Source organism: Amblyomma maculatum, chromosome 1 (genome assembly GCF_055883805.1).
Source record: "Amblyomma maculatum isolate TAMU_Amacu chromosome 1, ASM5588380v1, whole genome shotgun sequence".
In the NCBI taxonomy this organism is placed as follows: domain Eukaryota; kingdom Metazoa; phylum Arthropoda; class Arachnida; order Ixodida; family Ixodidae; genus Amblyomma; species Amblyomma maculatum.
This window is the reverse complement of record NC_139344.1, coordinates 241,684,609-241,756,697: the sequence shown is the minus strand read 5'-3', so window position 1 is coordinate 241,756,697 and position 72,089 is coordinate 241,684,609. Positions and strand designations below refer to the sequence as shown.

General features: G+C 45.4%; 1 protein-coding gene across 1 annotated transcript; it reads left to right on the top strand.

Annotated features, from left to right (window-relative positions):
* The first annotated feature begins 15,558 nt into the window (after positions 1-15,558).
* On the top strand, positions 15,559-48,193 carry LOC146206059 (leukocyte surface antigen CD53-like). The gene is made up of 7 exons (XM_084590714.1): positions 15,559-15,737; positions 26,834-27,022; positions 28,238-28,312; positions 31,627-31,737; positions 35,963-36,085; positions 42,072-42,155; positions 47,424-48,193. Exons 1-7 carry the CDS (start codon positions 15,672-15,674, stop codon positions 47,469-47,471), a joined length of 696 nt encoding a protein of 231 aa, XP_084446840.1. The 5' UTR covers positions 15,559-15,671; the 3' UTR covers positions 47,472-48,193.
* Positions 48,194-72,089: the final 23,896 nt, after the last annotated feature.

Below are 72,089 nucleotides of genomic sequence, written 5' to 3'. Positions count from 1 at the left end.
CAATATCCAGAGGAATCTCCTGACATGTGATTCGCAAATGGTAAAAGATAGTGAGGTAGTAGCAAATCTCTGGGACAAGCGTGACTTGTTATGCGGCATTGATGCGTCTCATGCCTCCGGTAGAACGTAGACAAGGGGGCTTATAATGATGGAGGAATTATCCTTCACCCAAGAGGAGCAATACGGCCGCAATTAAGGAAATCTATACAGCTTTCTCAGAAAGCCCCGCCGTGGTGGTGCAGTGGTAAGACGCCCGACTACTGTGCCGGAGTACCCGGGTTCGATCCCGACTGCGGCGGCTGCGTTTCGATGAAGGCGAACGTCCGTGTGCTGTGCGATGTCAGAGCACGTTAAAGATGCCCAGGTGGTCGAAAATTTTAGCCCTCCACTACGGATCCTCTTTCTCTCCACTTTCACTCTCACCTTCCTTCCTTCCCTCACGGCGCTGCTCAGGTGCCCACAGAAATAAGTTTGACTACTGCGCCTTTCCTTTCCTGTGAAGAATTATTATTATTATTATTATGCTCAGAAACGAGTTGAACAGTTCGCTTTGGTACGGGGTTCGAACCCAGGGCCACCACCTGTCCGGGGCAGTTGCTATACCAAGTGAGCAAACTAGGTATCAGATGGTACGGTGAAAGCGAATTTATCGACCACTCAGTTAGTAAAATGACTGCTACAAGCGGTGGTTCCAATGAGAACCCCGGAGCAGGACGAATTTTTCGTCAGCTATGAGTTTTCTGAGAAAGCGGCTGTATAGATTTTCTTTGTAGCTGCATGGCTGCTCTTTTGTTTTTCTGATGAGCAGCTGCTCACTATTAAATGTCTATTCCGCCTTGGGGTAATTCATTTAAAACACCCGCCGCGGTTGCTGCTGAACGCAAGGACGCGGTATCAAACCCAGCAGCTGCTGGATTTGATCCCGAGAGCTGCATGGCTGCTCTTTTGTTTTTTTCTGATGAGCAGCTGCTCCCTATTAAATGTCTATTCCGCCTTGGGGCAATTCCTTTAAAACACCAGCCGCGGTTGCTCAAGCCAGCAGCTACTGGATTTGATCCCGAGTCCTTAGGTTCAGCAGCGGCCGCTTTTCGATAGAGGCGACAAGCAAGTCACCTATGTAATGCCCCTGCACGATGTCAGTGCACTTAAAGAACCACAGATGCTCAAAATTTCCGGAGCCCTCCACTACGGCGTCTCATAGCCCGAGTCACTTTGGGACGGCAATCTCTATAAATCAAACCTAACAATTACCCTAAAAAGATATGAAACACGGAGGCTTCTTCCTTTCCACTGCTTCTTTCATTTTTGGGTTTCGTAATTTTTCAAGCTAATTATCAGAGAAAACATCGGGGTTTGGAAGGAAGAATAGTTTTAAAATCTGGGGAATTTTCCAGGATCATGTTCCGGATGCAAAAATTGGGTAGAGTAATAAGGTTTTAGCCGAAAACGAATGACCGTATAATATATCAGCGAAACCAATTGGGTTTCACCCAGTTTTCCAGGAGCATGCTCTGGATGCCAAAATTGGGTAGAATAAGGTTTTAGCCGATAGCGAAAGATCCTTATACGAGCGAAATGATTCTCGGGATCGGGCAAATTAGGCATATCCTGTCGCATGCGGACCGCGATGACAACTCGAGAAAAACTAAGTCGCCTCTAGGAGAAGTCATCCCTACGCACGCACTCTGACACACATAAAATAAAAAGAACAGCCCGTATAGAAAACAGATGGTGACCATATATTTGGGCTGCTTGTTTTCGAGCACCGGCGTCGTTGTCAGTATTGAAAACACCGTGAGCTGCAGGCAGAGGACTCGTAATGCCATTTGCACAAGCTGTCGGTTTCCACTTTAAAGATCGCTGTAGGGCGTGACAGTGAGGCTGCGATGTGTAACCTTTTTATCTGCCGAATACGCGTAAATCAGGGATACTTGTGGGGCTGAGCTAGCGTGGCACTTGAGTCAGTTCAGAACCTGTCGTGCCACCAGCAGTGACTGCATAATATATTTTGCCGACTGGAACGGGTGAAAGGTGCTCCCTACCGTTTTCGCAATTCGTGCGTTTGTAGAGCAAATAAAGCATTCAGGAAACATCTCTTCGAGCCTTCAGTGGGGCGTTATACGGCGCGAAGCAGGCATTTCTGTGTCACTGCGCGCTGCATGGGGCCCAACAGTGCTCGCACATTGCGCCGGGGGCTGCTTGGTTTTTTGTATATGCCACCACCCCATTCAGTTCTTCACGGGTCGGTACTCAAAAGCAAAAAGAAAAAGCAAACAACGAAGAAGAAAGCGTTATTACGCCTAACCTTGCCCTATAGCCGACGGCTGCCTTCACGCGCGGCTTTTTGTAGCTCCAAGCTGTACATTTATTATCATCCAGGTGGCTCCAGCGGCTCGTTCCAAAATTTCCACTGTTGCAGATATCAACTTGAGCAACATCGACGCGTGCGTTGATAAAAACGCGCATACCTTAGCCACCCATTATCGAAGCTTTCTGTTGTTTCTCTCTATACTCTTTTTTTGTTTGTTTGCGATCCCGTATATAAATATTCCTTCAGGAAATTTCCCGACCAAATAACCGTTCAAAGCCATGGTGTCCAAAACAAAACATGTGGGACGACAGGAAGCTGCTGCGGTCTCGCGAGGAGTTATATTCGCGGCGGACAGGCGGAAGGAAGAGGCTCTCGACTCTGTTTTCCCCCGCGACTGAACAGCCCGCAGTACTAGTACTGCCGCGCCCAGACGGCGCTCCCCATCCACGCGGAGAGCATAGCAGGGCGCCGCACATAGCATGCGGGCGCCCGGTTTTCGCGCAAGGCTGCGAAGCCCTCGGGAGTCACGTTGGCTGGCTAATGGCCCGGCGGCGCACCACATCCGCTTTCACCGCTCTCGTCCGGCGACGACGCCTCGCGTCGCCGTACATCGCTGCATGGCCGCCATCGGTCTTGGGGATCCCGTTCCGAAACCTCTTGCGGCGCCGAGGCCGCTTTGGCATTGAAAAGGGCGCGAGCGGAATGTTTCTCGGCAGCTTCAGTCTAAAACACATGAGGACGCCAGTAACCTCTTTAACCTTAATAGCGGTTCATGCTAGTTGTGAAGCGTAGTGAGGAGGACACATCGCGTGGGAAACGGGGCACGAGAGTAAAAATCCGCTCTGGGTTCCCTCGTTAAAACTTGGGCCTCTTTAACGCACCCAGATGGCGCTCATCGACTTCGATCATGGAAATAGCCACCTTTGTGAACCGACAGCACAGCGGGAACCTGTCCGTTTCTGCTCTCCGCCAGCGATGCTCCATGATTTGGGGCATTATCTTATATTCAGATACATTTAGTGTGAAACCGGGAGAAAATAGAATTTTCATGGGGTGTCAGGAAAGAAACGAAATTTACTTTTTTTTTTTTTTTTTTTTTTCAATTCACTGCTTTTCCAAATCGCTGCATTAAAGAATTAAAGAGAGGTGAGAAACAGGGGGTTTGGATAATAACCAAGTGAATTTTCGGCTACGGTATGAAACATCACTGTTCTCCGTATGTTATTGAGTGCGTGGTCTGTTGATTTGAATATCTAATTAATACTGCATGTGTTGATACCTTTAATATATCATATGTCAGTGTTGCATAATGCTGTTTTTATATTTTACATACACGAGAGGTGTGTGCTGTTGTCTGTTTTGGGAGCCAAGGCCCAGTCGGGCTTGTCGCCTTTTGCCTTGGCTTCCCCTTTCTTGTAGAAAGAAAGAAATAAACTCAAACTCCAACTCCAAGTCCGTTTATCATCACTTGTTCTAGCTTGTACCATACAAGCTATGTGTACGGTTGACCCCTCCCATAACCCCCCGTGCCGTCATGTTCAAGTCGTCTATGTTGTGGTCTCTCATCGAACCGGCGTTGTACTCAACCAGCACTTTTGAGCTATCATTTCCGCGCATTGTCTCCGCGTCCGCGAGCAGTGGCAGTACCTGGAGCAAGCATGCCCTGCTGAGCGAATCAATAGCCCTGAGCGCGTGGCTTGCACCCGGAACAGCGGAGTAAGCGGGGACACACAGTCCTGGTGAGGGGCATTGCCGGATGTCGGCGTAAACGGTTGGGCAACGGCTATTCCAACCTCTCCCATCCGTACACAAGCCACCGACTGCCGATCGGCTCCCGTGTGTTTCAATGTTATCTCATGGCCGTGTTTTGCGGGGCTGACTCAGGCGCAGAATCGCTGCGCGTGGGCGCGTGAGTAATGGGGAAATCTCCACCATTTACATACGCGTTTTCTCCGTTGCGAGCAAAACACGTGCACTTTTGTTTGTACTTTTTTCTGATGTCTAAGAATTTACTGTTGCTAGCGTTTCTTCTGTTTATTTTATTGTGGTTTTTCTTGCGCTTGCGACTACTTGTATATGAGGAAAATAAACCACATCGGTTTTATGCATCAAGGGCGTCAAAATATAAAACGAGAAACATGGCAAACTTGTAACGCGAAGTTCAGATATACATACCGCGCTTCGCACCTGGAGTGTGTGGGGAGGTTTCTTGCATGCGTGCACATAACTTCAGCGCTCCGCTGCGCAGCAGTTTCTCTTCGAGGCTCATCTGTCACGATGAGCATTCCTTGTCATCCGTTACAGTTCTTTATTTCCCGCTTTCCTTCGTCATCGTATTCGTGGGTATGCAAGGGGCTTGATCACGTGGAAGAATTTCCGTTCCAGATTTTCATGTCTCATTCAGCCTTGTATGTTCGTTCTTGAATGACTTGTCCCTAAGAGGCCGTCTAATCAGCGAGAAAACTCGATCTGGGCAACTACGCACGTTAGCAAACGTCACGGCCCTCCTAGCAAGCCAGTTAGGCGCTCGAAAGCAGTTAGACACTTATCAGGCGGCCATCTTGTTTTAGGACGCTTCAGGCACTTTCTGTAATTATTTTGGTATGTCGAAATAATGGCGACATTAAGTCCTTCGCAAATATGGAACTCCGGCTACTGAGAAATTATAAGAAGCAAAGACAAATTAACATAAGCGGACAGACGAAAAGTTAAACAATAAAGGAAAGCGAGATGTGATATATAGCTTTAGCGGCGTGATACGGTATGTGGGGTTTATCGTCCCGTAGCTGCCTTTGGACATTGAAGAACGGGGTCTCTATTCCAAACGTATTTCAACGCACTCTCACAAAGCATAGCACACGGGGAGCTTTTGTATCTTGCCCCATGAAAATGCGGCCGCTTCGGCAGGAGTTCGATCCTACGACCTGCTGAGCTACCGAACGCCCTAGTCACTTCGCAACCGCCACTGGTATAAATATACAGTTACTGGGCGAATAACAACGAAAACAAATGGCTGAAAACCGTGCCCCTGTCCTTTATGTTTCCTATGGGAATAAGAGATGTGCGAGTAACTGGAAATATTTAGCGTTTTTCTTTCTCTCCGTCCCCGCTCTTTTATTCTCCTTTATTTTGCGACCTCTGCTAGGGCCCTAAAGTGTTGTGGTAATAATAATAATAATAATAATAATAATAATAATAATAATAATAATAATAATAATAATAATAATAATAATAATAATAATAATAATAATAATAATAATAATAATAATAATAATAATAATAATAATAATTGGTTCACAGGAGACAAAAGGCGCAGTATCTGTCACACTTGTCTCTGTGGACCCCTGAACGACGCCGTAAGGGAAGGGAGGAAGGTGGGAGTGAAGGGCTTCGGAGTAATTTTAACCACTTAGGGATCTTTAACGTGCACTGACATCGCACAGCATACGGACGCCTCTCCGTTTCGCCTCCATCGAAACACAGCCGCCGTAGTCAGGATCGAACCCGGCTACTGCGGCACAGTAGTCGGGCGTCTTACCACTGCACCACCACGGCAGGGAAGTGCGCTTGTATAAAGCCACTATTACTCACCTCAACTTCCGGTATCAGGATTCCCTCTTTCAGGGACAGCTACCTTTGCCAATAAATTGCGCTTAACTTTTACAAGACACGTGCGTACCTGTTCTCGCGAACGCTTTCCGTGCGCCTGACCATGAAAAAAGAAGCAGATATAACAGCAGAGTCGAATGTGCTCGAGCCGTTCTGTTCCATTGCCAACCAGAGACTAAGCGCGGTTGTCTGGCCTGGAAGAAATATAGAGGAAAGTCAGCAAGAAGAGCAGGCAGCGGCCGCGAAGTGCATAACACGCAGTACGTATACTCTCGGTAGTCGCGCGCCTTGCCAACACTTTCCCACACGGCCTGGGTCGTGAACGGCGCCAAGGCCTGCCTCATTTTCAGGACTGACCATGGCGTTCTCGCGCTTTAGCGGCACTCAGGGCATCGTGATTGCTTCCCTCGTTATACTGCAGCGTCTCGGAGGCCCCGAGTAAAGCTGGATAAGGAAATATCGCTTAAGCCAACACTTTTTCTGCAGCTGTCGTGTGGGGGCTAAAGCGGAACGTGCTGCTGAAACCACTTTACGGAAACAGGAGAAGTGATAAATACAGAAACAAAACATAAAAACGAGCAACCTGTTGCTGCCTTAGTATAAAAAAATATTACGCACTAAACAGCGCACGACGACGAAGGCGCTTCAGCCTGGAGTTCAGCTCATTCACACAGTGGTACAAAATATCAACCACGGGTGCAGGGTTTATGCCGTTCAGATTCAGTTCACACACTTTGCATATAACCCAGGGTTTAGATCTCTGCTTCACGACGACCATTTTTCTCGCCCGATGAAGCAAATACTTTGAATGTATAATTGAACGACTCTCCATCCTTTCACACAGCTGCACGACGTATAATATATACGCAGAACATTATTCCAAACTAACCAGCAAAAAGGAGGGTGAGTAGTAGGAATAAAGGGCGTATGCTTTTAATTACTAGAAAATATTTAACGCAAGGACGGACAGATGAGTAGAAACCGTGCTCAAGATGCTTTTGCACGGAAAGCAAGTAGTCGTACATCTTTTTTGGCATCTCGTCGATTTGGCCAGAAGCCCGCGGTCACCGTTTACGGCACAGGTCGGTTGCCAAAGCGTGCCTGAGCGGTCCGAACCAACTGCCGCTCTTGCACGGAACAGGGACACTCACATGCAATATGGCTCATTGCTCCGGAGCGCGACATTCATCCCTGTATAGGTGCGTTGATCGCGCTCGGCTATATCAGCGACCCACCACTTGTTGCATTCAGTGAAACGGGGATGCATTCGACGACTGATAGTTTACGGGAGGCATTCGCATTGCATTCATCAAAACGCGCACCTCTAGCAGCGTTTACATGGACCCGACAGGAGCGGGTTGAGTTATGGTGGCTAGAGGGCCACCGTAGTTGAGTTATCGGATCGAAAACCGGTTACAGGGTTCATGTAAACGCTGTTGGGTTGGGTCGAGAAGTCGAGTGAGTCAACTCCGGCGCAGGGGGTGGGTTGACTAGACTGGACCCCGCTTCAGGAAGCATGTAAACGCTGTCGAGATAAGTCGGGGCACAATGGGAGAGGAGAGCAGTACGGAAAACGCCGGAGATGCGCTGGCAGAAAAACCGGAATCGGGTGCCTTACGCTCGTCTCGCTCGTCCAGAGTCGGTTCTGCGCTCATCAGGTAACTCGGTAGGGTCGAATCCACTCAACTCCTCAACTCGACCCCCGCTGTCGGGTCCATGTAAACAGGGCTCCTCTGAAGAGGCATGTCATAGATAGGGTAGTCTATGAAATGAGCGGTGAGCACATAATGTGCACAACGTCATCTGCACGGGAAAACAGCGCCGAGATAGAACAGAAATAGCTGGCAAACGTGAGTAGTTGAGGCACACATGAACTGAAGAAGTGTGAAGTGTTGGGCTAGTTGGTGGCACATTATTAGAAAAAGATTTAGCGTGGAGAGAGGAGGGCACACCACGAGGAGTATACACACCACTAGGAGCGTTAATCTTCCTCCAACTCAAGATTTCATGCATTTTCGTTGCGTCCTATTTTATTTTCCTGTCGTCGCTGCCACCCACTCCCACCTTTCCCTTCTCCGCCTATGCGTGTTACAGCAAGCCGTACCATCAGCATTTGGCGGACTTCTAAGCTTTGTTTAAATAGCTCTTTACGCAGAGAACGATCCTTTCAGTTTCGAAGGGCTTATATACTTCACTTACTTTATTATTTAACGTAGTAACAATGTGGGCTGAAAGACAAGCATTCATAAAAAGGTCGTGGGCGGCTGCCGCCCACAGTGCTATTGGACGATCTCCGTCTGATCTTCAGGTATGCTTTGCATGTCTGCGCCGAGAGGGCGGCTTTTAATGTGCTTGCATTTTCGTTGATTGAGATTCCACTCAAACAACAAATTTTACGGCGCACAACCAGCGAGTATGACAGCTGATATCTGAGAAGCACTGAAGAGAAGAAGGAAATGTTCGTTTCGAAACATATGCGACGAACGCTGAAGCGAGACTCTTGCTTTCGTAACCTGTGGTCTTTGGTTCCTTGAAGAAGACGATGTATGTGGGTGTTCTAAGAAATGAACCGCTATTGAAATATGTAGCCAAACAGCGCGACCATTCGTAAACAAGCAAAATCCATTGTTTGCACGGTCGATTCACACGCGATGTAATTGCTGGGACGCAAAAGAAACAGCTCATTGCGCGCTATCTCTTATATCCCGAGGGAAAGCACAAAATGGGCCGGTTCTTTCGTAAAGACGTTTTTTTTTTTTTTTTTTTAGCATCGAGAAAAAAGGAGGAAAAGAACCATTAATCGTTGCTTAATAAAATTGTACGTCAGTTATTTTTGATAGTCATCCCACACGCGCGCGCGTCACAGGTTACTACAATACCATTTGAAATCTGCCCACGGGTCCCATAATGGCGACGTCGCAGCCGGCTGCCTCCTGACCTTGCGTCATCGGGGCGGAATACCGGCGGGCTCTCGGCGAAAGCGGGCATCTCCAGATCGTGGCTGGCGGTGCGTGGCCTAAGCGGCAGCGCCGAACGCGTTTCCCTCCGTGGGCGCGGCCCCGCTTTACGGGCCATAAATACGCGCCGCCGTGCAGCTGACAAGTGGGCCAAGGAACCATATGAGACGCCCGGCGGTCCCTCACCTCAGACTGACGTCAAAGCCTTCGCCGCCTCCCGCGCGAAGCCGCGCGCCCAGACGTAGGCCGGCCGCCGCGCTCGTGCCTAGGGTGCGCTCGCGAGCACCGCTGGGCACGCACGTAGACCACAGGTCGAGATTGATGGATGGCCGCTCCGGTCGGAGGGCTTGGAAGTTTCGTTTGGCCTCGAAGGCCAGTGGTCACGTACTGAAAGGAAGTAAGCACGAGTACGCCTCAGAGGAAGAAAAAAAAAAGAAAAAAAAAAAGGAGGAAAGCAAAACGAACGAGAATGAGCAAGTTTCCGTCTGGATGGCCGGAAAACCAATGCACTACCTCGGATTCGGCGCGTCCTATTTCCAAGTCGTGCCACATGCGCACAGTGGTTTCGGCAGTGAATCACGATATATATGCGGAATGGATGGCACTGTTGGTAGCAAAAGTACTGAATGCGGGTGCGCAAAAGAAAAATATATTTCGGCGCAGACACTAACTAGTCTGAAATGTATCAAGCCATGAGAAGACGCGCGTATGATCCACCCACTATTATAACAACTTGCCAGACAACTGGATCGCGAAGCAGCGCTGTAGAATATTTTTTCCCCCGAGGGCAAACAATGTACATCTTTTTTTCTTTTTTTTTTTTTAATCTAAAACGGTGTGGACGCGCTAGCCAGCGGAGGTTACAACGACGGACGTCACTTGTTTCCCTTTCGTTGCACTTCGTATGACCCGTGACAACGCCCAGAGAGCGAGAGATATGTAGAGCCAAGAAGCATGGGGACCATATATGGACCAGGGGAAGAAGAGTGAATTTTGGATTTGCATGAGCCATCAGCGAGGTCCTTGAAGATGTTCTTCCGGCGCTAATAACGCTGCCATATTCACGGCTCTCCGGCCAGCGAGGCCGCGGCAGGGAATGCTGCCCCGTCGGGGTCACTGCCAGGATGCTCTGTAGCATTGACACGCAGGGGCGTTTCGACAGACGGGCGCTCAAGTACGCGCACTAGAAACGCTCGGCGGCTTGTTTACGATAGCGCTTGCAGACGCCCACTTCGCTCGTGGCGCGACGAGAGAAAATCGTGGGCGGCTGCCGTCATTTGCATGAGAAAGGTGCTTTTCAGGCGCCGCTGTACCAAAGACAAGTTGCCGCGTGAACCGCTTCAGCGAAACTCTGATCCATGCGCGCGCCGGGTCGCGGAACTGCCGAAGAAACAACGCATGGAAAAGAACCGAATAAAACCGAAGCATAAAGAGTGAGATGAAAAGGTGAAGACAGCGGCCCGTCATAGCTGCATGAGTCGCCATAGCATCCGTGAAGGCCGTGAGTCAGTGCAACCGGTGAACCGGGACACGCTGCGTGACGTGCATTGTGCGTGTGCTCACGCGTCCCGATTCAACGTCATCGTCTCGCCCAAAAGGAGATATCGCAAGAGCCAAGGCCACGGAGCGCCCCTAGCTGTCATTGCGAGATAGCCGCATGCTAGCAACGGAAGAGGGTGGGGTGTAGACACTATTTGCGTTATGAGAAACCGGGCGGCAAGCGCTTTGCACCCAATCTGTCAGCGCTTTCATCTAATCCTTCCCTGTTGAGGTAAGGCCATGCGTCGCCTTTAGCGTTGTGCGTGGTCTGATCGCATCGCTATAGCGCGCGTCGGGATGTCGCAGATGAAGGGTAAGGGCCACTTGAGTTAGCTGTTACGCTCCTCTGTACAAACTCGGGTCGGAGAAACCACGAGAATTTGTTTTTGACCTGAACCTCTTAATTACACCTGTATCCACATGTCCGTATCGCAGCGTATGCCACGCGCCAACATAGTACCGCTGGAATTCGATTTGTCGGCGATTGACGCTCAGTCAGAAATGGCTTCGGCCCTCATGCACTAGCTCACTCGCAAACGCTTCCTGATGTTTCGACGGATGCGTAAGTAGTATGTTTCACGCAAGGCGAGGCTGTTGAAAAAACCACGGAAATCCGCTATTTGCGCGCGGCTCTCCGGCCGTATATGCACTGCCGCAAATACCGCCGTTTGATAACCGCGGCTACGCCTCGCTATGAGAACTTTAGTTGACTTACTGGCCTGCCTTTCCGCGCCCTTTGCAGTCCACGCGAACGTTTTCGCTCGGCAAACGGCGCGCCAGCAGCAATCTACAGACGGCGAGTGTCCTTCTATGTCCCTCGGCAACGCCCACCTTAGGACGCGCGCACACGTACGACGCTCCGACGTCTTTTTCGCATCCGCAGCTGACGTTAGCGACGATAGCGGCTGTTGAGTCAGTGCTCGACGTCACTGGATTTCCGTCTGCGGCAGACATTGTGATAAATAAGCCGACGCCTTTTGTCTTCTGATGCTGCCGGACTGAACAAAGGGCATGCGAAAAGCTGAAAACAGCACAACAGGACTGTATAGTATTATATATATATATATAATACTATACAGTCCTGTTCTGCTGTTTTCAGCTGTTCGCATGCCCTTTGTTCAGGACGGTATATACTCCGGCATATATACTCCGTCAGCTATATATATATATAGCTGACGGCCGCTTATTTCAACAAAAGTATATCTAAGTAAATGGCATCAAACGAAAAGCGGATTTTTTTTCTAGGATTGTGTTTTGCACCGTAATCTTTCAGCGGAAGAAAGGGACTTTCAGCTGACCCAGTCAAAAAATTGCAGCTCTTGGCTTGTTAACTTCAGCGCTGCCCGAACAGCGCATTTTAATGATAGTCAGCTATTTTACTTGTCTACTAGCGCAGTTCAGAGTCCTGTAACAACGTTTCTTGTACTCGTAGGAGGAGAGGCTTAATTGTCTGCCGCTGAAACTTTTCTGAGAGAAAAATAAGCGATGCAGCGGTAGTTTTATCGCACGCCAGGTATTTCAAAGAGCCATAAGCACTTTATTCCAGCGACTCGTGTCCGAGACCAGCTAGTCCAACTAATCGCAGGATTAGCTTTCCTCTACGAACTCCTCCACATCTTGGCAAGCGGAGTGTGCATTTGTAACATTTACTTGATTTTTTCTTCTTCTCAATTCTCTATTCCACTTGGCTGCGAAGCATTCTGCTGTCCAGCACGATGCCTTAGGTTCGAAGCAGATTGCTGTGTCCGTGTTTCGATGGAGGTGAAACCGCGCCCGCACGGCTACATTCTGTTCGTCATTCTTTCCCCGGACTGCCAGCGAATGGACGGCCTTCCCCGAGAGCTCGCTGTCATCACCTGCTCATCTACCTTCCTTGTTGACCGCATCACACGTGTACTTGAATAACAATATATATATATATATATATATATATATATATATATATATATATATATATATATATATATATATATATATATATATATATATATATATATATATATGTTTTGTTACTGTAGAATCATGTACTTCCGCTGTATTAATCTCTATGGGCCCCACCCCTTATGTAATACCCTCTGACGAGGGTCTTTAAGGTATTAAAGTGAAGTGAAGTTTCAGTGTCATGTGGTCATGCAATGTGGTCGGAATTATATATGTGGCACTAGCAGATGTGGCAGCTTTGTGGAAAAAGCAAATGGCGTCAGGTGCCGCGCTTTTGAAGCCACTCATTCGTATCAATGGTTCCTGAATGGCTGGCGCATGCGATTTCGAGTATTGAACCCAGTGGGAAAAAAGAACTGCAGGAAATTTTCTGTTTTCGCAACAGAAATTCTGTGCGGTTTTTGACCGTGAACCTGTTGTGATAACAGAAACTGCCTCAGTAAAATTCGAATTTTGTGTGGTTACAGCAGGAAGGTACAACAGGCTACAGAAACGTAGTACAGAAAAAAAAAAAGAAATACGGAACAACAAAAAGTGCCAAATAACAGGAAATGCCTGGCATTACTACAGAACCACGGAATATTTTGTCGTATTTTTGACACTGTTCTGAATTTTTTTTATTTTCAGCTGGGGAGGGGTAGATCACAAACAAGTTCCATATATAGGTAATTCGATCGATTATAAAAAATGTCAAAAGCTAAGGTTATCTCGATGCATTACTGGCAGTGAGGCCATCCGGAGTATACCGGCAGCTAGCTCACCGCTAGTTGGACGTTACGAGGCCTATCCAGCTTTGCATCAAACCGCAGCGGACGGTGTTTTGGCTCTATAGCCACTACCTGTCATAATTAAGATGCCTAGTCCTGTTTCGAGTGCATATAAATAGAATAGTCTAATTAAAATTAGGGCGCAGTTCGTTTCCGTAGCGCCTCCATGTAGCGAAGCGCACCAGGAGAGGGTCGCCGATAGGCTTTAGTTAGGTTGATTTCACCGCAATACAGCGAGGTGGCGTGCAAGATGCGTGCAAAAAGCAGAAGGCCATCTTCAAACTAACCCCACATTCATCTAGTAAAACGGTTTCAGAGGCCAGCAGGTGCTCAAGGCCACGTAACCGACCCATCTCCACCCGCGGAAAATGATTAAAGAACACCGTTAGAATAATCAGAATTCAGCACTTGCAGGAGCGCGGTGCTTCGTTCGATATATTGAATGATCGGCGAAAGTGGAGTTCTATATACAGCGTCATTTTCCGGTACTTTTGCACAGGATTCACAAGAAGAAAATCTGTGTATTGGATATAGCTAATATTTCATAATATCCTGGTTGGACCTATAGTGTGATAAAGGTGAATGGGGATCGTCATTAGCCAAGGAAAACCAGCGTACATACTCAGAAAATTGGAACATACACTCATACTTATAGCCTATAAAATTATCGCCTGTACTAGTTGCTGGTCGAAGATTTTAGGGACCACCATTACTGTAATTCAGTACGAAAAATGATGACTGATGAGGTCCTGACATTGGCCTTTTTGATGCGAAAGTCTTATCATACCGTGAATAGCCTACATAACCCTGGAAAATTTTTCTCTCACTGAGACCTTCCCTTGAATATATGGTTGCGCCATATGGTATTTGCATACAGCTGATAACATAAAAAAAGGTTGGAAGGCTAAGCAAATATATTGGCACTCAGCTGCTGATCTCAAGGTCGCGGGATCTAAACCGGTCGGCACAACATTTCGATGGAGGCGAAAATAAGAAAAAAAAAAAACGCGCCCGTGTGTTAAAAAGCTCGAGATGATCTCAATCAACACGGGGCCCTCCAATACGGTGCATCGGGATGTTCAACACGCACCATACCATTTAAACGAATATCCCAGACAGCAACGACACGTTGCAATGATCTTTTTTTTTTTTTATATCAAATGTTTCTATGTTGTTCTTAATGTCCTTTTGAAATGTTACCAAGAAATGCTGCACTAACCGCGACCTCGCCTTAATTAAACATTTAAACAACATCAAACAGCTTTCTATAAAATGGTAAAGTAATCTTGAAAAAGGATTCGGACCAAGCAATAAACATACATATATCTTAAAAAGACCAACAATGAGTGCGGTACTCGAGTTTTACGACAACGCCACAACCAATGCATGCAACTCGCAAATACAGTGGAGAAAGCTTAATTGCCATTATTGAAGGGTATCCTGTGGCTAATAGTGGAGAATGGGTAATATGCAGTTTTTCTATACAAACAATGGTGATGCGTGTATCATCTAAGGCAGGCACAATATGGGAGATTTATTTCAAATTACTGATAGTTTAAAAACACCTTTGTTGTATGAACGACGGGAGAAGTACTGAGGTACAATGCTTGAAATGTATTTTAATGTAGCTTTATAGTTACAATGTAAACATTATAATAACATATATAACACACAATTAGAACAATGTTTATTTTGACGTTGAACTAGTGTTTACGGTATAGCAAATAAACTATTTGACCTTTTAACAGTCCTTTAAGGTGTTGAAAACAACACACACAAGGTTTACCTTCCATGCCAAAATAATGTAGATTACTCGAGATATAGCATCATTTGATACTTCATGACCTAAAATAACCTTTCAATCTAACATACAATATTGCTTCAGCTTACATAATTTTCGTAAGGATTAACCTTATTGCCCCAAGACTTGTTTGACCATGAAATGCCACACAAGAAGAACGCAGGTCTAAATCGAGTATACTTTTCTTGACCGGCATAGCCCCCCAAAAAGTAATTAAAAAATAACGTGCTGTATTTCTTCCCCTGGTTACCGTTGTCATCATGGTGTGTTACGGCGTTGGAAAACGAACCCGGAATGAGGGCACGAAGCGCGCGGAACTGAGGGGCGTGCTGCAGCGTTGACGCGCTGCGCGCATACCAGCGCGCGCACGCACAACGGCCGCGCCGAACTACACAACGCCGCGCCGAACTAGTCGGAGCGCGCAAAAAAATAATCCTTGTGGTGTTTTGCAAGAACTTGCTTACCGACCTAGATAAAACGTTTAAATTTTAGCCTAGAGGCTCAAGTAATTATTAAGCTATTGAAATGCTAGCGTGCGACTGATTTAGTCTTGAATACCAAGCGTCACGTCATGATAGACGACAGCGCTCCCTTGCTGACGCGCGCGTGAAACAGGCGCAGGCGCGGCGGAAGAAAACGCGTTTTGCCATTTTAGATCCGGAGGTGCAACAGAAGGTTGCTAGTTGGCGTTGTTGTGCGTTTCTCGCTGTACTGAAGTTTGTACTCGTCGCCACTAAAGCGCAAACATGGTGCAAGGATGTGGGATGTCGTGTATCAAAAACCTGCTATTCATATTTAACTTCTTTTTCGCGGTAAGTCTGACCTTTATTTTGGTGTTACCATCCACTTTGGCCTTTGCGCGTTTTTGTGCATAGCAGACGACGACTTGTGTGCTATAATCGTGTTCATGCCAAATATTGATGACAGCAGTTGTTAACCACGTGACAGCGTTGGTTCCATCTGTTGTTTTCTACACGTCAATGTTTTTATAGCGAGCGGCGCTTTCCTAGACGAAGTTGTAGGAGTGTTCTGGCGGGGGTCGCCCATGAGCGCCTGCCATCGTTGTCAGGCTCGGATCGGGGCAGCCAGCTTCGTGCTGCAGAATTGGTGGCCGCTAGCCAAGTAACTCACGTTTGCATATGTGGCTTCTGCACGGTCGCGTCATGCGCCTTCGTACTTTTTATGTTCGCATATTTCTACATAGTTTGGAGGAACTACCAGCATTGTCTTGAGTTTCTGTTGCTTGAAGCTGTCGATGAAGTGCTTGTTTGACCAGTGGCGTTACCTGTTGCTGTAAAGGCAGAATCATTGCGCAAATTGCTTATCTGGCAGCACATTGAGAATACGTATGGAGTGTGGTTCGTTTACTTTCGGAACGTACATACTACGTGACTTAATGCAAATGTTCTCGCCTAATATGTTAAACACGTGACGTTTAAAATTATCTGTTGCTGCGCTTGACGTGTGCTGCATGCATAGAACGCTGGGCCGCTGAAGTTTCGCGGTCATTTCAAATTGATTTGGAAAGCTCACTGTGCACCTGGTTTGCATGCACCAGTGTCTCTTAGTTTGTGCATTTGCGATGTAGCACAATTTGTTCGTTGCAGTGCCGGGTAGTCAGTTTGACGTGTATTTTTCATGTGTAACTGAGTTGCGGCGGGTGCCATTGCCGCCTGCGGCGTTCATCAAAAGACGGAGGCCCGTATTTTCGTTGCCTTTAGTCGGCATATTGTAGCAACATTTATACACGCATCATTTACATGATCAATCTTGTTACATTCTTGCTTCCACATCTTTAATAATCTAAAATAGTATAATTGTGTGCCGGATGTTTTGCAGTTTCGTATCTGCTAGCTGTCTCGCTAACAACGCATGCTAAATTTTAAGATATCGCTGCTAACGTAGCTTGTGGTACGCGTCATTGAGGGCTACAACACAACAACGTAGATTACGTTACGCCCTAGCCTGCTGCGCAGGAATATTCCAAGCAAGCGCCCAGACCACTAACAAATGTAATGACAGCGATGATGAACTGTGCATTCACTGGTATATGCTCCATATGTGCGAGACGGCGTGGAAAAACAGGACAGACGCAATTTATGAGGCAGTGCAGTGAAACCTACTCATGCAGCATTGAATGTTACTTCTCATAAACAATTCGACAAGGCTGCGATTCAGCGGCATGTGCAGTCGTGAGCTTTATGAAAGGGAACGCGCGAGCGCGTGGCACATAGCCTCGTCCAGAACTAGTGGCGAAGCGCGACGGCGGTATTGGAAATTAAGTGGAGAGAGTGGTGATGTTCCGGCTGCTGGCCGCACCCCGCGCACTACGCGCATCTTTTGCATCGGCAGCTAAAAAATCAGTGCACTGTCGTTCTGCCGTCAACTGAAATTGTCGGTCGCTTCGCGCGAAATCTGGGCAACGGTTGATGGCTAAGAAAAGAGTGTTTATTTGGCGTTTGCCAATGAAAAAAGCACCAAAGAAATTACTATGAAAAACAATGAATATGACGAAGGGTTGAGTGGTTTTTCTGTTTCATCTTCTGTCGCCTACTGCTTTGAAAGCGTCTGTCTAGTTGACGCGCTTGCAGTCGTTTCGGAACGGTGCGGCAGGCAGAACGCTAGCTTCTTGAGTATACTAAAGCAAATTTAGTGCACTTCTCTTTTGAGAATGCCCATTATGTCTGATAATCAATGAATCCGAATTGTAGAACTGTCTCTAAGCGGTCGCAACGAAAAGCGAATCGCTGCTTTGTTTCTTTATATTCGAGCATCAAATGAACACGCTTCTTTCGTTCCGATTCTGCACGAAGCAAGCGGTGATATTAATGGACGACAGCGTGACGCTGCGCCGTTCATTTTCTGCCGATGCAAACGTTGCTTTGTAGTGCATGGGATGCGGCCAGCAGATGAAACAACACCGCTCTCTCCACTTCATTTCCAACGCCCTCGTCGTGCTTCGCCACATGCCGATGAAAACATACTTTATTGAAATAAAACTTGGTGGTCGGCTGCCCTATTCCGGGAGTCTGTTGGATGGCAGCCGCTCTTGCCCTTAATGTCAGCTAGTGCCAAACTTTAGGGTCCGAGCTGGACGACATTTCCTCCTGCCGCTCAGTCGTCCGGCCACAGATGAGGCTGTCTGCCACGTGCTCATGTGTTCCCTTTCAAAAAGCTCACTACTGTCGTCATCAGCTGGACTATACCCACTGCAGGGCGAAGGCCTCTCCCATTGTCTTCCAATTAGCCCGGTCCTGTGCTAGCTGCATGCACTTGACCCCTGCAAACTTCTGAGGACTGCTGAGGTTTTGACTAAATGAAATCCTTTCTTGTAGTCAATGAATGCTATGTATAGGGGCTGGTTATATTCCTAGCTCTTTTCTATCACCTGGTTGATAGTATGGATATAATTGACGGTAGAGTACCAGTTCCAAAAGTCTGGCTGATCATTTAATTGATTAAAATCTGAGGTGTTCCTGATACTATTAGCAATTACCTTAGTAAATACCTTGTACGTAACGGGTAGTAAGCTGATTGGTCTGCAATTTTTCAAGTCCTCAGCGTCCCCTTTCTTATGAATTAAGATAATGTTAGTGTTCTATGATTGCGGTCACCAGGCATTGCGTATACAGGGTGGCCAGTTCTAGCATGATAGCCTCCCTGTCCTTCAACAAATTGAATAGTATATAAGCAGTTCTTGTGGCTGTAGGGTACGTGAAACAAGGTCGACAAATTGAGGCTGCTTGTTGTTGTGAATGTAAGTAGTAGCAGAAACTTAAAATGAGCCTTCCACACCAGGCTGAGCTGAACTTTTTTACGAGAAGCCAGGTAGTTATACCAGGAGAGGACTAGGGATGTGGAAGGGAGGTAGAAACGAGATTGAACAGCGACGGTACAGTGGAAGAGGCAGTGTGCAATATCAGCAGAGAGTTCAAGGCAGTTGGGGCATGACAGATGCAAGTGCGAATGGTATAAATACAGTCTTGCTGGTGTAATAAGTTCATTGGTCTGAATTTTATGAAAGGTATGAACCCTTGAAGTAAAGAGATGGGGGCGTGGGGCAAATAGAGGGGTGAGCTCCTGCTTGAACTGTATGAAGGTTAGACTGTGATATGGCTTGATTAGAAGGCCCTACTCACACAATGAGCTGCACCACTGGATTGCTGGAGTTCGTTTAAGTCTCACAAGCGACATGATTGCACAGTTAATTTCCAGCAATCCCCGAATATCCAGGAATCGACCTTTAATGTGACTGCAGGATTTCAGGCCCAAAAGTGCCATATTTGAAAAGCACGGGATGGTGTCTTGAGTCAGTGCAGCATTAAAAATAGAATTGGAAAATTCTTTCTGGCTCAGCAGGTTCGGCATCTGCAAAGGTAACTGTCTGTTGTCCCATGTTTCTATATGTTGATCATTTGACTTATTGAATACGGCCATACCTTTTCGTGCCTAAATAGTGCTAGAATGCAATAATCTTTTAATGAATCTAAGCTGTAGTAATGTAGTGGTATCGCAATAACAGACATATACTACCAATATCAGCGTCGACTTGCGTGCAAGGTCAGATTTTTCGGTATGGTGGGATGAGACTTCACAAGGGGAAGGAAGAGGAAGCACTGACAAAATAGCATTTGTTGTTGCGTGTAGTGGCATCAGCATGTCATTGGAAGAAAAAGAAATCAAAAGGAAAACCATTGAGAAATTGACTACAGTCCGATACAGGTAAAAAAAAAAAAGTGGCTTTTGCCTCTCAAAGGATCTCCTTGCATCCAATGGCATTGGCCAACTTGTGAAAAATCTCAAGCTGTGTTGGGCCATTTGGAAGGCTCTATCTTGAGGATCAGTGCAAAGCAGACAGAGGACCAATGAAAGAGAAGATGACACGGGTGCTCATGTAGTCTTATCTTTCATTGGTCCTCTGTCTGGCCCCCAAGATGAATAATTTCCGTGAACTTGTTAGTGGGATAGCGTGGGATGTAGCCGATGAAAGGGGGTCCACCATGCCTTGATCGAATTTACCGCAGCATCCTGAAGATTGGTTGACACCATTGGCTGAAGGACCTCTTTTGAGGGGACCTGCCGCTTTTTTTACTTGACTGGTATCTGACTTTAGCAGTCTTTTGTGAGCAGTAAATTTGAGAATGATACAAAGATTCGAGGCCTTAAGAATCTTTTGATTCATTATTTTAACTAATTCACTTGAGTGTGGCTCATGAGGCATTGCATCTTGACCTTTGAGGGTTCTACACAGAAAAACAAACTTTTAGTCTCTTTACTACTGCTGCTACTGTTCTTCCTTTTATGACCTGAAGTTCTGCTTTGATTATAACCTGTGTGCATTGCATACAGCTCTTGTTACGTTTTAAACTGTTATTGTTTAAAATTGTTTTCTTTCAGCTACGAGAGGGACTGTGCATTTTGCTGCCTGAAATTTTGGTGACAGGTAGTTTTGTCATTATGTGCAGTGTTTTCTGAAACATTGTGAAAAGATGTTAATACTTGTTGAATATTACTATATAGCGAGTGCTCTTTTTCATTGTTTTTGTTGGGTGCAGTTTTACTTCCTCTTCTGGGGTGACTGTCCTTTATGAAAATCTTTCCTTCAAAAGTGAGGGCACTTATTCTTTATAACACAGTATTCACACTTTGCCATTTTTGTTTGCATTGTGTTACTGTGATGTTACAGAAAAACGTTTCATGTAGAGTGCAACAGAATATATATATAGTCTACATATTATATTTTCTATGGGTCCACAAAATGTGAGTTAAAAATGAAGATGTGGTGAATCTCTGAGCTATGTGCACATCTTGGGTCATGTTCCATAACCTTTCATTTTCCATTTCTTATCCATTCATCCTCTGGCAATGGTCACTCTTTATGGATGCTGAAGCCAAACCTTTCAAGCATCCATAGAAAGTGACCAGACCATTGGCTAGACATTGCCTCAGCTTTGGTTGTATTGTGCACCCAATATTTAGCAGGTGTGTACAGCAAAGTGACTAGGCCTGCAGGTGACTGGCCACTCACTTCTTTTGTCTGATGCTGCCATGTTACTGAAGTCTGACCAAGTGAAATGGAAAATGGAAGCTTACATGGAATTCAGTTCTTTGTGAAAAGTTGAGTGGAAAGCTAAGACTGACACAGAATTATTGCAATTTAAAAAGGGATAGTTTACTGACTTTTTCAACTATTCTTTTCTTGCCTGACTCTCAAGCTTCCTTCTCAAATTAACTGTCCGGCTGTGGAGGTGAGAAACAGAGCAGAATAATTTAAAGCTGAATTTTCCATGTAGAGATCTAGTTTTCTGAATGGTATTGGCATCTACAAACCCTGACTTTGTGGACCTAGTAGTCGGTATAACGCTATGAACGCTAGTATCTTTGGTTGTGATTTGAAAGTATTTTAAAAGTGGGTAAAGCAAGCTTAAAGAGTAAAAATATGTTGGAGGCACTTAGGTCTCTTATGTGCGGTAAGGGACTCTTCCCACTCGTTTGCCATCCCCCCCCCCCCCTTTTATTTTGCTCCTTTTTTCCTTTTTTACTTCTACTATTTTCTCTTTTGGTAGATTTTTTAAAAATGTTTTTACTCTTCTCTTTTACTACTTTTTTCCTCTTTTACTTTTAACTGACTGTTTCAATGTTGTAACACACTGACGAGGCTTCACATTAAAGCTTTGAAACGTTTTTCGCTCAGCTTTTGTACACTTTGGTCGTATTTAGTGCAGTTTCAAAGTCCGTGGCTGTTTTGACATCTGCACACTATATCGATGTCCATGGCTATTTTGACGTCTAATTGACTTGGTTGGATCTAATTAACTAATTACTCCAGAACAATAAAATTTTGCACAGAGACATTTTTTAACCCTCTACCTCATACAACCATTCTCTTATGTATAAATCACGTGATTCTTTAGCGGGGACGGTGTCGCACCATCTTCGGACAGACACTTTCTGCGCACACCCATGAGTCTATAAAGGCTTTCACCTTAAATGTAAGAGAGAAAAGTAGGCTGGAAGGGCCTTAAGTTGATATGAACAAAAATAACTGCCTCAATGATGATGTGGCATAGTCATAAAATGTAGTACATTTGCTTCAGATGCTCCAGGCAGCTACCATGTCAGCTGCAATGAAAGGATGCAGAATGGTGCCACCATTTGCTCAGACCTGACTTTCTTGACCTATTTTAAGTACACTAGATTCCTGCCTAGTCTGAGAGTTCATCCCATATTACTGCCACCAAATGGCGAGATCTACCAGAATGCAGTTGAACTCTGCTCCCCCGCCGGGGTGGCGCAATGGTTACGGCGCTCGACTACTGCTCCCAAGGAAGCGGGGTCGAATCCCGGCTTCGGCGGCCACTTTTCGATTTAGGCGAAAAGCAAGGCGCCCGTGTGCTGTGCGTTGTCAGTGCACGTTAAAGAATCCCAGGTGGTCGAAATTTCCGGAGTCCTCCACTACGGCGTCTCTCATAGCCTGAGTTGCTTTGGGACGTTAAACCCAAAAAACTAACCAGTTGAACTCTGCTGTAGTAAACTTAGATATAGTAAAGTGAAATTGAAGTCTCAGTTCATCTTCCTGTACACTTTTCCCCTTTATAGTAAATATGTTTTTGATAAAAATTGGTTAAAATGTGTGTGAGCACGGCAAACATAGTTCTCACGAAATGACATTGCTGCACGCATAGTACCTAAGATTGCTATTTGAGAGGCAAATTTCCTTTCTGAAAAAAAAAAAAAAAAATCAAATGGCTTTATCACCAGGCTTACCAGCATTGAGTAGAAACCAACTTTACGTATGTGCAATGTCAGTGCACGTTAAAAAAACCCATTGGATCGAAATTTCCAGAGTCCTCCACTACGGCTTCTCTCAAAGCCTAAGTTGCTTTGGGACGTTAAATCCCACAAACCAAGCCAACCAACTTTACATAGGCCTTGGAGCCATGAGGAAACTCATGTGGCACGTAGGCAAAAATAAAAAAGTAAAGCTGGCTATGAATGTGGAAGGAAGGCAGCGCTGTCCTTTAAGAAAGTAAAAGCAAAAGTGCAGTGAGAAGAAGGGAAGGGAAGAAACTACTGAACATTCGCAGCACTGTGCAGCACGAAGCACGAGGCAGCGGTGACAAGAAGTGGAGCCGCAGCATGTGCAGTTTTGCCATGCTTGACTGTTGCACGCATTTCTAATCTGTTGCCTTTTAAATGACAAAAACAGTGGAAGATGACGCCATGTTTATGAAAGGCTCTGGTTTTCACGTGACGAAGGGACCGCCACTTCCTTCATTTGGCACACAGGTCGAACTGCTGGACCTGGTGTCGATAACCAGACCCTTACGTTCACAGAAGCCAGCGGTACAGTCCAAAGGCCTGAAAATTTCATGAGACGAGCACACAATCGGTGCTGGAGGCCCCCAATTGCAGCTTTCGGTGGTGACCTCTTTGGTAGCAGGCGCCCAGAACAGCAGTGCTGAACAGGGCCTGTACCCTTAACCAACAAAGAAGGCAGCTGCTATGCCAAGAGACCCTGCAGCACTAGAGGAGCCTTGTACAGCCGTGCCACTGAAAAAGACTGTCGAAGGCCATACGCAATCGCGACCGAGAAGCTTCCTCCATGTCTACCATGGAAGATATGTATGTCAGTGAAAGCTTGCCGGCATCCAAAACTCGCACACCCGTGGCACCTTTGCGGATGTCCAGTGCCACCACAGTGGCAATGGAATTATCCCCCTGTTCGCCGTTGCGACTGTGGAGAGTTCCCCTGGAAACAGAAGGAAAACCACGAATCACCGTACCTGGAAATAAGTAACATTCCCCAATCCCAAGCTTATCACAATGGCGTATTTAATACAGTGGAACTGTAGAGGTTCACATAGAAATTAGACATTACAATCAAACTAGCCAGGTTACCTTGGTGCTAGCAGCAAAATTATGCATGGCACAAGCCTGTATGCTATATGTTTGTTGCAGTTTGGAATGCCGTGAAACTAACTTACTGGCAACTCCTAGCTTTTGCATGGTACGAGTGCTTCTTTTTTTTTTTTGTATATCTATAAAGGTAATGGTTTATGCTGGCAGCATTTTATTGCTGCACTAGCATTTGATTTTAGGTTGTGCCCTGAAAAGCATGCATAAGTATTGGTGCTAGTAATGCAGAAACCATGTAAAGAACATGTGAACGAACGCCTGTCACTGGTGCTGCCCAAATGCTAGATTCACATTAAATGGGTTCTGCAACATAATTTGAGTGCATTGTTTTGCTTGTTTGTTGCAATTTCTCTGATGCTGTTGCCACAGTTTGTAACGCACATTTTCAGTATTTTATATTTTAGTTGCCCGAGAAGCAAAATCATGGCACTGACAGTGTTGGCACTCAGTGGTGGTTCTTTGCTGCACACGGAAATCTACTGCAAATTGTGTCCATTAGGAAAAATTTGTTACTCCACATTGTTGCATTTTATATGAAGCCAATGAATCCAGCATGTTTGATTTACACAACGGCATTGCAAAGCAAGTGACTCAAAAAGTACCCACAGAGGTGCTGGTTTGAATCAGACTTTCATGACCAACACACGTGGACAGCTACCTGTGGCTATGCAGTCAAAGTTAGGCAGGAAAGAATTCAACGACCTTGCAACCTTGCCACTTGCTCCTTGCTATTGTAGGACTCCTGCAGATAGAGAGAAAGGGGAGAAAGAGAGGGGGGGGGGATGATGTGTTGGCATTGGGAGAGTGAAATGGGAAAGCGAAAGGCCGGGGAAATTGAGTTAAGGGCAATGTTTGCTTTGCTTGTATTTTGAAAATTTATTCATTAATATCGCTGTTTCTAGTGCACTGATTCCTGTAATTTTTTTTAAGTATCTGCATGACATTAAGAAACCCATTTACTTCTGCTTTATTGATTATGTGAAAGCGTTTGACTGCGTAGATCACAGCAGATTGTGGCAAGCTCTCCGAGAGATGGGAGTTCCAATTCACCTCATCTGTCTCCTCAGGAACCTTTATGAAGGGCAAGAGGCCACAGTCAGAACTGGGCATGGTCTTACTGATTGGTTTCCGATTGAGAAAGGGGTGAGGCAAGGCTGCATACTGTCGCCCTGCCTATTTAACCTATATGCAGAGTGCATCATGAGGAAGACCGGTCTGGACGAGTCTTCAGCTGGAGTAAAGATTGCTGGAAAACGTATCAACAACCTTAGATATGCGGATGATACCACTTTAATGGCAGAAAGTGAAGTGGAACTCAAGAGACTTCTGATGCGCGTACAAGAAGAGAGTGAGAAGTTTGGGCTTAAACTGAACATTAAAAAGACGAAGATCATGGCGTCTTGCCCTATCAAGTCCTGGAGCATCAATGGACAAGAAGTGGAAGCTGTGACAGATTTTCTGTTCTTGGGCGCCAAGATTACCTCGGAAGGAGACTGCAGCCATGAAATTAGGAGACGCCTGCTTCTGGGAAAGAGAGCAATGGTTAGCCTTGACTGCCTAGTAAAAAGCAGAGACATTAGTCTGCCAACCAAGATCCGTATAACCCGTGCTATGGTCTTTCCAGTTGTGATGTATGGATGCGAGAGTTGGACTGTGAAAAAGGCTGACCGCCGAAGAATTGACGCGTTTGAATTGTGGTGCTGGCGAAGACTCTTAAGAGTTCCTTGGACTGCCAGAAGATCAAATCAGTCTATATTGTCGACCATAAACCCTGACTGCTCATTGGAGGGTCAAATTCTAAAGTTAAAGCTCAGCTACTTTGGTCATCTGATGAGAAGAGAGGAGTCGCTGGAGAAAGATTTGATGTTGGGAAAGGTTGAGGGTCGCCGGAGAAGGGGTAGGCAGCGAACGCGATGGTTAGATGGCATTCTCGAGGCATTGCAGATGAAGCTATGTGATGTTAAGAAGATAGTGAGAGACCGGAAAGCGTGGCGTGACATGGTCCATAGGGTCACGAAGAGTCGGACACGACTGAACGCCTGAACTGAACTGAAAGCATAGTGGACAAGCGTTGCAGGGCTCAGTGTTGTGCTCAGTCTCATGTACAAGTGCACCAAAAGTAATACGGAGCAAGTATAAAGTGCAGTATAAAGTGATTTTTGTCTATTGCAAGCAAATCTTGTGTGAAATATCCTGGGTGTTAATAGTCATTGCTAAATCTTGTCTGACTCAGAGGAAAAAAAAAAGGCAGGGGGGGGGGGGTGGTATTGCCAGATGTACTGGTGCTCTGAACGGAGCGGTCAAATTTTAGGACCCCATTTTAGGCACTTTTAATTTTGACAATTTGTGGTGCTCCACAAATTTTATTGTGGAGGCACTTCTATTTCCATTCCTAAGGGGGATGAATTTATGGCATTGCCGTAGCTGCTTCTGTATGCCAGGACTTTGTTCTCTCTTTCCTGGACACTTGGTGCACACTTCATACAACACACTGTATCACAGTGCAAATCATGTTTTGGCTATCAGTAGCATTAACACACATTTTACAGTTGGGAGGTGCTTTACAGGAAACATTTATTTTAGCTTGCAGTGTAACTGTATATTGAGTGCTTCTGAGCATTCTGAGATGGATTGGGCCCTCAAATATAGGTGGCTAGCTCTCCTTCTGTTGCATGCCAGCATTCTGTAATCAACAGGTGTTAGTGTGGTGGTATCAACATTTCTCTTTCCATGTCATATGTCCAAAATGTACAGAATAGCAACATATTTATAGGAGTGTTTTCTGAGAATGCACAGAGCCTAACACCTCTCATCCTTTTTTTTTTCTCACCCTCATCTGTGAATTTTAGTATAAGGCATCCACCCCTCTTACATTGCCACATCTGTGCTAGATAAGTATGATTAATGCTAAATGTCTACCACATGTTTAAATTTGGTATAGCATTTGTCGGTAAATGAAATTGGTTGATTGAACTTTTTTCTTCTGCAGATATCTGGCATTGTAATCATAGTCTGCGGTGGCTACAGCTTGCACCTTTTCAAGAAGACAGGGCCAGTCATAGGTGATGACTATGTCTCTGCACCTGTCATCCTCATCGTTGTTGGCTCCATAGTGTTCCTCGTAGCATTTCTGGGATGCTGTGGTGCCATGCAGGAGAGCTACTGCATGCTCATGCTGGTATGTATGTACTTCCTGCAGTCACTGTGACTGGTTTTTACTGAACCTTTTTAGGCTCATATAGTATTGAGGAAAAGATCCAGGATTCTCTACGTGAAGTGTTTAAGATTGCAGCATGGTAGTTCGTTATATACGGGGTTTAAGTTTTTTAACTGTGAATAGTACAGTCACTTGGAAGGTACGTGCGATGCGCCAGCTTCTGGCATTATAAGCGTGGAATGCTGCAGGTGGCCATGGTGCCAGAACAAAGGGAGAACAGCTGAACCTAATTAAGCATTTGTGAAACCTTTCTTTACGTCCTGCTGCCAAGAATCGTCAAGAATCGAGAACCCTACAGCTCAGTTCCCACAGCGCAATCCATCGGCACTGAACCACCTTAAATTTGTGAACTCTGCTGTGGCTCTGCTTTATAGCTGTGTGCGCTGATTGAAACAATGTTCACTTTGGCTCGATGAGCTTTGAGGCTTGTCGCATAGAGTCGTGGATGCATGTGCTTCCACAGCGTTCATTTCAATGAGGCTGCTGTCAGGATGACTTAAATCGAGCAATGGAACCAGATGGCAGGAGAGCTAAGAAAAGTCTTATTGAAAGAGATCACTAATTTAAGGTGGCACTTTGTTCTAATTGATAATTGGTAACTTTGAGTGTGAAGCCAAAGCTGAGTGGCCACAGAACTGCAGGTAGGGACATCATTTGCTTGGAAGTGTGGTGGTGCTTTTTCTAGTGCTTAAACTTTTCTTTTGTGAGGCTTCATTGAGTAAAAAAAGTGACACCTTAGTTGCATGCAAGGCAGTAGGTAAATTCAGTATTTGCAGTAGATCAACTCACTAGTCTTACCACACATCCCTTGGTTGTGCTGAGGTTTTCTTGTTAAACACTGAATTTTTTTTTGCTAAACTTAGCTCAGTAAATTGAGAAATTTTTGTCTGTGGCTTTTACTGGGGATGTCTAACTCAGTAAATAAGTTTTTTTGCTTTCTGAAGCATTTTCATGCTGAGCCATGATAGAATCTTTAAGCATTCTGAGATTGAATCATTTGCTACCAGTGTGAAGCACATTTTGTTACCTATATGGGACTTTTTATCAGAAATACTTTGAGAGGGACAATAACTTTTGTTCGTCTAAAAAGAACATCCTCTTGGAAAGTGCCTGTTGTTACAGGAATGCCTATTTCTTGCTTTGCATGCTTGACAGTTTAATTTTTTCTTTTTGCAGTTTTCAGTATTCTTGTTCCTGATCCTGGTGGCTGAAATTGCAGCTGGTGCACTGGGCTTTGTGTACAAAGGCAAGGTAAGAAATCGGATGACAATTGTGATATTCAGTTTTGCCTTGTTTTGCTGTGTCTGTGTGTTGCAGATTTTTTATTACAATCTGTGTTCTCAGGCAAAGATCTACCAGATCGTTAACTGTATAATCATCTGAAAATTTTCTGTCGAGCAAACAGCTAAATGAATTTTTGAAGACGTGTGACATTATAGCGTGGGAAGCTTTCACATGGAGCAACCTATTTAAGTGGGGCAGCTTTTAGGTTTAATGTATCTTAATTCGTTTATTTTTCTAAAGGTTTTTGTACTTTGTGCAAAGGGCCTGATAGAGAAGTCGATTTAATCACGTTTGATTTCAAGATTTTAAAATAACTGCAGTTGACATCAGCCTTTGGAATGGGGTTCTGCCGCCAAAAATTAAGCCTGTAGATTTTAGATTTTATTTACATAGTATGGGACATGATTTCAAACATCCAGTGGGGTTGTTGAAATGGTATCAGTTAGTATTGCCATTTTATCTGCAAGTGCTTTTTATGGGACAATGCTGTCGAAACATAGTGGCAATTTTTGGCAGTGGATACGGTGTTGTAGACAAAATTGGACACTGTCTTGGCAGTTGGAACTTGCTGCTCTTGTTCAGACTTGGACTTTATTTTTTTGTACTTGACAGGTGAATCTAAAACATAATGCCTCTGAATATTAGACTTTCACATTGGTAAAAGGCTGAAGTCTAAGATCAGGACTGAATGAATGAAGCTAGTGAAAATAACAGAGTGAGGAGCTATTTTCCACTTAATTTCAAGCTCTTGAAGGTGCACGCTGCTATTTGGGATAGTTAGGGATGCAGATACTAAGGAGACGATATAAAAAGCAGAAAAATCTATTGGTGCATCATAGCCTGAGTGAGTTTTGAGGCATAAAACTCAATATATCTAACAGAAAAATCTCTTGTCTGAGTGCGTTGCTGCAGTGGCTGAGTGGTTAGGGTGCTTGACTGTTGAACCTAAGGATGCATGATCAATTCTCGGCTGTAATGGCAGCTTTTCAGTGGAGGCGAAAAGCAGGGCACTCATGTGCTGTGCGATGGAGGGCAAATTCAGTTACTGTTGACTGAGTATTTCTAGTCGAGCTCCAGATTCTTACAGTACAGTGGAAGAAAAAAAAAGCCATTGATAGCCACCACGGTTGGGAATGTGGTAAATAAATTGATAGCTAAAGTGACATATGGAGGAAGAAGGGGAATTTTCCAGCTCTACCAGCACTCTAAGAGCTATAAGCAGGCACCAAACATACCCACTGTGGTCGTACCTGCCCTGTCTGTGACATTTGGAGGAACAGTTCATGCGGTCAAGTATAGCTGTTGCAAGGGCTACACACTGCTTTTTAAGGCTGTTATTGCTTACCACTTTCCCCTTTATATGTGCGAGGCATAGTAATGATTGGTCAGGGTCTTGTGATTTTGTCTTGCCTTTTTTTCATGCAACAGTGCTAAAGGCACTTTATTTCCAGAAAATTTGGGTTCTGAATTGTGAGCGAAAAATTGCGAGCGTGCCTCTGGCAGGTGACATGGCCAGGCACTGATCGGCTGGGGGTGTGGAGTCATGAGACCACATGACGTGACTGCGTTTAGCTGGATTTGCAAATTTGGGCTGCTCCTTTGAGATGGAAGGGCGAAATGAGAATAGAGCCCTCTGTGGCCCTTGGATCTGAAGTCTGACTCTCTGCCCTTAGGCTGCGAAAGCTTATTCGTATGGCTTGGCTGAAAAAAGTGGGGCTTCATGCATCTACTTGGGCGGTCCTTCGTATAATGTGGCAGCTTACAACTGTGTGCTAATGAGTGTGTGAGATGACGGAGGTGCAAATTAAGTGTTTAGTGAATAAATGAGAAGCAAAGTGAGTGTATGCATAGGAGGATCTGCAATGAGAGCTGCAGGTGAGTCATTAACTCTGTTGCATCATACCCTGAGAGGCAGAGTGTCCCCCAGTTTTTCTTTTATCTGCTTGATTTTTGATCATTCATAGTGAAATGGAGTTCGTTCACACGTTGTGTATACTGATTTTTACACTTCGTTTGTACTGGGCTGAGGTCACATGTGAAATCCTTAGAATCAAGATATCAACATTGAAAAAAAAAAGTGTTACTGGTTTATGAGCATTCCCACTGCACCATTTCAATAAAAGTTACTGGATACCAGATGTAGTGCATGGTTCTGCCAGTCTCTCTAGTGTCTTTCTATGTTCTGCCTAAATTGTGTTTGCAGTAACTTGACAGTGCATTTTCTAGCATATATATAGTTAAGGCAGTGCATCACAGTTAACTTGTAGCCCATCAAGTCTCATGGGATGGCTCCTCTCCCCTCCTAACATGTCCTCCCCTCCAACCAGGAATCTCTTAAGGATGTCATGGGATGGTGGCTCTACGCTCGGTACTTGATGTGAAAGGGCCAGCCGCGGCTAACTTATGAGCCCCCAGCTACCTGGCAGTTGGGGGACTTCACCCATTGCAGTTGGCAGGCAGATGCGCCACTCCACGCCGTAACCGGTTATGCATAATCTACTAACAGGCTCTTGGGTAGTCAACCTCCCCTTCTCTGTCTACCATTGCCTGGTGAATTATCGCAAGGTGCTCTCCTTGCACATTATCCCCGTTTACTTGAGTGTAATATGCCGCTCTACTGTTGCTTTCATGTAGACGAGTCTTGAGAAAAGTTTCTAGGGGAATGTAGCACAGTTGAAGTAGCCTCTCGGAATGGAATGCCTTCATGTATAGTTGTGAATAGTAGTTGCTTACTATGGAGCTGCAATGAAGTCGCAGAACTGATAAATGAGCTAGATTTAACTTCGTTGAGTTCAGACTAGAAAACAGGACAAGAACTTGTCACTAAACTGGAAGACTGTAATGTTCTGCTGGTGAGACTTGAAAGCTTGTCGTCTTAATATTTGCTGGAAATATAATTCTTGTGTGGGAATCTGTTGTATCAATACACAAAGTTGATTGTGTTTTGTGGTCTTCCAGGCAGAATGCTTTCATTTGCTTGAATTTTTTATTCGGAGCATTGAAATTGTTACTGTGTTGGTTTACCATGTGATGCTTTGAACTACATTGGGATGGAGAATATTGTCGTAGGATTTCTTGGGAAAACTAAACCTTAATTTGTAATAAGTCTGATAGTGATTGGTTTCTGATGGTTGCCTTCTGCCTGTATATTTTACAGTATTTTCTGGTAACATTGTGAGATTTGTTAGCTCAAAGCCTTTTCTTTTCTCCTAGCTGCATTCATATGCTGTTTGGTACAGCTTTTGTATTCATGCAGTAAAATGATGGGCTTTTCATTTTAGGTTGACAATATTGCCACAGACAGGTTCTTAAAAACCCTGAAAGACTACGAGAGAGAAGGTGAAGGCAAGGTAAAGCCTGTTCAAGAAGCTTGGGATTTCATCCAACATCAGGTCAGTGCTCAGAAATGAAGTTATAATTATTTTTCCCACATACGCAGAAAAGTTGCTTTCCAGACGGTGAGAAACAATCGTTTTTGCAAGGTACCGCTGTAAGGTTAAATTTTTCCAGGAGTGAAGCTGCATTATTGTAATTGGGTGTAGGAAAAGTTTTCACTGCTGATTATTATGCTATCTGGTTTGCAGTAGAGAAAAATAAGAAACGTAAAAAAAGTGTCGTCTATATGGATTCGCTTACTGCGTTTAAACTCCAAAAATGCTGTTTAACCACTGATAAGAAGCATCATGCACAAAGTAGTAAAGGTCACAACACAGATATCAGAATTCTGCTGGGTCTAGTCGTGTTGGGATCAGTGATGAGAGAGTAGATGTATGTGCTGCGCAAGTAAGAAATATATGCAAACCAAAGATCAAAATGCCACAGAGAGATTTCATGAAGCTAAGGGAGAACTAGGTGGCACGCTGCATGTAAAGATGAAATGCTGCATTCTGTAAAGCCCATTTTGGGAGTTGGAAATCATGCCACCATTAGGAACGCTCTATAGTTGTAATTTTATTTCGTTTATGCATAGGACACACACACATCACCCATAGCTTCTTGCTAACAAACTCTATGTGAAATGTGTGGAGATGAGCTCACAGTAAATCATATTTTAATCACATGCACAAAACCTGAACTGAGGAAAAAATGATTTGCTTTAATTTACAGTCGGCACATTCCATTTCAATTTGCTTTTAGGTGAACAAGCATTTCCAGATTTTTCTCACGTTTATACATTTCTAAAGAAAGCCAGTGTTATAAGGAATATGTAGGTATCATAACGTCTAGGCATTTAACACAATAGACAGTCTAATCTTGTGTTTGGTGCATGATAGCCACAGTCGCTTATGCGCCATAAAGCTCCATATAACACCCATATATAACTGTAGTTATGTGCAATGATGACGCACTTTCTTAATGCATGCATGTTTTCCTTCTTTCGAGCTTTTGTTGATTGTATGTTGCAGTACTTTCAGCATTGTTAATATGTATTATGCTTGTGGCAGTATTTTCTTCATAGTGTAGCCAGTGAATTGGACTGTACATTGATATCTGTGAGCTAAATCTCTGTATGACTGTGGGAATACCTTTTTTTTTTAGAGGTATGCAAATATTGAAATTTTTTATAATAATTGCAAAGTATGCCCTTGAATATAGAATCAAATATTAAATGTCTGATGAGTGAAAAGAAATTGAAAAATTAAGAAATAGCAAACATTGTTTGTCTTGCTTATTTCAGATTTCACATGGTATTTGCAAACAAAATTAATCTAGAATTGCACTGAGGTGTAAACCCTACTGAAAAATCCAATATAACTTTTATACAGGATTCTGTAAACATTTCTTGTACAGGAAGGGCCGGCATGAAACCTAGAATAGCTGTCATATTGCTGCTGAATACAGTGAACTCTCGTTAATTTGGCCTTCAGCAAAAAATGTTCGAAATAATGGAAAGCTTGAATTATCGAATGGGCTTGAACTAAACTGCCGAAAATACTTTGCATCACAGTAACTTTACTTGATGAACACCTGCATGGTGTATGTCCACATTGGAGGTGAAATCGAAGTGAGAACGTTTTTTCCCGGTTTCGTCAAGTGCTTCGCTCTAAGTGCACTGTGGGGAAAGTCCCTCTTCATGATGCTTCACTGCACCTCAACGTGGTCAAGCATTGCAGCGAAGCTTGTAGTGTGTGTCTGGTGAAACTGCGGTGAATTTGAAAATTTTCTATGTATTCGGTAATTTTTGAATATTCAGGAAGTTCTGGATATGAGTTTCTCGAATACAGATCGAATAGCAAACACAGGTCATTCCATGTGAAATGTCTCAGGCCCCAAAACCGACCATCGCCAATTTTTCTGAAAAAAAGTTGGTCATGTTGGCATGTGCAGGTCTTTCGTCGAAGTATTTCTTTGAAGAAAAAAAAATTTTTCTTTCATGTCACTCGATGAATGTAACAATATAAGAACTCCTCATATTTGCCTTAGCCACTAAAAATACTACAAGAATGTGGTGTTTTAGGACACCTTTCATTAACCTCACTAGTCTCAGTCAAAAAAAAAAAAAAAAAAATTTGGAACATTTGCATTTTACTCTATAATATTATGGTACGCATATTTAGTCTGTAGCCCTTTTGTGCAAGTCATGAGTTGGCAGATTGGAAGATAATGATTTGTATGCTCCGTATGTTAATATTTTGACAGAGTGATACCCGCCGCCTAGGGAAACAATCTGCCTGAAGTAAAAAAAATTTTAGGATGGGCTTCATAAAAAAAAAAAAGCACAAAAAATGTCTCCTTGAAACTGTGTTAATTGAGGGAAACCATTATTTATTGTCAGAACAACATTTCTCCAGGACTTCACATGTGAAGTGCATTGGCCGCTGTCTGCGGCACACTGGAAGGTCTGGCAACAAGCGCCAGCTTGAAAAGCTAATATTACGGGAGTAAATGGTGCATTAGCCTGAACCAGAAATAGCATAATGAGAATTAGAACTGCCTTCAAAATTCGCTTCGGTAATTGCAGCCCTAGTTCCTTGCAGTCCATCCGCTTCACACCAGCTATGGTTTCAAGTCTTCATATTGAAATCCTGTAATACTGAAAGGGTCAAGAAACTAGTGTAAAAGAAAGACAGGAGGCGAGTGAAATATAAAAAGTTTTTAGGTAATAACCGCCTGCTATGAGGGTCTGTAAATCCGGTAATGCGCGGTATTATTTCTACTGTGAAGCGGGAAGTAAATTGTCCTGCCTTCATGGGAGACAAAATTAATGCAAGCTGGATACTAACTGCCACTGCAACACACTCACAGATGTTATGTTGACTTAAGCAGTGTCTGCGCTGATTATTGACTTAAAAAAATTTCTCACCTCAGACAAAATTTACATGCTTAAAATCTTCTGGACTGAAAGCTAGGATGATGTGTATATAGTCCCACCTTAAGTGTTGTTTTTTTTTCTCTCTCAAAGGCCTTTTTTTTTCTTTTTTTTTTTTTTCTTCTTTATTTTCACTGTGAGGTACATGTGCATGGATTATCAGTATTACAGAAGGAGGTCCCGAAGTATAAACTGTCCGGGGGACCTCGATTTTCGATGCAGGCCGAATTATCACGAAAAAGTCATTTAGCAGAGCTTAGAGCTTATTGCTATGAAGACTGCTTCATCAACATGTCCAAATTATTTTTAGCATTAAGTACAGCAGCCTGTGAAAACTGAAAAAAAAAAAAAAAATAAAATGTAAGGCCTAAAACAAAATTTAGGTTAATGTAAAAAATTGTCTAAAGTGTCACATTTTTTTGCATCTTTAGTTACTCAAGAAAATATGAAAAGCTCCTGTATTGTTCCATTCACCAAGTGACATGAAAGAACAATATATCCTAAAATGATATGTCATTGCGTCTTGTTTCGTACATGATTTAAGAATTTTTTCTGAGACCAACTTTTGCTTCTTTGGAGAAAATTCAAATAGTGGTCATGTCAAGAAAAATTTTTCCTGAGAAAATTACTTTGACGAAAGACCTTTTACACAACTGGCAATGCGCAAAGTTTTTTTTTTTCCCAGGCAGGTTGGTGGTAATCGTTTTTGAGGCCTGGGACGTTTTGAACGGAATGACCAGTATTCAATTCCGATTCGAAGCTTTCAATATTCGAACCGGCCCTCCCTTTTTTTTTTTTTTTTTTAAGGTGCTAAAACCAGGTGCATGCTAGTGGTATGCATTATTTCTAGATCCCTATCGTTATTCAAGCATCCTTTCATGCAGCACACCTTTCACACTTTGCTTTCTAGCAATTTTTATGTTCATCAGCACTCTTGTATTAAGCTGACCCCTCGTGGGAGAACTCCATGCAGGTATTTTTTTGTATGCCCGTTCTAGTGTTACTGTCTATGCTGTGAAGACATTTACAACATTGCTGGTAACTTTTGATGCCAAGCTCTTTTATTATTTTCATATATGTGACTGTTATGGTACTTGGAAAGATTAGGCTCATTTTTCTTCCTCACAATATTTGTTCTCCTAAGACTAGCCCTATCCGTTGTTCAGGTTATGGATAAACTTCCTGTAGCACTAAACTGGTCTCTGTCTGTTGCATTTTCTTTTTTATTATTGATTAAGTTCTGTTCGATAGTTGCTTCACTGTAGGTGTGAAATAATCAGAAGTGACACCATCTCCTGAACTTGTAGTTGCAATGCTGCGGTGTGAACGGCAAAGGTGACTGGCAGACCGAAGCTGGAATTCCACCTCCGAACAGCTGCTGTGCGGATGGTGAAAACTGTGCCAAGAGACCAGGAACATATTTTGAGAGGGTATGTTCATCACATTTTTATTATTCTTCTTGAAAGGTTCCATTGCATCTTGGCAGTGGTATCATGTGAACAGTATTGCATTCTTTAATCTTTGGGTTCAGTGGGCACTTTTTTGCATTCTGTACTTTGCCTTGAAAACAGTGTACTTAAGTTACGAATAGATAGCCTTCACTCATTTCTTTATGTACTAGAGCCCTGGCGGGGTGGCGCAGTGGTTAAGGTGGTCGACTACTGTGCCCAAGGATCCGGGATTGCATCACGGCCGCGGTGGCTGCTTTTCGATGAAGGCGAAAAGCTAGGTGCCAGTGTGCTGTGCGATGTCAGTGCACGTTAAAACCCTAGGTGGTCAAAATTTTCGGAGCTCTACACTTTGGGGTTTCGCCTAGCCTGAGTCGCTTTGGGACGTTAAACCCTATAAACAAAACCAAACCTTTATGTACAGTCCAGCCCACTTATAACGAACTTGATCGTCACGCGGCATTTGTTTGTTGTATCCAAAGTTCGTAGTAAGTGGACCACCTATAATACGGGCAAAAAGAGCAAGCGAGATGAAAGTTAACCTTATTTTTAAAAAAAGTCCGTGATGCATGTCTGCTTCTCCAAAGCTGATCGCATCACTGCCGTTTCTAATTTCTCCAGCGCGGTAATATGTTCATCGCCAAGGCCTCTGCTGCACACGAGTTCCTTGAGCGACGCGATGTAACCGATCGCGGTTGAAGCGTTCACAGCAACCGGCGGTGGAGCAGCATCCTCGTCATCGTCCTCGTCGGTCTCTGGGCAGTCATGAAGGGCTCGCACTTCATGCACAATAGCTTCATCAGTGCATGGCTTCACAATGCCGGCGTCGTCATCAGCAGAAACGAAATCGTCCCAGGCAACGTCAGGTTCGGCCAGCTGCGTGTCAACGACGCGTTGCCACAAGTCCTCGTGCGACCGGCCTTCCGGTGGGTGATCTATGGCGTCCTCGGTGCCTGGGCCCATAAAACTCGCCTTGTGGAAGCAATTTGCTATGCACTCCGCGGTGAGTTCCATCCACGTCGCTTTCAACATCTCCACGGCGGCAAGCAAGCTGATGCGAACTGGCATGGCAGCATCAATCGTGATCAACAAGGATGACGCGCCACCGGTAGCACATCTTGAACGCATGAATGATGCCCATATCCAGCGGCTGAATTTTGCAGGTTGCATTGGGAAGCAAGAAGAGCACTGTCACCGCACTCAAAACAGGCTGCACATGGTGCTCCGCACAGTTATCCAGCACGAGCAGGACCTTCCTGTTTTTTCGTGCCATGTCGCGGTCGAACTCGACAAGCCACTCTGCAAATAAGTCACGACTCATCCAGGCTTTTGTATTGTTCCTATAGCGTACGGGCACGTAGCTTCCAAAGCATCGTGGCGACTTGCCAATGACAAAAGGCAGCCGCCGGTCACTGCCATCCATATTGACACACAGAAGAACGGTTATGCGCAACTTGCTGTTCTTCCCTCCTGCGCACTTGTCGCCTTTCAAGGCATGCGTTTTAGGTGGCACCATCTGATAAAACAGCGCAGTCTCGTCGGCATTGTAAACGTCCCGTGGAGCATAGCTCGTGATTGTTGGAAGGTTGTCGGAAAGCCACGCATCGACGTCCTCGTTGTTCACAGACGCGGCCTTGCCGACGACTGCCTTGAAAACAATTCCGTGGCGAGCCTTAAACTGGTGGAGCCATGCATTGCCTGGGCTGAAATCGGGAAAGTCCAAAAGGAAGGCGAAGTCTTTAGCCTTGGAGAGCAACAGCGGTCCACTGATCGGAACGTTGCGAGACCGGCGTCAGCGAACCACTTCAGCAGTGCGTCCTCAACGTCCGCGTAGGTCACCTTCCGAAGGCGCTTTCTAGTCGTCGGGTCGGCATTCACGGTAGCACCAAGAATCTTTTTCTTGCCCTTAGCAATGGTTGAAATGGTCGATTCGACAGTCCGTACTTCTTGACCAGTTCGCAGTTTTTTTGCACCTTGAGCAAGTTCATTAACAATGGCCATCTTTGATGCGATGTCGACAGCTTTCCTTTTAGCACCTGAAGAGGTCGGCATACAGTTCTCCATCGCACCAGGCGCAAGTCAAGCCCTTGGGCTCGCGCGTTGAGGCAGCCTTCAACTCCCCGATCTGGGAAAGGCACGGATGCGGCAACGATGTCAACGCAGTGCCATCGCACAGAAAGAATTGACGGCACAATGCCCTCAGCGCGGGGTGGTAACGGAGCAACAAATGGAGAACCGGTCTGAGCCGGTAGAGCAGGCGCCTGACTTTCCGGATTGGCAGACGCAGATTACGTGGATGCATCACAGTGACGCGGGCGGCGCCACTTTCTCTTTCGTCACCGCGCGCGCGCTTTTTCGTTTTTATTTTTCAACGCACGCTTTTTCTTTTTTTACTTTATTTTACCCGCAAAGGAGCACCGGGGGACGCTTTGTGCGCTTTGTGTTCGCGTCGTGTCAGGGGAACACAAAGTGTGCGAAATTCGCCTGCCGCGGTTTCGCTCGACTGCGAACCCGCGCCAAACACCGCCGGCTCGGTCAACTACGGGGGCCCGACAGCTTCGCTTTCGCTCTAACCGAGTGTTGAGGCCACAACAGTTCGTTCTATGTGAGACACTGTGCCATTGCCCCAATATATATTTTGACGGTAGCACCGCCCTCGTTCGTACTAAGCGAGCGTTCGTTATATCTGCGGCTGTTATAAGTGGGCTGGACTGTACTAGTTATTGTGGGTATGTATCTTCAGTGTAACGTCATGCAGAACATAAAATGGGCAGGAGACTACGCATAAAATGAGCCTTGCAGCAGTTGCAAAGAGCTGAATAGGGTTACAAAGAAAGGTCGTGTTGAGGGCAGGTGGTTATGTCAAGTGTGAATACGTTAATATGAAAACATTTGAAGTTTTCTTAGTATGGTAAACAAGCTCTGAAGCTTATGATTGCTTGAATGGAGCGGAATCCTGAAACATATTAATGAACATATAAGCTCTGTGATCAAGTTCAGTTTCACGAAACACTGGAGAACAGACTATCTGGCGGCAATTAAATGTGCCTGCTGAACTTTTAAGACCCAAGACTACCTCAAAACTTTTGGCTCTTTCCACAGTGTAAGAATATGTTTATATGTTGACTCTTACTGCCCGCTGCTGAGGAGAACGTGTCAGATTGTGCTCATGCTCTAGAAGCAGAGTGACTTGAGGTGATTAGGGGTAGCAAGTGGCTTGTACCCAACTGCAGTTTGCGGTGCCAGATTTCCACAGAATGAGTGCCTCCTTTTAAATTTGCGTCTGTGCATGCTCTCCTGGAACTGTGGTGCTGAGCAATCTCCAGAGCTGATAGGATATTGCAACTGAGCGACCATGTCTGTTATTTAGTTAGGAGTTCATTTTGTTGATTCGTGTTCCCGTGGGGTTTATACAAATTTACGAGAAAAGTAAATAAATGCAGTGGTTATCAGAGCCGCTTCCAAGTTCTGGGCTACTTGCTACAATACAGTAGGCCGCCAATTTGATTTTGGCTTGTGCTGATCTTGCATTGTTAATCCACAAAACCATATCTCTTGGCAAGCAAGGCCTGTTGCAATACCAGGTTTGTTACACACATAATTGCTAATCAGGTCGCAGTACGATAATAAATGTAAATAGCGCAGTTTGACATCGAGAAGCGTCACATATGTTATCAAGGAGTCCGCAGTAGAACTTCAGTTGGTCATAGGTTACCTGGGACTTTTTGTTATGCGCTGACATTGCACAACACAAACACCTTTTACATTTCACCTCTATTGAAGTGCGGCCACCACATCCGGAATAGTACCGGTCTTCTTTGGTGCAGTAGCCCAGCTCCCTGAAGCCACTAAGGTACCAGGTAAAAGGTAAGCAGTTTGCACCATTCTGGTGCAAACTGCTGGAGGCCAGCACGGGGTATGAAAGGTAGATATGCCAGCAACATTTATAAAGCTGCATAATTTGTACTACTTTTGAGTGCTTGGTAGAAAATTTTGCCAAACATTATTGAGGACAACATATTTAATTACGTTAACAGGCCAGCTGCTATTCTTTTATACACTGGCATCTGTGAAACCTAGTGTTCTGCCCGATATTTTACCTCTTGGCGTGTACTCCCGCCTTTCTTTGAGATGGGCTCTGCCACACGATGGCTTAGTGGTTTGGGGTGCTCGACTGCTGAACCTAAGGATGTGGGATTGAATCCTGGCCGTGGTGGCCGTTTTTTGATGGAGCCAAAAAGCAAGACTCCTGTGTGCTCATGTGCGATGTCGGCTTACATTACAGAACCCCCAAGTGGTCGCATTTTCCGGAACCCTCCACCACTGTGTTCTTCATAGCCCGAGTCGTTTTAGGACGTTAAATCGTATAAGCCATAAACCATTTCTTTGAGTGAACAGCTCAGCATAATTTTTGTCTGCGTAAAAGGTTTGTGGTTTGTGGGGTTTAACATCCCAAAGCAACTCAGGCTATGAGAGACACCGTAGTGGAGGACTCCGGAAATTTTGACCACCTGGGGTTCTTTAACGTGTACTGACATCGCACAGCACACAGGCGTCTTGCTTTTCGGCTCCATCGAAAAGCGGCCGCCGAGGCCGGGATTCGATCCCATGCCCTTGGGAGCAGTAGTCGAGCGCCGTAACCACTGCGCCATCCCGGTGGGGTGTCTGCGTAAAAGGTGACATTGTCTGACAGAACGCCATATTTATAAAAGCCATTATCGAATCATGCAGCTAAAACCTCATTGCACTAGCCATTAAAACGTAGCAAAGGCCCTCTTTGTTTCCTTCCGGTCTCGATGCTCATGCCTATAGCAGTGGAGACGATCTACTACTTAGCAGGAGAGCGCGGGTTCGATCACAGCTGCAAAGGCAGTATTCCTTGTGCAGGCAGAATAGTGCAATGTCCTTGAGGTTTCTGTGAACATTAAAGAACCCCAGGTGGCCAAAATTAATCATGATCTCTACATGGCAGGCTTGAATTAACAGAGTTGGTGCATTAAACTGCTCAGTGTTTGAGTGCATACATAGGTTCAAATGTTGGAGGGTGCCTGCTGAGGCCAACAGTTTATAGGTGGTGCTGTAGTTATCCACACAGTTAGTAGTCGTGTGGATGAAGAAAAAAATTCTTGCACTGAGCGTATTTCACTCACAAGCTCAAAAGGACTGTGGGGCCACATTCTCGATGCTGTTCAGCCCGTTTACGCAGTCCCAGAAAGTAAAACACTAAGTGTAAAATGACTCAGTGGCGAGAGCAGCTTCAATCCTTCTCTGCCTTGCCTCACTTGAAGAAGCTCACTTATACGCCACACCACCGAATGGTCGTGCAACACCTGCAGCATTGAGAGTTCATAGGACTTGGTTGTGTTGCACCATCTGTCAGAGTTCAAAACAAGCATGAGGAACAGCGAGCAAGACCTGGTTGTGCCGCTGGTCAGTGTCAATACCTAAATGTATTGTTCCACCTTGGCTCTCTCATGACTTTTCTTACTGGGCATGTAGTGTGGTTTAGGTGTAATATTTTTATTTTTCTCTAATGAAAGCTCAAAGTGGTCTTTTAGACTTTGGTACCATAGCCAATTATGTCAACATTTCTCATACCCTCACTTTATGAAGTCAACTGTGCACTCCTGCGACTTCTGCTTGACAGGTGATGTGTTCTAAAAATATAGAAATGTGTGATGCAAGAAGTAATGGGTATGGACTGGCCTGAGTATTGAGTGGCCTACCTTTTCACTTGGTTTGTGGAGAGTAAAATTATTTGCATCTAGTCGTGCTCCTGCGCTCACACACCTGTGTGCTCCTGTGCATACATGCATGCTATGCAACATTATGGGTTTTATAGCTGTCCCTTGCTCCCCCTGTCTCCCAGGATTGTCAGGTTGATCAGTAATGATTGAGCAAGGTATCAATTTCAGCTCCTGTTTTTTTCTGTCATACCACTGATTAACATGCTTGCTGTTTCTTTTAGGGATGCTATAACAAGCTGAAGGAAGACATCGCTCAGTATGCAGTCTACGTTGGCATTGCAGGCATCGGTATTGGGTTGATCGAGGTGAGCTTGCAAAGCAACATTACATTGCCTATTCCCTAACTGTACAGGGAGTGGGAATATAATAAAAAAAATAGCACCTTTATTCAAAACTTCATATGCTTCACTACTCTTTGGAAGCACAGCACCTTAATTAGAGCATGCCATCATGAGGAGACTGTAGGCATGCTGGCATGCCAGGCTTCTACCAGGGATGTCGAAGGTGTTTCTGCAACAATAATACTAGGGCACTCTGCCTGTGAAGTTTGTTAAATGTTAACTGAGCATGCTCAGCTGAAAACCGATGGCTTGCTGCTCTGTGAAAGGAAGCACTGGTTGAGTGATGCAAAGGGTAAGGCCAGCACCTTCCTTGTTACCCTGGAGACTAGGTGTGGTAGGGGAGGAAAAGTGCCACAGGTGAGGCATTCTAGGAAAGCAAGGGGCCCGGATCAGTTGATTTGCATATCTACAGCTTTGATACTGCTTCGTGTTTAAATGAGCATTTGTTTGAAAGTGCTTTCTGAACATAACCTTGGAAATGGCAGAACTGCCTTTTAAAGATAAAATGTTTGCAATGTGTAGCGTGTGTGCTGCAGGTTGTTTGAACCTTTTGTGTTTCACTTGAATACTCTCCCAACGCTCCTTGTCCACCTTTACTGTATGCTACATTAACTGTGGGTCTGCTTAATGCTGTTTCGTTGGCTGAAGCAGTGTGCAAGCAACATGCAAAACCTGCAGAGTGCTCTCGCCAGCCTATACATTCCTGAGCATATAGCTCCAATTCTCAGTGCTGTTGTCATCTACATTGCGTATTTCATCTTCTATGGTGTGCGGCTGGTGACTGCAATTTTATAGTAACTGTGCAAATGGGCACTTCTTAAGGTTCCCATTTGCAATTTATCTTGTTTACTACTTTGTGGTGTAACTGTCACGGGATGCTGTGGTTTTGTGCTCAGACACCCACTACATGCACCAGACAGTTAACGATGAACAACTGTCTGTGCAGTATGATTTAGGTGTCTTTCAGGAGAGTGTTTTGCTGTAGTCCTTCAAACTGTTTGAATGCTGCCTTATGCCAAAGGTGTAGTAGAGCTGATATTAGAAAAAAACCTCGGCACAGCGCTAAGAAATCTGAAGAAAAACCTATCAGGAAAATCGTATGAACTAAACTGCCCAATTTTGAGAAATTAATATAAGGCGCACTTTTGAACTCATTTTCATTGCATAAAAATGCTACTTAATCATGCCTTGTTGGTGCAAGGTCCACATTTGGGTTGTATTTAGTACAAAAGAATCTTTGCAACACATCTGATCCACTGATGGCAGTGGCAGAAGTAGCCAGCATCTCTTTTGTTTTTGCATGCTTAGACTTCTTTTATTAATGCGTTGCGAGGAAGCTACCAAGGTGGTTGACTGCATGTGATCAATTTCTACGTTGTCGATTGGTAGCAAATTTCACCGCTGCACTGATGACTGTGGCGAATGAGGTGTCACTTTCGGGCTTCCCTTCGACCTGAGTGTTCACATGATTCACGCGTGCTAGGCAGTGCATGTGGCTCTGGCTGGGCTTGGCTAGCGTTTTCTTTTTCCTTTCAATATTTTTGTTTCGGCGGCACTCTCTTGCTGTTTTGCCGCTCCCCATTGCCTCCGTCAAGGCGTTGCTTGGCCGCCGCGGGAGAATCTTGAAAGCCGATTTTCGCGGGTTACACAGCACAAGATCGACGACTTTCACCACATGGAAAAGTGGTCCGCGACACTATGGCGTTCACTGTAGCTAATCAGCTAGGCTCACGGATGTTCATTGTAGCAGAGAGAGAGCGCCATAGCCCTAATATATATTCTGACGGCCACGCCGGATTGGCTCATCATATAATCGGGGAATAATTACTCACTGACATCGACCCAAGCGCAGCCATACAGCTACAAAGAAAAGCTATACAGCTTTCTCAGGAACTTCGTAGTTAAAGAAAAATTTGTTGTGACCCGGAGATCGAACACGGGACCACCGCTTTTCCGGGGTAGTCGCTGTACCAACTGAGCTAACTGGTATGGTCAGTAGAACAGATTGTAGGGCAAGAGCGAATCGATGGATTTTTATTTTGATGTGATGGCGAAATGGCCCAGTGTTGCAGAAAGTTCGGTGCCGTTAGTGTCTGCAGTGAATGTGTTGCTCGAGACAGAATAATCTGAGAAACCTAAAAAACAGAATAATTCAGGGAAAGGTCCAAATTAAGCCAAAAGCGATGAGGGGGTTCCTGTAGCCTAGACAAACAAGAATATCGAAAAGTGAATTGGTGTTAATTAGGGTGGATATTGGGGGTTAAGTTCAGGTCCTTTGGTTGCAAGACTAACTGCACATAGGCCACAAAGGCTCATTGGTTCAGGTGTGTTGGAAAGGGACCTATACTTGGGGACAACTTTCTGTGGCTATGTGGCCAAAGCTACAGGGCCGACATGTATAAGTTCACTGCTCAGCACAGTGTAGTCCCTCCAGAAATTTCGTGAATCATGCTCTAATATTCTGCCATTACGGAACTAGCCACATTATTACATAAAGATTACAAAACAGTGCTAACAAGTAAAATGCTAGTATAGAGCATTTTAACATTGGTATCATATGCTGCACACACACCAGTGGCTGTGTCACCTGTTGGCGATGCCGTGAAGTGTACGTCTGCAGTGTCTGCTGCGTGTCCGCACTGGTTCATGTGTGCTTTTGCAATGCACTTGCTTTAATAATGTATGTCATCTGGGCTGTTGATGAGTCATGAATTTACATTCACATATGCGTTCATTGGTGCAAAGGAACACATTTCTGCATAGCTGGCAGTTCAAAAACTTTTATTTCATTGAGAAGGCAGAACTGAAATGGTAACAGGCCAGATATGCCTGAACTACACTTGATGTGGTAACACTGTGAGGAAAGCCCCGCCCTCGTAGTCTTGGCTGCATCTAGCCACAGAAAGCTGTCTCTAGTTCCTTAAAGGGCCCCTGAAATGCTATTTGCGGTAAATTTGTAAGCCAAAAATCCGTAGAGGTGGTCGTTGTGAGTATTCGAGTCAAAGTTGAAAGCTTTGCTTGGAGCCTATCATTTACTAATCAATTTTAAGAGTGCTCCTAAATTTGGGTGACATATGCCTGCACGCACTGTGCGCAAACCTCTCCTATGACATCATTGAGGCTTTCTGGGCACTCCCGTTCATTACAAACACCCAAGTTATGCAGGCGGGGCTGGGTGTGATGGGCTGCTGTCCCGACTTTTCTTTTTTTTCTTGCGTGCTGGTGTGGGCTGAGTTGAGGGAGGAGAGGAGGAGCATTATTTTTGGTTGCCCATATGCTCAGCGCTAATGAAGGTAGCTTAAATTTTTGTATTACAGAGACGATTGATGGGATGCCTATTGTTCATGTGCGTTTTCTAGATATAGTGAATAGCTTTTTATGGGCCCTTCAATGCTTTCATGTTCTACTCTTAAATAGAAGCTTGAGCGTCTCCGAAGCTTTTTTTTTTTTGTAGCAATTGTGCCCGTTTTGCGCTCCTTCACATAGCTTGCTTACAGTGATGCCAGAGATTTTTACTGGGAAGTGACATATTGACATCAAACTTTGTAGGCCCGCTTCACATGGCATGGCATGCAAACGGTATTTTGAAAATTCTAAACACTAGGTGTGGACTAAAGGGATAAGCACACGTGCTGCCTGTAGATCAGATTTACCTCTCCTCTTTGTGACAGAGGGATCATGGCCCCATGGGACTCTCTTTGCATGCGTTTCTTGTGTGAGAACAAGAACAGTCAAAATAGTCTTCCCAGAGGCCAATGCTGTCGTATAGTTTTATCATTTTAAAGCGGCTGCGATTCTCCAGGCAAAAGTTAATCTGGAGCAAATCGCGAAGTATGGTGTGCCTTGCCTTTTTTGCAACCTGCTTCTCACAAGCTGTCTTTCAAGTAGTGTAATCTTGATGTAAAAAACTATAATGTTATTGATCTTACCATTGCTCTAGCCACCAGTTCTTGCAGATGCATATGTGCATACCTCTTCAGGAACCTCCTATGCAACTTTCAGGATGCACGCTACTAGAGTTGGTTGCAAATTGGTTGAATTTTCACTTTCGTTCCAAGTTGAATGATAAATTCTCATTTCAGTTGAAATTTTTTATTTATTTATTTTGAACATACTGCTAGCTCTTTCGAGGCTGTTGCAGGATTGGGGTACATCATGATAGCTAATCAGTAACACGTCACAAGTTATATAACCACTAAAGAATAACGTTGAAAATTTAGTAGTCATCATACGCAGTAATGTCAGTCAATAGTGAAATATGCAATGCAACATGAGCACATGTGAAGTAATATTTCTTAACAAGTAGTACTCAAATGCTAGATTATCATGTTGGGGGAAAAAATGATTACGGCAGGTTAGAAAGAAAAATTTGCAGAGATTCAGAGCCAACAAAACATCCTCAGGTAATATGTTACATTCCCTAATTGCTTGCGGAAAAAAAGAATAACGAAAGGTCTCAGTCTGAAACTTATACTCTACTAATTGCTGTGAATGTTTAGTTCTAGTATTTCTTTTAGATGAAGGGACTAGGTAAAGCTCGGAATCTATTTTTAAAGCACCATTTATTAGAAGGAATAGGAACTTAAGGCGTGAAGTTCGGGCGCGGTTACTAATACTGGCAAGGTTTGCGCTGTTCAAAAGTTCAATTGGGAAGTCGTTATGTCGATATCTGTTGAAAATAAACCTTACTGCTTTCCGCTGGACACTAATTTATTTATGCATTGTGTGTGCGAAAACTAGCAAAGAGACCAGCAATGACCTATGTTTTAGTTGTGAAGCTTTGTGGATTGTCGGTGGGAACGTTGATGGGTGAGAATAAATTGGGGATGACAAAAGAAGGGTGTGAAATGAAAAGTGGATTTAAGGTGCAGAGTAAAAGATAGGTCACAGAAATGCACTCATTCCTGACTTGAAAAAAAAAAAAAAAAAAAAAAGCAAACTGGCACTGCTTTACAAGCAATAAGAGGGAATAGGTTCGTTGTTCACAAGCCTAACCAAACTATCGGTATGCTCACTTATGAATACAGCATAGTTCATGAGTTAGATCACTAGTCAGTTTTTTTTTTTGTCTTGGTACTGTGCTGTTTATTTTTAGTTTCAACTGTACCGGTAATTTTGTGTGGGTCAATCGTTCTAAAATGCTGCAGCCTTCTTAGACCCATAACAAAGCATGTGTTGAAGCTTTTTCTGGACAAAACCTACAAGTGAATATTTTCTTACCCTCTTTTTCAGATTATTGGAATTATCTTCTCCTGCTGCCTTGCTAACCAAGTGAAGTAATGCCGGGCACCATGCAGAGTGTAATTTGGCTGTTGGTCTGCTCATCTGATTTTTGTGGCAGCTGCTATAAGTCGCACACCAGTGTGTTGTGGTCTTGATCATATACCAGACAGGTTCATGCTAATTTTGGCAAGAAAACTTCTGTCCCTTTGTCAACCAAAGCTCATCCCTACCTTGTATACTATGTCGTTGTGCCTTAATATTGTTGAACAAGAAATATTTTAATGTTGCTGAGCTTCGCCCTTCGCAGTTGTGCCTCTTCTGGGGACATATAGTGAGGGCCAAATGTGCACTATAAGATCAACCCCGTTTTCATCGCATTTGCACAAGTTGAGACAAACAACCATGTCTCACGTTGCAGAGTACCTCAAGAGTTGTGTTGTTTGTAAATAGCTGTCATGAGTGTTTCTGATTATTATGATGGAGACATGGATATATAAATATACATATATCTATATATATATATATATTTCAATACTGATGCTGCATCACAAGTTCTGTGCAGCAGCAACAAAAGCATTCTCCAAAGGGCTATTTTTTTTTTAAAGCAATATAATGGGCCTACTCAGGCCTTTATTTTTGGCAGCGAGGTTTACCTGTTCTTTGGGCTGTTGATTTACAAATCAAGTTAACTTGTTTTAGGCTGATTGCTACAGTATTTACAAATGCATATTGTTCATTGTAATTATTCAATAAAGTTAATCTGTGCTTGTGGAGTGAAATGAATGTCTTGCTTGTTCTAATTATTTGCACTGAATGCCTTTAAGCTTTGCAGACTTCTAGGCAGCTGTGTAAAAGCTAAAGTACGCCCCGTCGGGGTGGTGCAGTGGTTGCGGCGCTCGACTGCTAAACCCAAGTATGCGGAATTGAATTCCGGCCGTGGTGGCCGCTTTTTGATGAAAGGGGAAAGCAAGGTGCCCGTGTACTGTGCAATGTCAGTGCACGTTGAACCCCAGGTTGTCGAAATTTTCGGAGCCAGTGCTGCTTTACTGCCACGAAGGTCGTGTAGGGCACGAAGTTGTACAGGACTGCAGCGGGACTGCAGCAATTTGAGAATTGGTCAACTCCATTAGCTGCAGGGGGTCCTTTAGAGACAGAAGCCGCTTTTTCATGTTAATGTTTTTCATATTCATGGCTAATGTTAGGTGGCAGCAGTTCATGTCTTTGAATTTGCTGTGCATTGAAGAAGGCATTTTGTTTGTGGCTAGGAACTCCTTGCATCATACTGTGGGGCTTCTATGTTGTCGCTGCAATTGTGGGTGTAGCAAAAACACCAGTACATACAAATATTTAAAGCCTTATAGTGTCTCAGGCATGATTATCTGTGTTGAACACTGTAGTGAGTGACGAGATTATTTGCGGAGTGATTTGTGAAAGAAAACCTATCTCTAAAGTTGCTTAATTTGAGCAATCGTTTGTAGTCGTGTGCTCTCCCATGTAAGCTTAAATGCTTTGTCACCCCTGCCACCTGCCCTGAGGTACTCTGCCTCTAGTTTTGCACACTTTTTTTTTTGCTGGTTTGCCTTTTTGCATTAAGGCACAACAGAGAAGCCATTGTAGCGGGTGACTGCCGTTGCCTTTCATCTAGTGTCTGCAAAGTGTGGTTTGCAACTACAATGTCAACTTTTTGTTTAAAATGCAAGAAATTTTGCAATCCAAAAATATTAACCGGAAGAAAAATGATGTAGCTCTAGGAAATTTTCTTGTTGAACCTGAACTTAATTGCTCAATGACCAGGTTATTACCTTCTGAATACTGCGAAAGGAAAATGAAAGGTCCCATTTAGAGCATATGTGCTGGGGGAACTCTTATGAGGGCACCTGGAACATATGCAACTGTTAAGGTACACGTATAAGAGGTCTATTGATTAAAATGTGTTTATATTGTGGATTGAAAGCAATTTGGGAGTGAAGTGACAAGAACGTAGGGACACTCAATAGGAGTATTGTGGGACCCTGTGCTTTAGGGTTCAGAAGTAGTGTACTTGTGGATGGCGACAACTGAAAAGTTGAATGTGAATTGGTTTCATGGCTAAGGATAAAAGATTTGTTTGATTGCCTCGGCTGATGTTTTGTAGCGCCTACTGCATTTTTCTCTGAATGTCGATGACCTGCTACTTTGGGAGGGAAAGGCACCCAAACAGTTAACAGGGCATGGAGCTTGTTTTTTGGTGACATGAACATTAACAATAAATAATTGAATGATATGACAGAAAAAATGGTATCTGTAGCAATGCAGTATTAAACTACAGGGCATCCTATTTAAAATGGATGAAGGTTGAAAATACCTAAGCATTTTCCTCAATTGAAATGAAGGGATTTTTGTTATAAGTCATGCTGGAGTACTGGCTATTTTTTTTGCTCTGTCTATTTTAATAGCTAGTCAACATTAACTGTTGTGACGATTCCTCCCATGTGTTTCCCGTTACGATGAGAGCATTCTCCTCGGCATCCAAACCGATCTGTGTGGGGTAGAAGCGGGAAGAGAAAGAGCGGAAAAATTGGCAGTGGCTTAGCTTGGTTTAGCCTGGTAATTGCAAAAGCAATAGCTGTGGCTATGCCTAGGTTTAGCTGGTGGTGTAGCTGGTTGTGGTGCTTGTGGTTATGCTTATGGTTATGTAGTGATTCACTCTGACCATGGCATATGGTTCAACTATTGTTTATTGCGGGGTGCTACCTGGTTATTCTATGTATAACTAGTAGCGAGGCAAGGAGTGCCGTGGCTGCAACGATATACTTGATTGTGGGTAAGGTTAAGGCAGAATGTATAACTGCCGCTCCGGCGCCGACTGCAACGGCATTCTTTACGCCAGCAGAAATGAAAGCATCCCTGGCCGGTCTCGAGGGAGAGAGCGCTTCTCTTCTCTTACGGCCTCTCCAATGGGGTCTGTTTCAACCGCCCGCTCGTTTTTAGCTTCGCCCGCATCAGAGGCAAGGAGTGCCGTGGCTGCAACGATATACTTGATTGTGGGTAAGGTTAAGGCAGAATGTATAACTGCCGCTCCGGCGCCGGCTGCAACGGCATTCTTTACGCCAGCAGAAATGAAAGCATCCCTGGCCGGTCTCGAGGGAGAGAGCGCTTCTCTTCTCTTACGGCCTCTCCAATGGGGTCTGTTTCAACCGCCCGCCGCGCCTCGGTGGTGTCGCCACCGCCCCACTGCTGCTCTTCCGCTACAGCCGTTAAAGCGCAAGGGAAACGCGCGCTCGTTTTTAGCTTCGCCCGCATCAGTTGCAACCGGCAGGTCCTGACATTTGGCCCCTTATGGTTTATACAAAGTCTGTCATCAACATCGAACATGCATCGTGTACGAGGAATAAAATACAGTCAACAATCCACTCACGCGCGCGCTCCTTCGTCAGTGCTGCCGTGCACGGTCGAATGAAGCTTCGGGTACACTTCAACATTTTTTACCCCTAAGTTTTGTACAAAAATAAATTTACCAGGCTATGCAATCTGCCTTTGAATGTTTTAAGCAGGTGTAGCGCGACCTGACGTGAGTGCATGGTGAACTGTTGGGTGGAGATTCTGTCAACCGATACCGTTTTCGTTTAGATCAGAAGAGGCACCGGTAAAAATTCATGGCGCGTCTCAGATTCAGAGTAAATAACAAAAATTTACTCATATAGTAAAAATTTCACTTGTCTAGCGGAGTGGGCTGTTCTAGCTTCGTTCAAAACATATCAGTCGGTTGAAATACCGAAGATGTATATGTAGTCTCGCGACTACTTTTAATCAAGGAAGTGGGCATAAACAGTTAAGCAGAATCGAAAAGAGCGGCAAACAATAAAAAAATTGTCCTTCAAAGTTGCACATTGCACTATATATTCAATTCATCAAAATGCGACCTGCGTCTAGAAAATTCAGGCTCAAAATCTTCTTGCACGGCTTGTGCACATAAGGAGTTGGCCTGTCGGTCTTCTCTGTCACTTTCCTGGTATAATTAATTGAGAAGAAGAATTCTTAGAAATTTTTCAAATATCAAAAGAGCGGACTTAATAACAATTCCTTTCGGGCAACTCAGTGTTGAGTTCTGAAATGCTGACTGAATCAGGATCTTAAGTACTTCGAGAACATTTGTGTGTAGCAGGTGCATGGCAGCTTTTTAGAAAAAAAAAAGCTTGTTCAATAGGGCAACAAGCTCTGGTTTCGGATAATGCAGTCCACTAGAATATTGTCCTCGTAGAAGAGCGTACTACATGGGGCTGCTTCTTTCGCTAGTTTCAAGAAGAATAGAGCAAGCGTCGCACCCGAAGTTGATTAACTAAACGATATATCCAGCGACGTAAGGTAAACCGGAATATGTGACCGTGGGAAATGGGATGGTAGGAGATGCCATCACTTCCTTCAGTGCCTTGATTTTGCTCTCAGATGAAACGTCGGTCTTGACAATGTAGTCATGTTCTGCTAGCTGTTACGGCCCTCGCATCTGGCATATGTCATTCCCTTCCGCACACAAACCTTACTTTCCCGAAGATAGCCTCAATGGGTCGCTATATAAGGCTTGAAATCAGTCTTCAGTAAGAGTGTCCTTCTTTAACGCTTTATAAGTTTCTTGCATACTTTCGATATAGCAGGTTAACTCATTTGTATTAGTCACTGCATTGAGTATCGCCTTCATCATTTATTGGCCTTTTTTTACCACTTCGAGCACAAGTGGTGTCATGAATATCAAACTATTTTTTGTTTTCATAATAAGCATAATATCATGTAAAAATTTTATTGAAACAATGTTTATTTGCAAAATTAAAATAATGTTTATAATACCACACATTACCTAGTATATGAATTTTAATAACATTTAAAACTCAACCTTGCAACGTTTACTTTGACTGTTATACTAATACTTTATATCATGCAAGCAATTTGCAATTTACATTACATTTTTATGAAATTATTTTCATCTTCGGTGCTACATGAATGGTTTCGCATCTAGTTCTGAAAGACTGCTTTGCTGTTGCAGACGAGTTGCTGTCATGTTAGCCTTGAAGAAGCTTCGATGTGATCACTGCTCATTCAGTTTTCTTTTTTTTTCCTATTCTTGTACATGCTTGGGGAAAATTCGGATTAAAATGGACAAAAGTAGCTACCGTGCCACAATGTATGCCATGCTTGTCGAGCGTTTGCTGAACGACAGCGTTTTTTATATCCGTTCACGTGTGGTACGTTGACGCCATGCCGCTGCAGCATCTACCTTCTGTGCTTTTTAATTTCGAAGCTGCACTCGCCACGAAACTCGCGAGCGACAGCGCGAAACCAGGCAAAAGCCACCCGTCGCCGCTGAAGCAGGCGCGGAGCGAACAGTGAGCAGGTCGCGCCCCTTGCGGTGGCGGAGAGTGTAACTCAAGGAGAAAAGTTCCTATTGTTCCCGCGGCGATTGAGAAGGCCGTAAGAAAGAGCGCGCGCTCTCTCCCTCGAGACCGGCCGTGCCCTGGATACTGCGTTGGTTCCACCTGCCGCTAGGCCACCTCCTATAGTATCCAACGTTGCACCCCCGGCGGTAGCTGCGGCTGCAGCCCCATAATTCTTAGCTTTAGGAGCATGTGGCACAACTGCAGCTCCGCGGTTGGTAGCTACCGCCTCGCGAGCCGACGGCGCGAGTTGGGGCCCCTGTTTTCGCCGCAGATGGGATGACGTCACTACGGCTGTAGCGCCCCTCGTGGAAGGAGCGGTAGTTAGGCCGCTGTCAGTAGCTACCGCCTCACGCGGCGACGGCTTGAGTTGGGGCCCCTGTTTTTGCGGCAGATGGGATGACGTCACTCCGGCTGTAGCGTTCCTTCACGTAGGGAGCGGGAGTTAGGCCGCAGTTGGTAGCTACTGCCTCGCGAGTTGACGGCGCGAGTTGGGGCCCCTGTTTTTGCGCAGCTGTGCTTGGTGGCGCGCCAAAGGTCACGCTAAAGGTCAATGGTAGCTACCGTCTCGCTACGCGAAGGGCTGAAAAGGGAAAGTAGTATTGCTTTCGCAATAATAAACGCTCTCCCCACGTACAGCGAGGAGGGCCAGTCAATCCCATCCTCGTCGCCAGAATGTTGTGGGGTTGTAAGGGGCCGAGCCTCAAGACGCCTATGCGTGGGCCAACAACGTGCCCCGAGAAGAGCGCTGGTAGAGGCGCCCAGAAAGCAGACCGCACACGTTTACCTAGCGGGAGACAGACTGGCCCTCCTCACTGTACGTGGGGAGAGCGTTTATTCCGCTCTTTCCCTTCCCGCTTCTTTCCCACGCAGGCCGGTTCGGGTGCTGTAGAGAAGACGCTCATCGTAACGGGAAACGCATGGGAGGAATCGTCACAACTGTATAAATAAGCCTTTAAATGCTCTAGTGTGAACTGGAAAGTTGAAATGGCCTGATCCAGGTGGTTCTAACGAGGTAGTATAGTCATTCCCCATTTTATTCAGCGAAAATGGAAGTCTGCGAAATTTCATAACATACTTTGTGACAGCTTGCTACTTGCCATGGACTGCGCTTATGATGTGCTATATCGGCATCCCGGCCTAAAAGAATTACGTACCACTAAAGAATTACATACCACTATCTCTGAGACTGCATGGCCATTGATGTGATTGGGGTTCGGGAGCCTAGGCTTCACCGCAGCGGAACCATAAGGAGCCGGGATGACGGAGCAGAAGCAGCCAGAGAGGAGAGGCAAACAAGTGTTTTATGCAACTTTTTACATGATGGGATATTTACAGGTAGGGAGAAGAAAACGGAGCTCTCTGTGGAGACAATTTTCACCGCCTAAATATGGTTGGTAATCCCCACTTCCCTAGCTGGGGAAACAAAGTTCAATTGGTGCACTCCAATCAGTGGTGCACAAGAGATCACTCGGTGTGCCACCCACTGCCGAGGGTAGTGCTCGAACCTCCTCTCACATCTTTGGGTGGTGAGGGCAAACTTTTCCGATGTCGATGACGATCTTGTGCTAGCAGTGGAGATCCTGCACCAAGGCGAAACATCCCGCGAAGTCGCCCGCTAGAGGCGGTCATTTCCCCCGCGTAATTCCAAGGTCACCCGTCTGTTTCAAGAATTCGGTGAGCGGGGTCAATGCTTCCCGGTGACGCGCCTCTGGTCCATTCAACACAAGGACAGGTTCCCCACAGTCGCCGCCGTGGACGCCAAGGGGGATTAATACGTTTCTCACGTGTCTGGCGTGGCTGTCGGGATGAGTGACCGAACGGACTACAGCATGAGCTATTAAAGGCCTTCAAATAAAATTCTCTCTGCGTCTTCGTTGCCAGGCGTCGGCTGCACATTCACAGATAAGCGTCCTTCTGGAGGAAAACTAAAAACCTCCTTCAGCGACATGGAGGAAGGGAAGAACTTAGGAGAGGCCCTGACGCCATTTTTTTGAAGCCGGCGCGGCCGCGCCGCGACCGGACGCGCAACGTCTCTCCTCCTCCTTTACCCTCAGCATTTTCTTTCCGCGACGCTCACGTAGCTAGGGCCCTTAGCAACGCTGTTGCTAGTGGCCCGAGTTGTCAAAGTAACATCGTCGCTGTTGCTAATGGCCCGACTTGGCTAACCCTAAATTTTGACGTCACTTCCGCCACACTTTCTCCAATGCATTGGGAATGGCAAGGGCCTCTCCTAAGTTGTTTCCTTCCTCCGTGTTCAGCTATCATGCTGAAGAGCAGCTCCGCAGATACCCTGATATATGCATATTATTATGTGCATAAAATTACCAACGATTATTGTTTTGCTCTTCAAATATGCAATTTGATTTATTTTGAGTTGGATGCATTTCAGAAACGTTTTTTTTCTAAGCCAGGCGCTCACGTGACCGCTGTAACAGAAAATCAGTATTCCCAATTACAACCTAAATTTTCTGAAAAAAAAAAGGACTAATTTTACATACATTTTTATAATGTAACAAAATCAAATTAGTATCTCCCATGCACTGATGCAGGTTCGAAGAAGGTTCACTCATCGCTCGTATTCTTGCCCCATTTGCCTAGTGCAGAGAATAGCGGTGTTGTCGCATACTGCCAAGTCACACTTCCAGCCTTACAGTATGTTTCAATTCTATACATAATCTTGAATGCAGCTTCCTGTGAGAAGGGTGTGGTGGTAGTGGTAGTGGTTTATTCCTATTAAATAATCAAAAAGAAGGAAAAGAGTGCTGCCGGCCGCGGCAACTGCTATCTAAAAAATCTGAAGCACCTGAGCGGCGGGACAGAAAAGGGGATAGGGAGAGGATAGCGAGGAAGTATAGAGGGGAGCGATAGGAAGAAAGGATAGGGGAAGCTTTTTACATTATTTACAAAATACAAAAGGTGAACGAGTTCGCGTCGCTCGCACTCAAGTGTCCGAGCACTGTCCACAAATGACTGCGCGCGAGCGGCCGCTGCAGTTTACAATATATATATATATATATATATATATATATATATATATATATATATATATATATATATATATATATATATATATATATATATATATATATACGCAGATCAATTAAGGGGAAATGAGGGTGCTCGTTATAATACATAAAGGAAAGAAGCCAACAGTCGGCGAGGCCAAGGAAAGCGTTGGGGATGGTACTTTGTCTTTTTTTATTTATTTTTTTAAATGTTTACTTGGATAATCACAGAAATTAGTAATGTAGTCTGTTTAGGGGAACATAATTAAATCTTTAAATAAATAATTAAATAATTAATCTTTCCCCTAAACAGACTACATTACTAATTTCTGTGATTATCCAAGTAAACATTAAAAAAAAATAAAAAAAAGACAAAGTACTATCCCCAACGCTTTCCTTTGCCTCGCCGAATGTTGGCTTCTTTCCTTCATGTATTATAACGAGCACCCTCATTTCCATATATATATATATATATATATATATATATATATATATATATATATATATATATATATATATATATATATATATACAGTTACATTGATGTATACACATAGTCGCGCGCACGTAGCGTCCTGTCGCAGGCAGATCGCGCGCGCGACACAATGCACCAGCTGCCGGGGTGGGGCGCCCGGCAGCATACGTCCAAGGTAGCACACACGGAGCGTTCGGGTCACGCACGCACTACCTGGCGAAGAGCAAGCGAGGCTTCAAGCGAGGCTTCAAGCCTGCCCGCTCGATGAACGCACAGAGGCTCACCATTGCCCTGTCACGGGTGCGCGCACTGCCTCGCGGCCACAGGAGCGTCTCGATGCTGTCCGGGATGATTCCGAGCGCCCTATAAGCCGCGAGTATCTCGCGACGTGGCTCTGCGGATGCGGTACAGCGAAGCAGCATGTGCTCCAATGTCTCCACTGCACCGCAATCACCACACACGTCGCTCGACGAAAGTCCGTGGCGCACCCGTCTTACCCCGGGCCACACGCAGCCGACGCGCACTCGTATGATCATTGCACGCTGTAGGCGTGCAATGATTGCATTTGTTTGTAAACACGCATTTGTTGCATTTGTTTGTAAACACGGCGTTTGTCTATAGTGTAAAGCCCATGGGAAACTTGTTACTTACTGCTTCCGGTTTCAGCGATCCTGGTGACGAAATACACCTGCTAGAAGTTGGAGCGTTCGCGCAGTGCATTCATAGAAAACAAATTGTGCGTCGCATAATGCACAATTTGAAATTCGCGCCCTTTACTGCGGAGCAACCAGAAGTTTTCACTTCTCGCGAAACGCCAAAGCGTCTGCAATAAAAAGAAAAAAAAACAAAAAACGGCGTGTTTGCTGCTTATCATGCGCGGCCATATAGCCAAACGTGTCTGTCGAGCTCATACACGAGAGCAATTCACGCAGACGGTTCAGCGAACGCACGCAGAGGTAGGGATTTCTGCGTATGCAAGCAACGTATACGCAGTACGCAAGAATCGTGTTGCGTATGACGCATGCGCGGTAATCAACACGCAGACAGCCTACGTACTCAAGAGTTCTGCGTATGCTTACGTACGCAGTACTAAAACTCTCTGATGAGCGCGCGCCGACAACAGGGATGCGCTCTCCTCGCGCGATGCATGGGTCCGGGTGTTGCTGACGGAGAAGGGTGTGGCCCTACCGAGCTTTTTGGTAGCCTATAGCAGTGGCGTGCGACCTTGACGCCTTGTTCAGCAAGTCGGATCACACCGCAACGTTCGCAGAGATGAGCGCATTGCCCTACTCATACGGCGGACTCACCACGAACTTCCGCGTTACTGCTGAACTCGAACGCCGAAGCAACTGGCAACATCTACTTTCTCTGAACGCCATCTGCGGTTCCATTGGATTCACCCCGTACCGCGTCACCGACCACACGGTCGGCAGAGGCATGCCTTTGCTCGCGTCCCTTGCCTTGATGTATGGCCAGGCCGCGGGTTGTCAGGAGACGGCTGGCACCGCCTACTGAACGCTGCCTCCCTGTCCAATTACTCTTGCGACGGGACGCAGGACACCGCCAGTCTCGTCAGGAAAAAGCCGTCTCAAACTGGGTAACTGGCCTGAGGCTTGAGGCGTTTCCCTGCGCTGCCTGGACCTGAGGTTTGAGTCGTTCCCACGACTCAACCTGGGCCTGGAGCCAGCGACTGGCCTGAGGCTCGAGGCGTTGCCCTGCGCTGCCTGGGCCTGAGGTTTCAAACATTCCTCAACCTCTACCTGGGCCTGGCGCCAGTGCTGGCGTTCCCCGGGAGCGACGTTCTCGCACAGGCTGCCCAAAACATTCGACTGGATCCGATCAACGTATCTGCAGTGTGTAACATTGCTATATTTGCATATTTTGTTGACTTTTTTTTTTTGCACGTACTTGCGTAGGCTGAATAAATGACGCATTTTGACGAGATTGGTCTGATCTCTGCACGATGAAAATGATCCCATTTATGAACTCTTAGCGCATTCACGGGCGCCTGCACGGTGACGCTGTGCCGTTTGTGGATGGTCCTATCACGCTGATAGGCTTGAACTGGCATGGTGGTTCTTTGCAGAGGAATTGGAGCTATTGCGCTGCGGACGACGGCTTCCACAACTTCACAAGTGTGCTCCCATGCTCTCAGGAGCCGACTTTCACTTCTAGTAGCCGTCTCTTCGTAACATTATAAAGGTACGGTTCATGTCGATATACTTGTAACTTATAGACTTGTAAATTTCGACGTTTGGCATATTGTGATTTCGGATCCTATTGGCGGCAAGTGGTTGGATTTTCTATAACAACACCAAATTAATATTGACCAACGTCACAAATAATAAAAAAACCTCTTCTATGCTTTCAAGTGCAATATTTGTCCAACAAGATGCCTTCTAGCGCTGTAGCTCAAAGATCGACGAGAACTTGTGCAAGTAAAATATATATATATATATAGCCAAGCTACATGAAACACCACATATGAAGGAGGCACGAAACGCATCTCCATTTTTGGCGTTTGCCGTTTGGCTGTTTTTTTTTTATTTACTTGAGATATGAACGAACTAGTCAGGATCCAGACCATATCTTGATGGCTGAACAGCTAAACTGTCGGTATACCTAGATTATACCAGTTCTTTACTGTCAGTGAAAAAATGCTGAGACCAATCCGGTAACTCACATTGGAGAAATGCGAAAGTATCCTTATCATTATTTCCTTATCACTAATTTCCTTATCATTAATTTCAATGTCACTAACTCTTACGACTAATTTTTTTTATTGCTGCATGATTTCCATATCGCTAATTTTCTTGCCACTCATTTCCTTTCACTTATTTCCTTATCACCGATCTCCTTTTCACTAATTTTCTTATCATTCACAGTTAATTTTACGAATTCATTATCAGTTTCGTTTTCATTAATTACGTTACCGCAACCACTACCAACAACATATATTGGATCGACTTTTTGCGGACCTATTTTAAGGCGAAAGCCTTATAGGCTCATGAGTATCCGTCGTGCGTGCGTGCGTCCGCGAGAAGTGTCACACTTCTTCGCGAGATTCCGCAGGATACCACGAGATCGTGACGTCATAACCTGGTGACGTCATCGGACGTGACAGATTACTTTACTAGGCGATCAGATGCTTACACCGCTGGGCGTACGATGCAGGCGTCCGTGTTGCTCCTTTCATTTGGCGCTTCCTCGAACGCCGCACCACTCTGCGCTCAAATGCAGTAAAGCAGGAATCAGTGGCGTTTCAAAGACTTTCGCCTCATTGCTCTTTAGTGGTTCAAAGTGCCCCTAGAATTTTTGGCCTCAGTTTTCGGTGACACAACCTAGCCTATTCGCCCTAATAAAAATCATGGTGGTCTTCCACCGTGATAAAAAATTTCTTTGCCAGTATCTGACAGATGATGATTATATATGGACCAGACCTTTAGCAGCTGGGCAACGGGTGGAGAAGCGTACGTTGCTCGGTCTGAAAAAAAAAAAGGAAATCGAACTATGAATGAAAACAATAATACAGTGAATTCGTCAAATGCAGTCGAAACGGTCTTTACCTCATGTGCACTTCTATCCGCGACTCGGTCAGTCTATAGTTTGCTGCCTGCAAAGCCGGGGATATCTGCTGGGTAACTTGCACCACCGTCAGATGGATCACACCATTCAAAGTCCCGAAACTGAGTGCTTCGAAGAGCGTAGTACTCTCTGGGAGAGGCAGCGCCCTGTGGATTGGTTGAAACATGTTATTTATTATATCTCTTTATGTGCACTTGCTCAAGCCACCTATGTGCAGCTGTGTGGCCCCACCGTTCGCACTACAGTGTGCCAGAATATTTTTCGGCCAAAGTATTCTAGTACACTGTAGTTCAAAAGGCAACCGCGAAGGGTGCTGAATGAGCCGCCGCCGATTGCCATAAAACTTGCTGCTTTAGGGCGGCTTTTTGGAACAAATTCCGCCAGCCTTAACCAGAGTAGAACGACGGCCGTACTATCATTTACTACAAGAAGCACCCAGTCGCACGATGATGATGATGATAACCTCTTTATTTGCTGGCGGCCATCAATGCACGCGAATGAGTTGGAGCCTGCCGCTGTTAGGCCAGCTCGTTGGTACAGCGTTGTGCTGTGTAAATGTCCGCATCATGTGAAGGAATGCGTCCGGTTGTGAGAAGTGTTTGCACGTAGGTGCTTGGGAAAAGTTTACTATATAGCTATGGGTTCGGAAATGTTCCTGGTTATATTTTACGCGAATGGACGGCGTCGCGCCAGGTTAATTTCTCGGTGTGCTGGGGGGTATATAGAAACCGCTTGAGCTGATAATGTTGGAGGATGTCCGTGTGTGTAACAAGTAATGTATGAGTGCCTTGGGGAGTGTCCGAGGAAATTAAGCGTCAGGCCGAAGAGAGCGCTCCGCCCGGTAGTTTAGTTCTCAGGCTATGCGCCTGTGCGTTCCTGCAGAGCGCCTAATGTGCTAGGGCCCATATGAGGAATGCCAGGATATACGTAGTGAGAGGCACATTTCTCTGACTGAGCTTGTTGTGGTCATGTATGTTTAGCTTTGAGAGACTTTGAGTATACACATCTTTTATTCATTTTTCTTGACAGAGACGAAGATTGCCCGATGATTTGTGAAGTATAGCATGCAGTGGTCTCAACTTTGTCTACACAGTATTTCGATTTGGCAGTCTCCAAACGCAAAGTCTCATACATTGTATTACTCACCGGTGTCTAGTCCATTTGGTGCCACAGTTCCTCGCACACACTACATACGTGTCCAAACGTATTGTTCACAAAGTCTGCTTCAAATGTCCGGATCGCAGATACACTTTCGAAAACTCGGAGTGATCAGTCACACGACGTACCTTCAGATACTCTTCTGTTGGTAAATGACCGGGTCGCAGATGCACTTTCGAAAACTCGGAGTGATCAGTCACACGACGTACCTTCAGATACTCTTCTGTTGGTAAATGACCGGGTCGCAGATGCACTTTCGAAAACTCGGAGTGATCAGTCACACGACGTACCTTCAGATACTCTTCTGTTGGTAAATGACCGGGTCGCAGATGCACTTTCGAAAACTCGGAGTGATCAGTCACACGACGTACCTTCAGATACTCTTCTGTTGGTAAATGACCGGGTCGCAGATGCACTTTCGAAAACTCGGAGTGATCAGTCACACGACGTACCTTCAGATACTCTTCTGTTGGTAAATGACCGGGTCGCAGATGCACTTTCGAAAACTCGGAGTGATCAGTCACACGACGTACCTTCAGATACTCGTCTGTTGGTAAATGACCGGGTCGCAGATGCACTTTCGAAAACTCGGAGTGATCAGTCACACGACGTACCTTCAGATACTCTTCTGTTGGTAAATGACCGGGTCGCAGATGCACTTTCGAAAACTCGGAGTGATCAGTCACACGACGTACCTTCAGATACTCTTCTGTTGGTGAATGACCGGGTCGCAGATGCACTTTCGAAAACTCGGAGTGATCAGTCACACGACATAACTTCAGATCCTCTTCTGTTGGTTCCCGTTGACTGAACTCTTCCATAGGCCCCATCTCGGCGGTTGTGCTCCGTCTATTACGCTCGGCAGTCTGGCATCACCGTTTGGCAACCCGTTCCTCTCTCTGTTCGGGCGTCTCCGCTGCTTTTTACGCTCTGCGGGTGGCTGCGTTTCCATGGAGGCGAAACAGAGACGTCCGTGTGCTGTGCGATGTCAGCGCACGTTAAACACCCAGGTGGTCGAAATTACTCCGTAGCCATCCACTACGACTCCGCTTTATCTCTTTTCACTTTCTCTCCCACGTTCCTCCCTTCCATTACAGCGCGGTTTAGATGTTCACAGAGCAAATGTGACTGATAATGCGCCTTTCCTTTCCTGTGAACCAATTTATTATTATTATTATTTTATTATTGCGCTCTGCATCTTGGCGTCTCCGCTTGAAAAGGCGTTGCGCAGCTCTGACGTCAATCGGCTCCTCGCACGTGCGCAGTAGACCGCGGTACAGTCGAGCGCGATTAGAAGGTTATCGCGCTAGCGTCGACCAGCCTAGCACTCCAGGCACCTGGCGGCCGGATTTGGAACAGGAAATATCATGATTTCGCACTATTATCCTATTATCTCCCTCGTTCGCTGTTTCATACAACAACCATCACCCCTGCGACAAACTCACCGCCCTTCCTCTCTATTCTAAGCTTTCCTTTTGTTGTGATAAAGTGTCCAATTTCAGATAATACCGCAGAATACGTCGTGCGCACAAAGATCACTGCCTGTTCGCAGAACCAAAAGAAAAAAAAAAGGAAGTGATGTCCCAGCAGGGAGTGACGGCTGCTGAAGGAACGCCAAAAAGAGTAAGGGAAGCTGGCTTGAAACCCCCCTCGCCTCGGTAGAGAATTTTGGGCCATGGCGCTGTTCGTGTTCCCGGTCGACGCTCGCGCGATAACCTTGAAATCGCGCTCGACTGTACTTCTCGGTCTAAGGCGAGCGGTGTCTGCTCCGCAGTCGGCCCGGTGCACCAGCTTCGTGGCTTTGCCTTCACTCGTTTCCTCGCGCATGCGCAAAACTGCACCTGTTGGAGGTGCGTGGAACAGCGGAACTGGGCAATGTAGCTCTCGCTACAAAACGAAGTGTAGAAGGTAAGGGGAGATATCGGAGGATAGTTGTTCCTGTCAGGAGATGTGACCTTCATCGAAGTTACGAATGGCTTCTTGGGAGACCCTAACGATCTACTTTGGTGGATGGGTCGATCAGAGCTAGCGCGATGTCAACCTCTTCAGCGTTGTTAACAGTTGCGGCGTCGACGACGCTGCCAGCATTGTGTCAGTTTCGGTGAGGTGCCAATGCGACTGTAACCATGTAGTGGTGCGAAGTGGGTGGTGGGAGGCATCTGGGTATGTAACGTCGGGCCGGCCAGCGAAATCCAGTTGCATAGGTGGCGGAAAAGCGGCTTAGCTCTCTGCAGTATTGTAGCAAAGAAGTGGCCCGTGGAAAGGGTGAAGGAGAAAACTGCTGGGCGGAGTCCCAAGCCCGAGACCCCGTTGGCTGCTGCAGTCGTTCATTCAGTACGACTCGGCTCACGGCCCATGAGGGCTCGATGGAGCAGTGGAGCAGTGTCATAGTGTAAGCTGGCGCCACCTCGCGGTCACACACTGCAGCAGACGGCTGCACGCAACGCGGCTGCGACGGCAGGCACTGATGACCATGAATAAGACGAGGCTGGCCGAGTTGGGCCGAGCAGCCGAGCCTATGGTACACCTACAGTAGCGAAGGCTCCATAGACACCCATACGTTCAAAACATGGTGGCTCATGGGCACTCCAGCATCAATAAAAACTGAGGGGCCATGACGTTGAATGACGTCACGCATACGTTTACTTTGGGGCGAATTATAAACAAGTCTTTTTAATAAACCGCCACGTGTCATTGACGAGCCTGCATCTTTTCAAGGTCGTTGCCTTTCAGTGCGCTCCAATATTTGCCATCTAAAAGAAATCGAGTTTCTGTTGTTTACGCCTTTGTTTATGAGCAGTTGCTCCAGCACAATGAAATTGGTCAGCAAAGGTGGCGGCATAGAAAGGTAGCAACACTTACATAGACCAAGCATGCAAATTCATAATGCAAATGCTGCTGCAAGTCATGCGCGTACTTTGGACATGTAGGTACTTTGTCTCTCAGCACAGCAATGTGTGGTCCAGAAACACTGGTGCAACGGGGCAGTCGTGCCCAGTTAACAACTGAGTGTACCTTGCAAGTGTACAATCATGGTTTTCATATTCATGGTTTACACATAAACCAAGCAAATACAGTAACAAAGCAAAACAACAAAAATGCATGTCGTAGACAGTGCAAACAGTAGCAATGTTTAAGCGGGCTAATCATCTCAGTGATCAAAGCAGAAGCATGGAAAAGGCCTGAAGTGTCACAAATCAGAAACATGTAGCGAAAACAAAGCTATGATGGCTGCAATTGAAATAAAATTGACATGAGAGTAGGTGCATAGAGACACATGTGGAGCATATATAGCATTGGGATTATTCTTCACATTTCAAATCTTCGGCTGAAAGAATGCAGCAGTTTTCAAAGCAACTGCCGCGAAACAGCGCTCAAGCTGGACGAGCGTAATAATTTGTCTTATCTCGATCATTCTGTCAGGTGGAACGAAAACGTGAGATTCCCCTTCTGAAGCGATTAAGTAAAATAGAAGTAACGTTTTAATTGTTACAAGGTAAACAGTAGTTCTTGTGAAATAATAGTAAAGGATAGGTGTTTGTTCGTTTCGCTGAAATGTACTTCCATGTGCAATATATAATGATCACAGTTAAAAAAGCATTAGCTGTTGGTCGTGCTTGCCAACATAAAAAAAAAAAAAAATCGGCTGTGGTTTAGCTCTGGTTAAACATGGAGGATTGCGAAAACAACATCTGCATGGCTGCGCTTACTGTTTTGCTATGGCTAGGCCTAATTGTTTCGCTATGGATGAAGCTTATGGTTTCATTGAAGAGGCTAAACATGGTGGTTATAGAACCGTTTTATTCACATTTCATTTTCGTCCACGAGGAATCGAACCTCTATCCCTTGGATCCAAGCCTAGCGCTTTACCAACTGCGCCCGCCCCGGATCGTGTAACGCTCATCATAATTCCCCTTGTCTACTGTGAGGAGGATAGTGGGATTCCGCGAGTGATAGATACTGCGCCTTAACGCCGGTGAACTTGATGCCTTCAATGAAATGCTGGTTGTGTTCGACAAGGGGCGCGCGATGTACCATCCGACAGGTCAAGACGTCACCAGGTGATTCATGCCTATATGCGAAGCTGACCCCACCGGGCGTCCGATCCAGGCGTACGCGCGGCGCCTTTCCTCTCCCGTTTCCTCGAACGCCGCACCGCACCGCACAGCAAACAGAAGCAGACCCAGATGAAGCGTTAGTACAGCAGGCATCAGCGGCATTTGAAATTTATTTACAGGATAGAAAAGGCGCAGTATCTGTCATAATTCTCCGCGGACACATGTACCACTCCGTAAAGGAAGGAAGGAAGAAAGGAAGGTGGGAGTGAAAGAAGAGAGGGAGATAGAGGTGCCGTAGTGGAGGGCTACGATCCACCGCGGCTGCTGCGCGCCGCTAGCCATATATATACACCACAAACCATGCAGATGGCGATGCGCAATCGTTACTGAGCATCAGAGAGAGAGAAGGAGGGACGAGACTGTCGGCGAGGCGATGAGGTGCGCGCAGCGGCCCGCGGCCCTGGCCAAAGCCTGCCCTGGCACGCCAGCTGTGCACCGTGTGACGTCACCTGCTCCTCGTGCATGCGCAGCTTGACCTTTCCAGAGCTCCGCGAAATGGTTCAGCGATTAGCGTAGTGTTGCTTTCGCAACAATAAATTGTAGACGACAGAACACTCGCTACCGCAACTTCCGAATCATTGGAATTTAATTTTGCTTTGTCATTAACTCACGAGCGTAAATCGGCACCGCTACTGAAATAACTACAACAAATAATAATATATCACTAGACTGATCAAACTTGCTAATTGACGTACCATAATTTCTTTTTTTCCATTTGTTGTGCACAGTAATTCTGCTTGCGTAATCACATGTATTCATGCGTCTTTGAATACCGCGTTTTTGTCGTGCAATTTGTGGCCATTTCCTGTATCTCTGAAGTTTTAAGTGTGTGCAGAAAGTGGCCCGATAATCTTGCACCACAGTATACTGGATGGTAGATGATAGCCAAGCAGAGACGGTTGCCACCCGCCAAGCATTTCCAGGTTACGCAATATCTATCTGCGATTTCCACAGGGTTCAAGCATGGCAGAGGCGGCTCCGTAGGAAAGCAACGATGACGCCCTTACCATAATGTCACAAGTGGCTAACGTTTCCAGTCATGCAGAACTTGATAAAGCCCTGGAAGCCATTATGCGTTCAGAACATTCGGTGAGGGAAAAATTCTGAAGGAGCTCTGGGTCTTGCTGCACCGGCTTGCATAAATTTGATTTGCTAACAGCATCGAGTTCCAGAATTAGGATACTTAAAGGACGCTATATCAAAGGTGTATGCAAGCGGGAAGCGGTATCTTCCTTTATAACGGCGCTTCTGCATTCTTGCTTGCCTGAGAAGGAAAATAAATGCCATGAATCTCAAATGAGACATTCATTGTTGTACAGACACTACATTGAAAATGTCCCCAGTTATCTTCATGGCCGACAACATAACTTTATTAAAATATATTGGGGAGGCTCGTGAAGGGCCGAGGAGTACACCCGTGCTGACACAAAAGAGCTTCTTGTCGAATCCGGTAAATATTTCATTATGACGTAAACTTTCCGTTCGCTCCGAGAGAGCTGAGGACACTACGCACACCGTTGATTCTAATAAACCATTGTGTCCCCTTCATGATTTTTCCAAGCACAAATGTCAAGCCCTGTAAGCATGTCTTTGCTGTTTTCAAGGTCGTTGAAGGATGTTCTTTCCTCTCACTTCCCAAAGACTACCTGGACGGGCTACACATGACGCAGCGCCATTGTAAATATTCAGAAAAATTCTTAACACGGCAGCACTACTGAGAGCTTCCTAAGGACCCAGTTTTCAAACAGGCGCGTTTTACTAGTTCAATGGCTGAAGCGCTGCAAAGGGATATTGTAGAGGCCTTGCAGAAATGCAATTCCCTCATTTTCCCTTGTCATCGGATTAAAACGCTGCTCGAAATTAAGGATTTAATTCGGGCTACTTTACAGAATATAGTGGCAGCCGTGCCAGAAACTGCTGGGCTTCTCATAAAGGGGTCAGCAATGTAAAGTGCTCCTAGCCCGCTTAAACCCTTACCAAAGCGAAGGCGCCCCTAGGCCAATTAGTTAAGATTATGTTAGAAAACGAACCATTATATAACAGCTCATTGTTGATTTTATCAATTTTCCTTTTCTGTGTTGTTGCATGCCGCTCCGGCTTTTAAAAAGAATATTGGTGACCAAGCGAATTCAGTTTTTCTTTCGTTAAACGGATTAAGGCCTATTAATAGGTGTTTTTTTTTTTGCTTCCTTGTGTGTGTTGCTAGATTATTTTTCCTGTTTGTGTATGTATTTGTTTTGAAATGCATTTTTGAAAAGTAGCATTTTTTGTCCGCATGTCCCACAAATTAAAAGAGCTTGAATTGCAAGTATAAAAGGGATATTATTCCAGTGAGTACGTCTTTTTGAATGTTTCCGAACACAGTTTGTTACAAGAGGTTCTGAATAGTGCATACGTATGACTCAGCTGTGCTTGCATGTTTGTATCACGTTCATAGGGAAATGGAATGTTGGATCAAACAAGGCTTTATACAAGCAGCAGGAATCTTTAAAATTGGCTTGGGATACATCCTATGCTAACGTTCCGGTCAGTCAGAGGGCTATTAGGCGTTCTTTTTAAACAAGTTGCACTCGGCTTGTATCTATACAACTAAGAAAACAAAAAAGAATACAATTAAGAAAGAATAACAAAGCTAGTCCTCAGCCATAGCTATGCATGATTAGTTCTATATTTGCTTTCAGTTCAGTTCAGTTCAGTTCAGGCGTTCAGTCGTGTCCGACTCTTCGTGACCCTATGGACCATGTCACGCCACGCTTTCCGGTCTCTCACTATCTTCTTAACATCACATAGCTTCGGCACAGTCTAAATGTTACCAGAGTCCTTCAAATCTCTGATGTTACTAAGTTTCTTGAGACGTTCTTATGTTCCGTCAAAACGAGCGCAAAAAGAACGAATAAAAATTATAGAGGGCACATCGGACCGCTAAAGTGCGATGGGGCGAAAGCCCTAATTAGCGCGCTGGTCCACAGCCCTCCACCCCACGGCACCTCTTTCTCTCTTCCTTTTTTCACTCCCACCTTCCCCCCTCACTTACGGCGCGGTTCAGGTCCCCGCGGAGAAGTGACAGACTACAACCGTACGTTAGATGAGGCTGCTGTGACGACACGGCGGTGGTTGACGAGAGGCGGGCTGTACCCTTTCACTTATGCCATCATCGTTGCTTTCTTTGGCCGTGACCTTCAAGCACCGTGCCGCGCCGGTTCAACGGCTTACTGATAACCCAACTCTTAATGGCCTCAGCAGCTGTCGGTGGCTAGAGGTGCGCCACAGGTCGGCATGCCCGCTTCAAGCTCCGTCTTTCGCGAAGGGCTGGCGGTCGACGACAAGAGGATGCGGCTTCCCGAGTGGGACCACTTCCCGTGAAAGGGGCAGTGGCAACCAACCCGGCAACGAGTTAACGTTTGAGCTCAGCCATCAGTAGGGCACTGCCCTTCATTCATTTGCATTGGACATGGCACAAGATCTAAGCAGCTGCGGTGTGATCAATTCATGGCCGAATTAGCAGGTGCTGTCAACTCGGCTTCGCCATTAATATGGGAGAATGAGATCAGAATCCAGCCTTCCAGGAAGGACCCTTGGATTCCAAGCTGGACATGCTGACCCTAGGCCACCCTGGCACGCTCGTGCAGCGTGGTTAAAGAGGGGCTTTATATGTACTCTCTTTGTCAATAGTAACCAGGCCGCATGTCTTGCTCCTCGTTTGTATTTTAAAGCCAACGTGGATTTCCAGACGATCAAAACTGGTTAAGAAGTGAGGACAGGAGTTCGCCTTTATTTTGCACAAATTTACAGCTTCAGAAGGGGTGCGAATTCTCTACTACTTGAAAAAACCGGAACGCGCAGCCTGGTTACTTTTGGCAAATACGGAATACGTCGCTCATGGCAACTTGGGCAACGTACATCCCGCTCCTCCTCACGAGCTTGCCTCTGCGCAGGTGATGACGAGACGTCACCGGCAACGTCATTTTTGTCTACCCCCTACCAAGATAAACTGCTCCAAACTATTACGCGTTTTGGAACCGTTATACTAGGTTTAACCTCGTCAAACCCTTGTATTCTTTTTCCTTGCCTATATCACTTTAATGCACCTCATTTCAAACTCCATGGGTATATTTAAGTTTATCTAATTTTTTTCTTTAAAGTCTTTGGCATTTCATGCGGCTTTCTCGTATACCCTATCCCCTCGAATATACCTTCCCCACGGAGAGTAGAAAGTCAGCATATTTAAACGCGTGCGAAATTGTCTATTTTTCCATTAAAGATCTTTCTCTCCGTAGGAGTCGTACGGCTGTCTGGCTGTGCTAAAACGTTATACTGGCTCACGCTCGCAGATGATTTTCAGCAATACAGCCAAGAATGATGGAAGGGCCGGATAAGTTGTGCGTGTTCTTGAACGAAACAATATGTAAATTAAATATTTTCATTTGGCCAGTGCGCAAGAACTGTTTTGCCTCGTCTTTCATCAATGTCTGTCACTATAGTGAATTTAATTCATTATGCAATACTTTGTGCAAGGCTTCTTGTACACTGACTCCACAGGTAATCCGTACCTTGAGCAAATGAAACACCACTGCCGACATGTTTTTGTACCGGGCCACAAGAGCTTGCTTTGTGAGATAATGCGAGGTGCATAGCGTAAAAGGCGGTGCGTTTAAAAACTAGGACAGTACGAAACAACTCGAGCGCTGACACTCAAATGAAGATTTCTTATCGCGAACCAATACATAGATGTTTTGCTGTGCAGTTTGCCACGTAAGACAAACCGGGAATATATTAAGGGGTAGCTAAGAAACAGGCTGGTTTGTTCACGATTCTCTTTCTCGGCGAACGGGTGCCAATATGCTCGCACTCGTATCATCAACAGTAGCCTCTTCCTCCTGTTCCCCGTCGCGCCCAATTACGGCCGTTTCGCTAATAGACGGGAACATTTCCGCAGGCTTCGTCGCTGCTATCGCTGGAAGCGACGGCTTCTCTTCCCCCTCCTTGGTCGTCGGCTCGTGGCCTGGTAGGGCGTTGTTCTTAGAGCTCGTTCTCAAAGCTCGCCATGCTTCTGGCCTTTGGCCGTCGATAACGCCATCGTCTTGGGTCTGCTGCTTGTCGTGAAGAGTGTGACCGCTGGTTCGAGCAAAGTGGCGCGTCGCGACGGCAAAACATAGAAACGACAAACTGCCGAGAAGCGTGATCAGCGCGTAGCGAGAGAGTGCCACTCGCCAGCGCATGTCGTCTTGCGATGGTGGTCCGGTGTATCTGCCGGTGGCGACCCCGGTACTGCGGCGGCGGCCGGCAGGGTGGCTGCTCCGTACCTGCCGCCGGTTCCAGCTGTTCGTGGCTCTGTTTTGGTTCTCCTTGCTTTTGCCCTTGCTACCCGCTTTATCGCGAGTAAATGCGGTGAAATAGCGTCTCATTCTCTTGGGAAACCACGACGACACCTTGCCCTTGCTGTCGGTATCCGGAGCGGAGGAAGGTCGAGATTGCGGCGACGATGGCCCATCAGGGCTGTCCGAGTCATTAGCGCTCTGTGAGCTGGGCGGTATTGCGTTGTCCACGCTCGTCTCGCTGCTATCAGAAGAGTCGAAGTTGACAGTGAACGTTTCACCGCCTTTGCTACTACATCCTGCTTGCGGCGTTGCTTCGGCCTCTGCGCGCTGGAGCTCCGCCTGGAACCTGAGTGTCTTCGCTGGGTGTGGCTTCTGCGGCTCCAGTGGGCCCACGGAAGCCTTGAGGATGCCCGGATGCTCGATAGGTCTCAACGTAGGTTCGGATTCGTTCCAAGGTTGTTCCATGAGCGGGGCAGGGGATTCGTTCTGTTCCGCCGCCATCTTCGTGGCATTAAGTGGCACCCTCCGACGGTGTAAGTGTAACAGCGCTCCCTACCGCACGATTTGTATCCAATGAGAGGTATTTGCCGATGAGCTTAAATTTAAACATTCGTAGATAATGATCCAATATGTGTAAAATATTTATTAAAGGAAATGTTGAACAAAGAATGAATCGCAAACAGCTAGGTAGAGTACGGATATTCTTTTGCGTCCTCTTTTTCCTGTGCCTGGTGAAGTAGCAGACGGTACTTTTTACCTGCATGGGAGAAGATCCAACAGCAAGGAGGCTAATCATTGGCCCCTGGAGGTAAAACCGGGCTTGGCCAACCAATCATTACGGAAGAAAGGGCATCAGTTAACAATGGTAAGGCTGGAATGATAAAAGGAGACAAAAAATAAAAAGGTGGGGACAGTGAGCCGGGCAACGGTAGGAGGGATGGTGCTATATAGCCTCCAGCAAACTAAAGACAGCTAAGCATGATTGAGGCATTTTACAAGTTTTAAGGCTCACAATTAGGTGATGTAAATAAAGTACAAAAAACCATATGTTACGACAAGTACGTCAGGAAGGAGTTAATGTTTCAGAAATTGGTGGGGCTTATCCTCTCATCAAATGCAGCATTGAAAAAATGGCATTTGTTTCTACCGAAAATGCAATATACTTTGTTTCAGTGCCAATACAACGAATTAGATACAAGCTACGCATTTGGCCGCTTTTCACTGAATCTGATAAACGGACAGCACACCTCAAAACCGCGACTTATAAGGTGATGGTCGATAGCCGGACATTGAGGTGTAACGAGACCACTGCCTTGTCGAAATTTTACTTGCACACAGCAAATCGCACATGGCTAGTAATCTGAAAGTCGTGCAGACTGTTTCTGAAGTTCAGCTACTTGTTAAAAAGCGAAAATTCGCCGCATAGCAGCGCAGTCAGACTGTTACACAAATGCCGCCTTTGGTATTCAGGAGGAAGTACATACCTTGCGGCGAATGTAAAAGCCGATACTTCTTGTCTGACAGGAAGAAGCCGCGGCGAGGTATACTACGTAGCAGAGATCGGCTTCAGAATGAAGGAAATGGCCCGTCGAACAACAAATGCACTTG

Excerpts from the sequence above, each read along its gene's own strand:
- LOC146206059 (XM_084590714.1), top strand. The coding sequence starts at position 15,672 with ATGGTGCAAGGATGTGGGATGTCGTGTATCAAAAACCTGCTATTCATA. Across the intron at positions 15,738-26,833 it reads TATTTAACTTCTTTTTCGCG|ATATCTGGCATTGTAATCAT; the intron begins GTAAGTCTGACC and ends TTTCTTCTGCAG. Across the intron at positions 28,313-31,626 it reads GCTTTGTGTACAAAGGCAAG|GTTGACAATATTGCCACAGA; the intron begins GTAAGAAATCGG and ends TTTTCATTTTAG.